General features: G+C 37.8%; 1 protein-coding gene across 1 annotated transcript; it reads left to right on the top strand.

Moving 5' to 3' along the window:
- Positions 1-37,334: 37,334 nt before the first annotated feature.
- Positions 37,335-38,394, top strand: MC4R (melanocortin 4 receptor; the record flags this gene model as incomplete). Its single annotated transcript, XM_079301611.1, has 1 exon — positions 37,335-38,394. The coding sequence occupies exon 1, from the start codon at positions 37,399-37,401 to the stop codon at positions 38,392-38,394; it is 996 nt and encodes a 331-aa protein (XP_079157737.1). The 5' UTR covers positions 37,335-37,398.
- Between the last annotated feature and the right edge of the window lie 33,695 nt (positions 38,395-72,089).

Raw genomic sequence — 72,089 nt, 5'->3', positions numbered from 1 at the left:
TTAGTAAAACCCTGAAAAATATTAGGGCCTATGGATTCATTGGAAATATTGTGCTATATTTGAGTGTGCTCAGATTGTGCTTAAGGCATTAGTGTGGGTGCCTATTTTGGCCTTGGGTTTTCTTTCCTGTTTCCTTGCCATGACTTGCTATTTGGGTTGCTGTAAATCAATCCTGGTTTGGGATTTTGTACGTAGTGAAGAAGCAAATTATTATTGCTTACAAATAGTATTATAAATTCTCAGATTTCTATGTCACTTTTGCTTGAACTTCTGTTTACTATGTGTGTAGACTTCAAAATAGAATTATACCCATGCTCTATTAGTATCCAACAATTTTCTTGGCTAACTCTCTAGTGTGTTGAGAGCATCATGCCTCAAGGCCAGACATCTGTATGCCTACCTTCTCTCATATCTGCTGTTCAAGCCATGCCCAAGTAGGTGAAGATGTGTCAGCCTTTGTTCCTGTGAACAAAATGATCCTTGATCTTCCTGAGTTGCCTGACCTTCCACTTCCTTCTTAGTTTTTTTGTGTCGTTTCATGTGGGTGTTTCACTTCTGAATTCTGGAGTTGCCAGCTTGTTATTAATTCATCACACTCCCTCCTGTGGTCTGTGCCCATTTTTTCTTTCTCATCTTGCCTGATGTAACATAGTCTGTGCTCCCTTCTTACAAACTGGTAAAAATAGTCATAGCTCAACAACAATTGGTTTTTTCAGTAAGGCAGGAGCGATGTAATGAAATTTTATATCATATAATGTATGCTTGGACACAGGACATGACAGATAATAGCAAAACCATTTCCAGAGAAGAATCTATGAAAGACTTAAAAGCAGTAGAAAACAGGGTCAGTAGCTACCTCAGATTGATTGCATGGATATTTATCAGATCCTAGTATGCTTGTGGAAATTCATAACTTCTTCTGAAACTATAAATTCATTTCTATGAATTTTGAAGCCCACCTATTTTCTGAGTAACAGTAATTTCTTTTTCACTGGAATAGTCTGTGATTGTGAACGGTTTTGTTTACTGCCCAGTGCTGTGATACTGTGTGCTTTATGAGCTTAGTAGAAGAGCTAGAACTTGAAAATGTTAAGATCACTGAAAACCCTAAACATCCAAATTTCCAATTTTAAAAAATGCACTTTATTCAGGGCCTGCTGGAAAGCTACTAAGCATTATTCTAACTGTATTGTTTCTGATGTGTGTAGAATGATTTCTCATATGAATTTTATGCAAATTTGCTCGTATTAGTTGAATCTTCTTCAATGGAAGAGGTGAAAAACTAGAATTAACAATGCTGTGAAAACATGCATGAATTTCCAGGGCACTTATTAATAAAGTGACTTTTAAAAGGAAAGTGTTTAAGAAAATGAAGTTAACACAGAAAGATTTTTCTATCAAAACAATAAACACAATGCTTCTGCCAAACAGCATACATTTTCCACCAATTAAGATGTCTTTTGTCATTTCAAGTGTGGTCAAAATATCTGATAATTAAAGTGAAAAGAAAACTGAGGAAATAGAGAGTTTGTAAGGTTTTAAACCAATTATACTGAAAAAAAAGAAGAAACACCAGTGCAGTAGCATAAAGTGAAATAAGTAATTTTTTTCTAATCAAGTCAGAATACTGAATAGTACACAACAGAAAGTACATTTGTGTGGGAATACATAATGCTATTCCATGAAGCATGAGCTAGCAAGCATATTATGTGCTACTCTGGCCAAAGTAATGCACCCTGAACACTGTTCAGAGATACTGTTTTGGTATAAATATTGTAATATTCATGCAACCAAGTGAAAGTGATGAATATGTCAATATCCACAGCTTGATTTGTGTTAAGTTGCATAAATAATGTGGGTTTGTTTTCACTGTGACAGTGGTACAGGGCAAAGCTACCAATAAATACAAGGATAGCTATTCCCTTTTAGTAGAGGAGGGCAGTGGTTGGTAGTATCCAATTTAGTAGGGCTTTCTGAAACTACCCAGTAGAAAACTCTGCTGATTGGAGTGCCAAGCTTCTAAAGGATGCCAAAAATATATTAGATTTGTTCTCGTCTTGTTGAATACTGCAAGTTTGGAATTGTTGCATGCATATGGGCTACATTAAGTGACTCATCTTCACAACTTTATCTGAAAGAAATTTCCTTGAACATCCCTGCAACTGCCAGAAGACAAGTAAGAAACAGGTCCTCATATCAAACCCTTGTGGGACTGAAATTAGTGATTAAACTTTATCCTAGTTTCTCCAAGCAGCCACAATTATTTTGCTAGGATTATAAAATGACATTTAAGTTCAGAACAGATTATTTTCTTTTTTTTTTTTTTTCCTTTTATTTCACATACAGGTTATTTTCTAGGAGACTCACCATGGTCAGGGATATACAATTAGACCAACTGTCCTCATGAAGTTTTATGGTTTTTGATACCCTTTTGTATGTTTTGGCTCTTAGGGAAGAACAACTGTAAAATATGCTCAACCTGATTTGGAATGTTCTTATTTCACATAATTTTTTGAAAAAAGTAATTGCCTAGAATTGATGTTTGAATTTATTTATTTGCAATACATCATTCAACTGGTTCTTTTTGCTTGTTCCATTCATTGTTTCTTTATCTAAATATAAGCACTTCAATAGAGAAAATTGGAAATAAACTCTCTTTCTCAACCTAAAAGCAAGACCAAAGTGGTATATTTAGTGCACAATTTTGTCAAGAGAAAGGAATTAACATTCCTTGAACCTTTGCAATTCCAGGGGGTATTTTCTCTCAAAGAAGAGATGAATTATTAATAGGAAAAAATATAGCTTGAAAAAGAATATGTTTTGTATTGCAAGTAAATTTGTCTCTCAGGAACACAGTCTTCAAAGCAGAGAAAACACATACAAAGATTACTTTTCAAAATATGCTCTTGATATCTGATGATTTCAGTGAATTTTTTCCTCAATCTTATATGATATATAAAGGAAACAAGAAAGAGAAAATGGTCTTATACAAACGAAGGAATATGAAGAGTGTGTTTATTAATTATTGTAACAAAATTAAAAGGTATTCACAATTTTATATTATGAAGCTGTCTAATGAAACTGAAGACAGTGGAAGGTTTTTAATGTTTTTTAATGGGCTTCTCTCTTCCACATGAAATCAACACTAACTTCTCTGTTACTGGAAAGCATCCAACAAAGCTTGCTCCTCTTTATTTTGAATATTTCTTAGTGAAGGGAATTGCAAGAGATTTTCAAAAGCAGACTAATAGTCATGCCTACGGGATTCCTCTGTCTGTTATCTTGGCCTTCTGGAATTCTGAAATTGTGTTTATTTTGTTCCAAATTCGAACCCTTAAAAAAGGTTTTTGAATTTCATCTTCGGAGGCAAAAAGCATAGCTAATTTATTTTTTTTAAAAAACCTGTTTGGTACTAACATATAAAGATCTTATTTTTATAGCTTTGGGACTCAAAGTCTTAGCAGAAAGAGGAACTAAGAAGGATGGTGTAGACAACTGTGAAGAGATGAAATAAACAGACTGGAGAAACACAATTTAGGGGTGGCCAGACAAGGGACCCTATCTTCACATTTTCAGACTTACAAGACGTTTACATTTGTGCTTAAATAAGTTGGTATTAGTCTTTAAATTTTTTTACTTTTACTTTTAACTTTATTTTTAATTTTACTTTACTTTAATTTGTCAAACTTTAATTTTGTAGAATGTCTCATAGGCTTCTGGCTTTAGGATATGGTTTTGGTGGCATTTTCTGAAAATCCTCTGTAATGTTTGAATGACAGCAGTCATTCAAAATCTCAGGTAAACCAAATTTTTGTTAGTTTTCTGAAAATACAGCTCAAATTCTCATAGGTGAAAGTTTGATGGGATGGTTAACTTAAGGTGAGATCAAATACTTAATATGGATTAGTATACTGGAATAGTACTACATAGGTATACTATATCAATATGCTAAGGATTAGCTTCATATAGAGCAGTTTGGTCTGGTTTATCACTTTTTAGACTATTGAAGTAGAAGCTGACTTTAGAATAAGAAAAGTTAGTCTAAAAGCCCCACTTACATATTTTTGTGCCCCTATAGGTCACACAGAGAAACCCTGAATGGTGGAGAATATTTCTTTTTCTCTTCTTTCTCTGTCATGAAATGTGTTTGACTCCAGCACTCTGAGTTAGGCAATGGCACTGGTCCCAGGGGTACAATGGAAAACAGGATTTGTTCCTATTGTTGAGGAAAAAGCTCCCAATGTGGTAAGCAATTAGTCTGAATTTACAGTGTTGCAACTTGAGTCCAAATCTTGTCTGAAAGCTCATAAATTAGGGAATCTGGAAAATTATAGTATAAATATTGTTTCAACAAGTAAAATTCACTTCTGTGTAAAGTTTCGACTCTGCAATGCAGATGTGTGCATCTTTATGTAATACCTTCGAAATCCAAAAGTTCATTTTAAGGCTTGTACACTGCTCATTTCATGTTAATCCTGTCTTAACAGGACACAACCTTGTATGTCTGTGAACAGAACACAGTTCAAACGTGGCTATGGGATCAAATATTGATTTCTGAGAAAACAGACTTTAAAAGAGTGAAGAATAAGTTAAAAACAACCTCGGTTTAATAATGACTGAAGGATTCACAATGGGAAAAAAAATTGTGAGGTAATTAAAATGTCTTTTTCATGAGACTTCAGTCTAAGATGCCTTCTAGCAAAATAAAAGGGAAAAGAAAGTCAATATAGTTAGGATGGGAGATAATGAGTAAACTGAAAAAAATCCCTCCACCACCCAATCCAAATAGATTTCAATAATATATAGGAACATGTTGAATGCCCAACAGGAATCACTACTTCAATTTGCACAAAAAGTATGTGGTGTTCTGCCTTCCAGTCTCAGTAGTATAAACAACAGCATAAGAGATGTCCGACACATGAGCTTTGTAGGTCGAGACACTGAGCTGTGCTAAAAACACCCACCTCATAAGCACTGGGCTCCCCACTTCTCCCTCTCCTTCTCAAAGGGAAACTCACTGTGCTCCCAAGAAGACAGATATTTCTGCACAGACAGGGCAAGTCACCTCTGACCTTCTCTGCCTGTGCTTCAAAGTGGTCAGACATAAACTGGAAATTACAAAACTCTGCAGGTACATTTCTCTGAGCTCAGCTGCAAAGACAAGAGGTTTGGCCTGAGCATGATGCCAAGATTGCTGTGCATACAGCACACACTTCCCAGCACACAAGTATCTCTCAGTGTTGGGAACACAGATGGAGTGAGCTGTGGCATTTGATGTATCTCATTTCAGCCACACAGAAAGAACATGATAAGGCAAATTTTTGAACAATAACTTGACGAGTCAAGACCCTGTGTTTTCAGAAGAATATTCCTACAAAACTTCTTTTTATGAGGTTATTTATGTACTTTTTGTTCAGAAATACTTAACTACAAGTATTGTGTAGTAGGTACTTTTCACTAAGGTATTTTGCAGCTCAGCACTTGAAGTTCTGCTAGGACTGCACATCATGTGTTTCTCTGTCCTTTGGATCACTTCTTAATGAATTTTCATGAAACCCACGAGAAGCCCATTTAAAACTTGCCCTCTATGAGAGAAGCAATGTGTTTTTCCTATGCTGGCTTGTGTAAAAAAGGGACAAGTGGAAATAAGCAGCACTGAAGCTAACCACTTAAAGCAAATTAAACAAATCACCAGTAGTGTCATTTGGGGAACATAGGAGGAAATACATTTGGGGATGGTTTGCTTTCATTTTCTTTCTAAAGACAAATGAAAAAAGCCAAAGTGGGGCTTGCCTTTACAACCTGATGAACAGTGTGCCAGTAGCATACCTGACTGGAAAAAGAGCAGACAGTGTGCTTCCAGCAGTCTCAGGAAAATGTGATAAGCCAGGCTACTGAATTCAGCAGGGTCTGTGCTGAATTCAGCAGAGTCTGGCTGCAAAGCTCAAAGACTCACTCAGGCTGCTCTTTGCCTTAGAGGGGTTACAGTTCTGTATCAGTTCCAGGCACTGAACTTGATGGAAAGATTTCTGGCTCCAATCCTGAACCTCAAAGCTCATGTCATCAAGGATTCAAAGGAACTATTTATGCCATGTATATCCACATTCTCTGTTTTTTAAATGGTTGCATTTGTTTGTGTAACTAATTATGACAGATGTAATCAAACATGTAGAGTCCATAACAGAAATCCCAAAGGGTGTGTTCCAAATCTATATTCAGCAAAAATGATTGATGGTTCGCTCTGTGGAACACACTAACAACTTTTATCCTGTATCCAATTGCTGAAATTGGATTCACTTGAATTCACATTGAATTCACAGCTTTCATTTTTATACAGCACTATTCAAAGGAATACTTAATTCACTGACAAATGAATACACCTTTGCCAAATTAAATGTGATTCAGAGAAAAACAGCTACAATTTTTCCTAAAAGATAGAAAGCTTTAGCATATTACAGAGCAAAATGATGCTTCAGAGCATTATATAATGATGATTATTTGTTCCAGAATTTGTAGCTAGTTGCTTCCATATGATCTTGGAGGTTTCTTCCAACCTTATTGATTCTATGATTTTTTTAAAAAGAGGGACTATTTGGAGCAATTCCAAAGTCTTTAGAACAGAAACCATGAATTTTTTTCCTCAATTAACTTGGTTTGCTCTAATTTTGGCTTCAAAGTTTTAGAACTTATTTGCACAGAAAATATAGTAAAAGGACATTTAACACTGCATGCAGGAAGGTCATATTTAAAATATCTGCTGTTTTGGGCTTTATTTCCAGATTAGTTGTGAGAGCAGGTCTGACACTTAGCAGCTATATTATATTACATCTGATGTAATCCTGTTCTGGTGAAAACATGGAAACATTCAAGCTAGTGATGTTTATACAATCTTATCTAAGGATATCTAATAATGGCAATAGGCAGTTCTGTCTACAACATCCATTTCTTTCTTTTATGAAATTCCAGGTCTGCATTTATTCTCAAGTCTGCCTTCTTAGACCCCTTGCTGCTATAAATGATTGTTTGACTATACTATAGGGCAAAATGCCATTAATTTATTTCTGGAATGCAGCCCTTAAAATATTTTAGAAGATCACTGAAATGGGAAGGCATTTGCAATTTTGTGTGGAAGCACATTCCCTTATTTCAAGAAGACTCATGAAGATAAATGCCCTTCTGGATGAGGGTAGCAGCCTGTCTAGCCCAGTAGTCAACATAAAAATCTCTTTTCTTGGTTGCATCCCTCAGTTGTGAATCTTCTCTTCTGGGTGTGGTGGCTTTCCCAAGGTGTATGTCTTTAGAGTTATCTACACTGATGTGATTGTTTTGAGGTTTCTCTTCACTGCTGAACTCAGCAGGTAAAAACTCTGCCATCTCAATGGAGTAACAGTTCCATATTTTGAATTTAACATGCCAGTGTGCATGTTAAGCAGAAGAGAATATTAGAAACAGCTTCTCACCAGGACAGTTAGTTCAGAAAAAAGTGTTTTCCATGGCCATATAAGAAAAAGCATTTGACAAACCTTGGTTTAGTTTGAAATGGAGATAACATTGAAGAAAATACTTGTGTAACTCTGGAAAAATACCAAACAAATTTTTTGCATGTGGAACATGCAGAAAACTAGACTGCTGAACTCAACAGACCTTTTAGGGAGTGTTTTGAGGTTTGTGTTTAGATTGTTGCAGTTGGTCCCCAATTATATGTATTTAATAAACTGAAAATTGAAGCCAGTAAGCAAGCTATTGGGATTCAGCACGTGCATCCACGTTACACATTGAAGCTTACAAAAAAGAAAGGGTGAGTCAGGATCTCTGGTTTCACCTCAAGAGCAGGAAAGAGGAGCTGCCAAAGTCAGAGCTTTTGAGTCTCCACCTAACCAGTGGTGGTTCTGCCATCCCACCTAACAGGTAATGATAAGTAATGAGTAATCAGTGGATAAGGGTGCAATTGGAGGTGCAGACCAGACCTGTATTCTGCTAACTGATCTCTTAGCATGTGGGTTCTCATCTTATCCCTCTAGAAAGCAAAAGAGTCACATTTAAATTTTCTTCTGGAAGACACATGTGAAGATAGCAGGTTTCTAACACCAAAGCTACTTTCTGGACCATCAGAACTTACCCTCTTCATTTTTCAGTCAAGCAGCAGTATGAAATGCCTCTTTATTCCCTTGTTTACCTGTGCATATTCCTTTGGGGGTCTTGAAGCAGTAGAACAATATATATGCATCACATAGGCAGCACAGCATGCCATGCTAATTCTGTATTGTTGCTTCTCTCGAGGGATTTTGTACCCTACAGAATGCAGCCAGAACTTTTGTCAGCCTAAATATGTTCCAGCAGTAAACTTAACACACACACACACACACACACACACACACACACTCACACACCCCAAAAAAACTCCCAGATTTTTTCTTCAAGCAGGAAACCTTCAAACCTTGAAGCAGGATAGCACTCTGCTTTTCCTTTTTCATTGTGAAAACTTCCTGGGAACAATACTTTCCTATACTGAATATGATGAAATATACTGCTGAAAAGAAACAAAAAGATACAAATAATTTTGCATGTAGAAGAATGCAAGTGCACACTGATAATGTATGCATTTATGCATAAATATGTTCAAGGCTGCAAATCTCCACAGGTTTGACTATGCTGAGAAACTGCATTGTGGAGCATTGATCACAGCCCTTCTAACAGCAGATAGTAGGTAAATAAGAAGTATTTTAAAAAATACATTCAAATCAATTGCAGCAATCAACTGTGAATTTTAATTTTGATGTCCATGTCTAAAATATTTATTGGTGCACGAGTGTGTCTGTGGGTGTGAATAAGTCTCAAGAAAGTTTGATTGCATTTTCATTAATTGTGATGTGCAAAGAGTTCTCACTGTGTGAAATAGCATATTCTGGCATTTCAATTTTCAGCAGGACTCCTTCTTCCTGTTTCAGACTTGTTATCTGTCACCAGACAGCCTAGCATGTCTCATCACGTGTTTCAGAGTCCCTGTCATGTGAAATACCCAGGAAGCAAACAGCACAAAATGTTTCTAAGTAAGAAAGAGATCAAGCAACTGATGCCTTAAATTTTAGCTTTCACATAGTCCTGATTTTGTACTGCATTAGTATGTAACTCTGAACTTCAAATAAAGTGTTATCAAGTTCTCTTCACAGTTTATTTAGATAAAACAATTCTTTTCCAGCCTGAGAACCAAGGACACCATTGCAGCTTCAGCACAAGAAGTGTAAACAACAGGGAATTTAGGAGAGCAATCTGGGAGGATGGGACTTCATATCCTGAAGCTGTAATTGGACAACTAACCCCAATATGTAAATGGACCAAAACTTATAAAAGTGTGAAAATGTGTGACCCAGGGTTCATCTTGAGTGTAGCCTCAGCCAGGCTCTTGTACTGCCCAAGGTGTATCCTTTGAGGGCCTTTTAATAAATACCTACTTTATTCTTTAACACTGTCTAGCATCTGTTCCAGCTCAGCATCTTTAGGCATCAAAACAGTAAGAATTTACTTGTAACAGAATACTCACAATTGGCTCTTTCCATATAATATGTTAGATTGTTTCTATGCTAATGTTATGCTAAAGGATAAAGAGGATAACTGAGACTATAAGACAGACTTGTTCAAGGACATGGAGGGAACCAAAACAGAATTATTCACCCTATCCTTTATTTAACACACGAGTTAGATATAAAAGATATGCAATGAACATTAGCTATTAAATGATATATGTCTGACATGATTTTCATATGATTCAAAACCAAGTCATTTTTGTATCTTTCTTCCCTTTTCCCCATTCTGTATAAATTAATTTTCTAAGTTAGAGTAATTATGAATCCTGTTCATAAGATTAACTATGTAATATAAAGTTACATTATTATATTCTGTGCCTTTTGTATATTCTTTTTTTTTTTTTTTTTTTTTTTTTGGTAAATATCCAGTAAGAAGCAAATGGCAAATTATATTTTGCTACAACATCTTTCATGAAGATCATCCCTTCATTCAATTCAATAGATTAATTCCGTTTATTGGTCTCTAACAGCTGCACCCAAAGCAATGGCCAGAACTCTGTTTCAAGAGGGATGCTCAGGAAAGAATTCAAGGAGCTGAGCCACTTCTTTTACATCCCCAGAGCAGGAAATTAGAAACAAACAGTAAAGACCTTCCAGTAGGAAGGACTGAATGTTGCAGAGTTTGGCAGCAGAGGTGTCCTCTGTGCCATGGGCCACCTCTTCTGAGCTTAACTACAGAGACCCAAAGCCATAGTAAATAAAAGATACTGCAGAGCCAGGCACAAGGTTTAAACAGGCTGTTTGGGGGGCCATTGGAAATCTCTGCTCTGTCCTTTCACTTGCCTTTGTAGGGGAGGATGGGAAGGAAAGCTGAGTGGATTTAGTTGCTGGTAGCAGAGCAGGACCTGCTGCTCCTGAATAAGGATTGTGAGTGTAAGAGCCTTCATGTCAGATGTACAGACCTGTTACATCTCTCATAAATACTTGCTCTTGTTTGAGGACTGAAAGCAGTAAACAAACCTCTTCAAATGACACCTCTGTGTTGGTTATCAGAGTTATGCGATGCATCTGTGAAGATGAAATCAATCTTTTTCTGTTGTAGACTTAAAAACACACTGCAGCTCCCTTCTGGCAAAAGTGATGTTATAAATGCCTTTGAACTTCTTGCCCACAGGCTAAGGAGGCTTTGTGAACTAACTGCTTTGTTCAGTAGTGACACCCTGAATTTCTGTCAAGCCCTACAGTATGCTATGAAGCCATCCCAAGAGGATGATGTTATAGCTGGTAATATTTATTTTTCAGTTTTGGATAAAGAGTTTGTTCATTTTTTAATTTTAATGCAGAGATAAAATGTCACCTTTTTTCCTTTAAGGTGCTTGTCTCCAAGTTGTTGTCTTGCTTTTTATATAAGAGAAAAAAAGACAAGGGATGAACCCCTGAGCAGCTGATCTTCCTGTCTGTTTTCAAAGTGAATGCAGAAGAATGTACAAAACCAAAACAGCTAGTTATCTGTATTTTGTTTGAGTGCCCATGTCTTGTGCTGCTGCTGGTGGTGGAGTAGGAGCAGGCAGGGTCCTTTTTACAATTGCTATTGACAGTATGATCCAATAGAGGGAATGACTCAGAAAGCACCATCCTCATTTGCAGATGCTGAAACCCCCACAAAGTAGTTATTGTATAAGGTCCCTACTTTAGATAGAATAAAAAAAAATCACAGAGGCAAGCTAACCTATTTCCTTTGTCTGGGAGAGAAGGGGTTCCAGACCCCACATTTACCTTAATGATACCTGTGTAGAAACAAACCTTCTTCTTCCTATATTAGATAATGCCAGAGGCCATTGCTATTTTTTCAGGAACTACCATATCCTCTGTTTTCTCTGTTTCCTACAAAATATTTTATGGCTTTGTAGAATATGGTGCTTCTTTGCACATGCATTAGTATCTTTTGTGGTTTATAACTTTTTTTACAGTGTTTGAGCACCCTACAAAAACCTAAAACATTTATCATCTTTTCTTACAATCCCCAAACTGGATACAATGGCAGAGACTGTAAACTGCAGGAAATAAATTGTCAATAAAACTGTTAATAAAACTGTTACAATTAATACAAGTCTGGTTTTATTAAGTTCAGGGAGGGTGACAGACTGCAAAGTCACACCCTTATTTGTGCAGTAGGCACAAAGAAATGTTAATCTTCCTTCAACTTATCTTTCTGCACCCTTGATTTTGCCAGTCCAAACACTGGATGAGCCTGTAGAAGAGAGGTGAAGAGACAGAAGCTTTGTTATCTCAGTGCACAGAATAAAAAAAAAACCCACTCCATATTATTTAAAGTCCTGTGTGCTCACTCAGGAAACAGTTGTTCTAGGATCTATGAAAAAAAAGCCAGTAATTTATGGTATTTACTTCATAAGGGCTATACAATCAAAATAGGGAGAAATAGCAAAACATCAAAGACAAGTGAAGATTGAATTATTTGCTTAAGAAATTTGTCTAGTCAGGCACTTTAAGTAGAGTTTGAAACTCAGAAATCCTAGTCCCACTCTTATAGTATAAGAAAATTGAGGTTCTGGTCTTGTTGTTTAATGTAATATGTGGCTCTGCACTCCATTTGAATGTGAATCATAGGCAAATCCAACAGTCACTTAAAATTATGATTTAGATTTTAATTTTCTAAAGATCTGCTATTTTATGCTTGTGCTTATTTATTCTGAAACTTGGGATTTCCATTAGATTATTCTCTTTTGTGCATCCTCAAGATCAATGAGAGCATGTATTATTTATAATTTTAAATAAATAGAAAGCAGTAATCTACAGAGCAAGAAAGGAGGTGTTTTTGCACTTGAAGATGAAAAGGAATGAAGCAAAACCATTCAGGAGTCTTTTGATAATGCTTTTTACATCATTCTCAATTAAAATAGGAAATATCAAAGCATATCAGTAAACCTTGTATTCTTATATAATCAATTTATTATTTTTTTCTTTTTTTTAATCTATCACAATGTGAACTTTATAAAATAAAACAGGCAGCCTTTAAATTCATATTTATTTAAAATTAATTAATCTGTGACCTTTAGGCAAGGGGAGGCTAATTTCTTTTGCTGCACTTTGCTAAAGTCTGATTTAGTCTGATTCTCTGATAAAAATGAAATTTAATGCAGAGTCATGCAGAAAATAATAGAGCAGTGAGAACATGCACAAACTGAACACTGATATCTTTGTAATATTCTTACTTGTTTCAGCTGTGTTTTTATGTGAACTGGAAATTCCACAGTCTTCATTACTTTTTGTGATTTAATTCAGGAAGATAAACAAAACTAGAGACAATGTTAGAAAATATGTGTTTCAGGGTTTCATATGTGGATAATTTGGATAAGTTTTTAGATTTTTCTAGGATAATTGATTATGAATATTTATCGCTTACCTTTTTCTAGCATGTCTTGGGAATTCCTCATATAGACCATAATAAATTAGTCTTCACACAATAAGAAAGGGAAAAAGAGAAACAGACAAAGAGAAAGATACAAAAGAAACTTATAACCCCCAGTTTATTATCTAAGTTTAAGAAGGGATCTATTTTTTGAAGGCTGTTCCCTTATTCTTTGCATTTTTTTGTTGATTCAAAAAATGTTATTTTGGACATAGATCTCCTTTTCTCCAGTGATTTGCCAGTCCCAACAGAGTGGGTTATACCTCTTTCTCTTTGGACCCTTCAGCAACAATTATCCTGCAAGTAAATAAGCCATCATAATCTTCCTATGTTACCTCTATAAGTAAGCTAAATTATTTTGAGTCACGAAATTTTCATTTGTTTTAGTTTCTAACAGAACAATTGGAATTCATGAGATTTTCTCTTCCTTTTTCTTTCTATTTTTTTTTTTAGTCAATTTTTAACATTAACTGCTACAAACAGAATTTTATTAAAGATGCCAATCTACACCTTTATATCCAGCTATTTAAAACCATAATGAGATCTGGAAATGAACAAGACCCAAAGGAATTATGGCTCAATATCATGCATTAAGTGTTTTTTTCTTACTGATTTCCCTAGAAGCTTTACCACATTCCAATCAATTCAGGTACAAGAAAACTACTCCACACTTTTTTTCCCATGAAAGGAATGAGTGGAGTGTCTGTGATATGGCTTAATAGAGATGGAAAAGTTACCTTGTGCCTGAGTATTCTTAGAGTAAATTCCCATTTTGTGGTTTTGGTTTGCTTTGCCTGTTGAAGTTTCAAGACTCCATTACAGGGAATGCTGTGCTCCTAAATGTTCTCTGGTCAATCTCATTGACCTGCAGCAAAAGAAAGGTTGATTTTCACCATAAAACTGCAAGTTTGTTTGTTGGCAAAATAAAGAGTGAAGCAGCTTTATTTTAACTGGTACATATTTTCCTACCTGAAATAAAATTAGCGTAGGTTTCTGAGAAAGGATGAGAATTTTTCAAACAAGTGATTACTTGGTAAATGGCAAAAGTTAGAAGATTTGTACAGAAGGAACAAACCAGGGACATGGTGAAGATGAACTGTACTACATGAAGGGAAAAATAAATATTCTGTCAATTTCATGAAAAGCAAAGCTTTTCATAGTATCTTCTGGTGAACAGTATTCATTATTCATTCAGATTATGTGATGACTACATTAAGTTATGACACAAATTCAAATAATAGTTCTAGGCAAGACAGTGATGACAGTCTAGTCTAATGAATAGAAAACTATGAATTATGAATTATTGCTACTTGCATCTTGTTGAAAGTCTGGTTACTGTTGTAGTTGAGAAATTTACTTTTCTTACATCACCTGACCAGTTTATAAATGCAAGCTTCATGAAGGGCAGACATGCAGTGGCCATCTGGGTAAATTGAGTCAGAAATAGAGCAATAAGCAACTCTATCCTTAATTAGGGAACAGAAAACCAAACATCTTTCCCAGACACCTCATTTGGCTAATTTCTTAGGCAGGAATGGCTGAACTCATCTGAGCTGGGTCAGAGTAAAAACCAGGACAAGACCTTTGAGATGATCATAAGCAGCTCTAAACAGCAGCAGCAGCATGAAGACAGGGCAGTTGAAAATAAAATGACCAAAGTGTCACACCCTTCTGTGATATGGATTGGTGATTGGTTTTCTCAATTATTTTTAGAGAGTCTTTAGAGTTTCTTTTATTTTTTATTTTTTTTTAGATGCTGGAGAGGGTGGTATATTTTTTCAAATACATCTAGTCTCTTTTGAGCCTTGAAATAGGAATAAAAAAAGAATTGAAGAAAAAAGGTTTATGACTGATAACCAAGAAGTAAATGGGCCCACTTTCAAAACACACAGTAGTAATGAAGGAAACATAGTAAGATTAATGCTTAGTAAAAACATACTGAGTCCTATGCAAAATAGTGCCAGAATTCTTTTACAAGAAACAATGTGATTCAGTTCAATGGCTATTTTTGGAAGGGATATTTATATTATTATTTTAAAATGGACTGCTCATGGAACCTCTATTTGATAGGAATCAAGAACTATCTAGTGAAAAGAAATATTAAATCAGACGGATGCCCATTCTAATGCTCTTCTGGTTTAGAAATCCCTAGGAACTAAAATGAGAAACAATCCACATGTCGCTTGAATTTCAAATGTGATTTTAGTAGGGGCTCTTCCACTGAAGTGTGAGATACCCATTACAAGTTTTACTAATCAGGAAAATAACTGTCTGAAATGCTGCTTGTTGATCAGAAAACAAAGGCTGTAGACATTGAAACAAACTGAAACACTACATTTGCAACAGGATGCTCTCAATGTGCTATGTATCCTATTTGGATTAATTTCCCTCCTCGCACAGTGAAATCTTTACCAGAGCCAAAATAACTTGACACAAACACCACAGATTTAGAAAGCCTAAATTAAGAAATAGCAAATAACCAGGGAAGAGTTCTCTGATAAAACATTTTTGAATATATGGGTTTCATGAATTATGACTACATAAGAAAGAGTATTCCTCTCAATTTCAAACTGCTAACCTATGCCCTTTTGTGCTTAAGCTGAGCCAGGTAGTTTTCATGAGTGATAAACTAAAAGCCTGTCCTTCTAGTTGACATCTAAAGATAAATTTAGTAGTAGAGATAAATTGCCTACTCTGTTTCCAGTGTAATAGTTATATTTTGTATTTAAAGCACTCTGCATTATTCAGGAAAATAACACAAAATGCTGTAATCAACTGCATTTAGTATCAGTAATCAGCAATCAACTGCAAATAGTATGCTATTTGTCTGGCCAATTCCAAGCTTGCTCCTGGATATTATTTTTACTTTAAATCTGAGTTGCATATTTTGTACTTTGCATGTAGAAGTCATTTCTGGTTTGTTTTTTTTTTAATTTTTGATGTCTGAAATATGGTGGCTTTGCCGATAATACTTGGATCTTATAATTTAAATTCAATTTATTTGAAACCAAGGTGACCCACTGAGGAAATTTAGGGTATGTGTCCCTCAATATCCTTGTATTTTGAAAAATGAAGTAAAATTTCTGTGGAAAAAAAAAGTCCTGAACAGGATTCTGTAAATATGATGAAACATGAGGAAGACAAATTCCTAATTTTTTGTTAAAGTTACTTAAATACAGTTGCTATTATTGAGACCTGGAAAACCTTCATATACTAATCTACCTCTTCAATATGTTTGTGATAGATAGCCCACCAAAAATGTAACCCCTTACAGGTAAAAGTTTGAGCTTTTTCAGCTTCAGCATTTGGGTGGGAGGTCTCAGACCCTTGGCAGACCTTGTCAGCTCACCTCCCTCTGTGTCTTACAACCTGCCTGCAGTGTTATATAAATGTTCTCTTACATGACAGCAGATATACTCTGTGATTCTGTAACCTCTTAACCTTCCTTATAAACACAATGTTGGGAGCTACTTCAGTGACTCGGTGAAAAAAAACTTGTTGTTTTTTCCCAGAGCTAATACTTGCTGCAGTTTACTGAACTCTATTTTTTCAAGGCTTCCAGAGCCCAGGCAGTGTGACTGGAAGCAGTGTGCAGGTAGGTGACCCCCTCCCAAGGAGCACAGGGACAGCACCCTGGCCCAAGGGGCTTGGGGGAGGCTGTGAGTGAGGAAGGGGAGAGGAGTACCCACAGCAATGCTGGCAGTGAGCCTCTGGCAAGTACAGAGTAGCCTTCTAAGCCCTTTAATCAGTTTTTCTGGAAGGCAAATGTAATGCCTCTGAGGAGCAAGCTCAAATACAGACTGATGAAAATTATGGCACGTTAATATCTACTGGAGAGACATAGCTGCAAATTCTTCTCCCTAGAGCTGACAGATGCTATGAGGATACATATATAGGATTTCTCCTCATATTCTTAAATTAGGTAAAGATTAGAAAACAACAAAAAGACTTAAAAGCAGCACCAACGCTGATTTAAAAGAAGCACAAAGGCATTTCATGAATAATATTTCATGAATAATCATCTTAATGCCATTAGGCAAACAGATGAGAAATAAAGTCTGTCCCCACTCACAGGAAAGTATGAGTGTGACCTCTAAAACTGCAATTCTCACAATCTTGACATTTCTGTCACACATCCCTGGAATTGCCTGAGTTCTTAGCCAAAATACAACACAAGCAGCTCAGGACTGTGAACACCACCTCTGAGAATTACACATTTCATTGTGAAGGTTTGAAATCTTGATATTGCAAGGTTCCACACTATTTTTCAATTCTATTTTCTTTTTTATAGGACCTTAAAGCCAAGTCATTTAATCATGTAACATTGGAGCCTGAGTAATTCCAGGGATGTTGGTGGAACTTGGATGATTTACAAAAGCCGAGGATCTGTTGCAATATGTCAAATAGGCAAATATGTTGGAGTGCCCAAAACTGCAACCAGAGAGTTCCTCGGGGCAGCATCAGGGGATTTTTATACTGTGAGACTAGAAAACATGTTAGTACAGGGTTTCAGACTGCAGCATGGAGAGAAAACTTCTTGCATCAACTTAATAATCTTTATAAACTATTAAGATAGCAAAACTGCAATGAAAATGTTTGTTCAAGTAATCAGGCTTCATTTTAGTTGGGGTGGGCTTTTGGGGGTGTTTATTTGTGTGTGTGCTTGTTTTAACAAACAAGGGAACTGAGTTAATACAAAGGAGTAAATTTCTTTCACTCCTTGACTTTGCAGCCTAACAGCTCTAACAGGCAGCTGCTTTCCAAAATAAAAATAAACCTATTTTTTAGGAGCTTGAGTATTGCAAGGTTATAAGATAAGGTTTTGTTCAGCTCCCTGAATTTTGACTGCAGAAGAAAGACTTGGGCCCACTGGGAGGAGATGCACAGATTTTGTAGCAAGTGTGCTTGTTATTGGATATGTGCTGCCCTTAATTTTCTATACAAACATTTCTGCCTGCACCATGGTGATACATAATATTAGTCTTTCCACTTACACTGAAGGAAAATCCTCCTATTTGATTGTTTCCCTGTGCTTCAATTAAATGCAGAAACAGTCTAAAAGATTTGACAGAGTTAGAGAAAATGGAGAATGTTGTTGAACAATGTAGAAACTACATTTCGAGGCTTTTTCTGTATGCATTACTTCTGGTGATCCACTGCATTGTATTACAAGCCTCAGGTTCTGAAATGGAATATGCAGCAGAATTCCTATTGAAATCACTTGCATTTCCTCGCCTCTTGTCTGACATATATGCCTCCTGGAACTGCGGAATTATGTGGAACTTTGCAATTCTGGCTACATTCAGGTGGCCCAAGCTTCACACGCATCCCCAGGTCTAGTATTCTGCATTGGTTTGAATTTACATATATTGCATTTGTATTTGGTTTTTTGTATGTCTGGTTTGGTTTTCACCTAGCTAAGGGGTAATATTAGACACATGCACACAACCAGAATTTCTCTGTCTTCTTGAGAGCTTCTCTGTATGTAGAGTTTTGGAGCATGCTACTCAGCAAGTTCTAACAAATACATATTGAATTTGAATGGAGATCAGCAGTGGATTAAGCCATTATGTCAAAAAATGAGTGCATGCTCTCTTTTACACTTGCACCTACCCATTTCCAAGTAAAGGGAAACCTCAGCAAGACCACACGATTTGGTTTGGCACATTGCAGAGGCTTCAAACCTTGCAAGTATGCAGTACCCAGATACCAGTTCCTAGATCTCCCTGAAAATTCTTCCTGTTGCAATTTTCTTCCTTGCACTGAATAACTTTGTAGCACTAAGATAATTTCCCTGACACTTTGCTCACAAATAGAAAATATCCTTCTTCAGTCCTGCTTGCTTTTGTTCTGGTGATATTATCTATTACTGTGGAAGGCACTGGGAATAATTTTCATGCTTCTTGCAAATCACAAAGCTTTACCATAGAGATGCTCACAGCTGCATTGCAAATTTTCATGATATAGGTTTGCATAGGTGTAGGTAGAAGACCTTTAAGGGAACAATAATAACAATAAATCAACATGGGGATTGTTGAGTTATAATACATATTAAAAATTTAAAAAAAAAAAAAATCATGACTTAACTTTGTAAAACCACTGAAATGTTCTTTTCCTCTCTTTTAGATTCCTACAAACCCATATTGGGTGCTTTACTTGGACTTGTGAGCATGAGGAAAGAAAACCTGACTGGAAGCCAGATATTTCTGTGATGCAGCTTGTGCTGTGGGCTACAGCTTCTATCTCTAGCTACCAAAATGCAACTGGAATGAAAATAACCCTTCATTAGTGCTTCAGTTGTCTCCAGAGAATACTTATGCATATTTGCAAGCATGGCTTTAATTACTGAGTATGTAGGCACTTAACTAATAGCAGTTTGTAATTCGGTGACTCACATAATGCCAAACCAATACGCTTCAGATGGAGACTGGAACACAAGCTGTTCATTTCAGTAGTTACTAGGTGCTGAATCTGGTAAACATAAAATATTCATGTTCCTCTCCTGCTGGTTTTCTCTTTTATTCACTCATAACAAATATTTGAATGAACTGTTTTATTGACTCTGTGTTCTATTTTTTTCTTCCATATGCCAAGGGCAGTATGAAATAAAGTAAATTGAGTTTCCCAAGGGGTTGATGGTTCTCCTTCAGTGCACGTGTCTATAGCCTTAAAGTTATTTCAAGTTTTCATGACCTCTCAGCTTACAACTCCCAGCAGCTATATCTGACTGGGTATTAAAATGGCAAAGGAGTTGCAACAGGATATTAAGCCATAAGAAACACTCAACCCGTTCGCCAGTATGTGTGTGCCTGTGTTAGGGCATGGTTGCATATTAGTATGAGGTAAGGATGGGGCAGCTAACTTTGCTTACCCCAGAGCTTACCCCAGTTTTGAGTTTGAGGTATTACAGATAAAATTCAGACAAATCTTTAATTAACACAGCTAAAGTAAGAAGGAACTGAATCTATAACATTGTACTTGATAGAACTGAGACAAAGTAAATTCCCTTTATTATGGGAGTGAGCTCAGTATTTCTGAAATTCAAAAGCACCTAGCTCACATTTTACAAGCACTCTGAAAATTCGCAGTGTGAACAAAATGAAAAAAATAGCCTGATATCTCTTTATTAATATGCTAAAAAGGAAATGGGAACATAAAACGTTTTCTCTCTTGAAGTGTGTGAAGACACCTGTCAGTCTCAAAATCTTAGCAGATGGTTAAGATAGTAAATGTTCTTGTTAATGAGCATAATTCCTTTTGAAGAATATCTGACTCACTCTCTGCTTTTTCCTTAGGCCAGCATTAAGCCCTCATGATGTGTTATAAGAACTACAAGCACAAAGATAAAGTTAACAATGAATAGTGAAGAAGAGAATCAGTGCCTCCATTATTGTCCTGATGACATTTGAGCTGTGCTGCTCTATAAAACTGACTGTGCAAAGAGGATGGGGATATCTCTGCAAGCTCTCCTTGCAGTATGTCAACCAATAGGAACATAAAAATAGCATCTTTCTATGGTTTACTTAAACATTCAAAGACATTAAACTGAGAAGTTAGGCCAGCTGGAAATTCTGTGCTCAGCCTTGTGAGGAGAAGGAAGGAAAGAAGAGAGGAAAACAGCAACTTGTCAGCATGGGAAATCTGTTGTAGAGGACCAACCAAACAGCAGAAAGACCTACTTAATAAAACAAATAAGGCAACAAGAACTTTACTCTTCTCCTGCTAAAATCTTTATCGGAGCCTATATTTGGGAAATGTAGGCATGTGCAGCATGATAGTATCTAGAATAGGGCTGGGCATGTCAGGAATGTTGAATGCTACATCATGATGATAGGAAACATCCATTCTTTTGAAGATACAGTAGAGGAGGGGGAGAAGATGTTGCTGTGGTTCAGAGGAGCAGACTACCAGAAGCATAACTTTTTTCCCTCTTTCTAATGTGCTGCCACTAGCACATTTTATTATTTCTTTCTCTTTATATCATCTCTGGGGGTAAACAGCTTTAAAGCCATAATGATGCTGGGGAAGCAGCCAACTGATGTTTGAGTTTGAAGTGGTGCTTATCCATAGCAGGAGCAGAGAAGAAAGAAAATCTGTAGCAGAGGGGCTGTATCATTCAGTGGAGACCCAAGTGTACCCTCCTGCTGCTCTGCAGCATCATTTGTACTGTTCTGTCTGGCAGAGCTCCTTGAGCTGTGGCACTCAGCAGCAGCACCCATGAGCAGTCAGCATGTGTGTTTGGAAAGAAGCTCTCCAAAGCATACATGATCTCTATTTTATCCATGCCAGCTGACATGGAACTTGGGTTTTTTGCAGGACCATCCCTCTTCTAAAGCAGTAATATTTAAAAGAAGAAACTCTCTGCAATTATTCTTGATTGGACTTAATCCTTTTTTAGTTGAAATTCCCATGTCAAGTAGATAGACTTTAGGCAACTGCAAACTATAAAAAAATAAGTAAAAGTAAGAATACGCTATTTAAAAACTGTGACAGAGGACCTTTGAGGAAGTCGGATAAAGTAATATTTTTTTACATTATTTCAATTGTGCAAAATAATAATCTGATTTCTTTAAATAGCAGGGAGTAATTCACATAATGAATAGTCTTCTGCTGTTGTCACACATAAAAAAGGAGTCACCATGCTTTAACAAATTTATAGTTATACAAGAACTTTTAACTCCTACTTCAAATCAGAAAAAAATCTGCATTTTTAATTCCTTAAAGGAAAACTCTGCAACAGAGAATCTCTGAAACATAGTGATGTTTGCAAAGTAAACATAGAGCTCTATGTTTTCAGTGAGAATCATCCAGACCTGTAGCATATGTGAATCCTATTGTGTAAGGTAAAATTGACTTTAGAAAATTGGTCTTTTTTTTTTCTGATATGAGAGCTCCTGACATATTACAGGTGTGAAACTCAATAGTATGCAAATTACTGCTACCAGGGCCAACAGCTACAGTTTGGCAGAAAAAGATTTACAATCTGTGGGACTTGGAAGGCACTTAAGGAAATATGTTGAGAATTATTCTGTTTCTGTTGGCATACATGGATGAAAAGCACAGAAGTCAGGACCATGTTTCTGTTTTCCTGGATTCTGAAACAAAAGTGCATGAAAAGTGATTAATTCACCATTTCTGCTAACTACCGAATTTGCAGCTGCAAAAATAACCATCCAAATCCTTCCTGATTAATTTTTGATGAATGGCTTGTGATAATTGTAGATAATTTCTAAACATTAAGGAGAGGATTTACCATACAAACAAAACAAAAATTAAACATAAGCTTCTTAGGCAAATCTTTCATATATTTTTGAATAATGTAGTAAAGTACAGAGTAACAGCATTAGCAAAACAAGCTCAGAGAACTAAGCATCAGTCATGCAATAGTGTAAAACTAAATTCCATTAACCTTACTGACTCATGGTTCAAAAGAGACACAAATCAGCTGGAGAAAGCCCAGAGAAGGGCAGCAAGAATGGCCAGAGGTCCAAAAAACATGACCTGTAAGGAAAAATTGAATTAACTAAAGAAGAATTGATATTGAGGCATATAAAACTGATAGGTAAGTGTAATATGGCAATAAAGATTTAAGATAACAACTATGAGAATAAAATCCATGCATAAGAATAGAGAGTCAACCACAACCAGCTGTGTGAATAGTGGCTGGAGTGTTGTCTGTCCGTCATGGATGATTTGTGTGCATAGAAAGAACTGAAGGAGTCTAGGGCTCCTTCTTACTACATGGCTCCTCAGGGTGTCCAACCTCAAATAAATCAGTGAGAAGCGTATCAATATCTCCTATATAAAGGCACCAAAACATGCACAGAACTTGGAAGGAGTGACTCATTACGTTTGATACTTGTCTCTTCTCCTCTCTCTCAAGAACTACGCTGTGAACACTTTATGGGTCTTGGAAAGCAGATGGAGTCTGCTCTTATGCTACACTGCTCTTATTGTCAAATACAAAAGAATTTGTCTTCATTTTCACATTTGCTGCACTGTGCTCGCATTCCTACAGGTCTTCCCAGGTGAAAAAATGAACAGAGATCATCTATGGGATATACAGAAGTGGCAAGAGCAGCAATGAGCACCACTTTCATTGGCCATCAAAGAAAACTCCCCTTTTTTTTTTTTTTTTTTTTTTTTTTTTTTTTTGTGTAGTCATCACCTATGATCATGCCAACTGGCTAATGTAATGAAAAGTTATATATTTGCTGTGTTGAGGTGAAGTTCAGAATCATCCTGCTTTTTTTGTGCACTGCACACTGCCAGAGTAAGAGTTATTCACACTGCAATTATTTATATTTATATAAAAATGAAGTTATTTAGTTGAAAAAGATCACAATGCATGTTCAGTACCCAGTTCTATAGTACTGCTCATGTTTGGTCATTGACATCTGTATCAGTAACATCTGGTCATTTCTGTGTAAAAAAAGCAAAATAACGTCTCATTTTTATTTCAATAAATTATGAATCTAGGTATAATTTTATCAGTTCAGTGGTTTATCTCAGCTACAGTTTATTTCTCTCTGCAGCATCCAGAATTCATTAAGATAAGCAGGTTATGTAGAGCTTTTAGAATATAAATAATCTTTCTTCAGCTTACTGAAACAAGTATTTTAATGATCAGCAAACCTTGCAAAGCTTTAATTTTAGAACCTTCACTGAATTCTAACTTGAAAATTTTCTCATTAAATTCTTCAGTACTTGCCTTGACTTTCAAAAAAAATGTCTAGAACAGCTATTTGAATACCTTGTATTAAGGCACATCCTTTTTCTGGTGAGTGGAACAGAATAAAAAAATTGTGGTGACAGGAGAAGCTTGATTAGGAAGTGGTCAAATGTAGTTTGACATTACATCTTTTTAGTGAAAATAGGTCAAGAATATTTGCATGTTGCTGCTTGCTTTTTATTCCTTTTCTAGTAGCTGAGTAGGAAATGTTGATTTTTTTTTTTAATACAGAAGTGGAAAGAGCTGCAATGAGCACCACTTTAGTTGATCATCAAAGAAAACTCTACCTTTTTTTTCTATGTGGTAATCACCTAAAAACATACCAACTGGTTAATGTAGTGAAAAGTTATATATTTGCTGTGTTGAGGTACAAGTACACCTTTTTACTCTCCAGTGCAACCCTGTTGGATCTTTATAGCAATAATAGGTCAGGCTGCAGGTGTGGCAGTCTTAGAGCTTTCATTTCAGCACATCAGCCTCATTGCAGAGTGAGACATGGGAGATGCTGAAAATCTTTTTAAAAGACTTTTAACCAATAGGATGCTCTTAAAAGCTTACAGACATTTGCTTAAGTCAATTACTGAAGTTACATGTGCACCTTTCTTTTAACAAAGCTTGCTGGTTGCTGGCTTAAACCAATGGATAAAGCTTCATTATTAAAATTACATTTTTCTATTATTTTGCTTAACATTTTGTCTCTACACAGCTTAAAAACACAGCCTTATTGTTTCTTGTCCTTGCATATCTGTATTCTTGCATTCTTCTATTCTGAGTTTTGCTTTCACACAGCTTCTAAGAGTTTTCTACCTTTTCTATTTCCCTCAACACATGGTCTGACAATAATTGCAATGCTCAACTATTTGAAATTTTATTCTTGTTGTGGTAGCTGGGGTTTGTTTGCTCAGTTGGTTGAAGCATGATGCTGATAACATCAAGGTTGTGGGTGTGATCCCTGTATGGGCCATTCACTTAAGAGTTGGACTCAGTGATTTTTTGGGTCCTTCCAGCTCAGAGGATCCTGTGACTCTGTAATACATTTTACTTTTTCCTTTCCCCCCAGCCTCTGTACTCTTCATCCATTCCTGGAATAGGTATATGTATTTATCTGTGGTGGCACTTAGCAGAGAAATAACTGAACAAAACCTCACTGTGTCTTTTGTTCAGGAATTAATTTTGAGACAGACCAACTCACTATTTAAATTGTCTTTTCTGAGTCATAACCTCTTATTTTGCCTGTATTCATGGACTTCATTCTGCCTGTAGAATTCATGTACTTTAGAAGAGAAAAAGAGAGCATTCCTTGCATTCAGCATGTGAGTGTGCAGCCAGCTAAAAACAATGGTGTCTTTCTATTGCTTAAGGTGCAGGCTTTCCTTTAGTTGCTCTTGCAAGTGGCATTTCCTGGTTGATGGGTCTGCTGCCACTGTCTAGTGAAGCACAACCACAGTGAATCAGCTTCCCTTCTTTAAGAGGTGGTGCCTGGGTTAGCTGATATGTCTGACTTCAGAAATATCTGCTAATGGCCCCATATATATATTTTATACTCTAAGTTTACACACTCAGAGATGCAATTTAAAGAAATACTAACATATAGGTATTGTATACTACTTTTCCTTATCAGTTCAAAGTAATACAGTGACTAATTATGGGGATTTGGTGGCTGTTTTGGCTGAACCAGAATTTCAGAGCATTAAAAGAATTGGGCTTTGCCAAACCACTTTGAAGGAGAAGGAGAAGGAGAAGAAGAAGAAGAAGAAGAAGAAGAAGAAGAAGAAGAAGAAGAAGAAGAAGAAGAAGAAGAAGAAACAGAGTTTTTGGGTTTTTAAAATTTAATATTTTAGAATAAAATTTGCTAAATTTTACTGTGAAAATTTTGAAGTGGGAAATGAAAACATATTTAAAAGCTTTTTTTTTGTTACAAAATATTTTTTACTGAACTCACTAATGGTACTTCTTTAGTTTCACAGATATTTTTCACCAATTTGTGGTAGGATTTTTTCAATGAATAAATTATTTTATGAAATTAATCCATCCTGAATATTTTAATATACTTTTCTGTATTATCTGCATTTGCAGTAGGTTAGTGTAGCAGGATTCTTTCTTGGATAAACAAGAAAAAATGCCCCATTTTGGGAGCTATCAGTGGTGGACTGAGGGGGCTGCAATGTGCTGGTTTTGGTGTTGAATTTTTCTGAAATCAGTCTGGCTCATCAGCCCCAAATTAACATCCTGATAGTGAGGCAGAGGTTTGGCACATAAGCTGCCAAGCTGTTCTGGAGACATGTGACTAGCAGTCAGCCACTTTGCACTATCAACTTTCCACTTTATTCACTTTCATACTGCAGGTTTCTCTAATATATTCCTTCTTGGAGTGTGTGTATGATGTTCCTTCCCTTGAAGTGGGGATGCCTCCAAGGATGCTCCTCCAGGTCAAGTGAAAGAAATCTGCCCACAAGCTTTGGTGTGATGATTTACATCAACCTCTACTTAATAATTGTTCCTTTTTGCTAGCTTTAATATAATTTGTTTAATATATTTGTTTTTCTATAGTGCATTATACTGCATTATACACTAGTATAATATATACTATATTATACACTAGTAGTTTTAGCTTTTATACTGAGTAAGAAATAATTCTGATAAAGATAGTTTGTCTAATCATTTTTCATAAGAAATAATTAATTTTATATACATATATCTGATTTGCCATCTTTAATCCTATGGAAAAAAGTTACTTAAGCTGTTGACAAAGTCTATGCCTTAGACTGGGTCCAGCTGCCCCCCAGGCTCCTCTCTGAGAAGGACCTTAGAAAGCAAGGAGGTCCTTTCTGCACCTCATGACTCCATGGTAGGGATCCTCTAATAAACTTTGAAGCTTTATCTGTGATGAAGAGCTTATTAAGAACTGTATTAAATAAGTCCATGAACAAGTAAAGAAAATTCTTACCTTGACAAACAGAAGTTGAGCTGCATACAACCAAAAGCTTCTATTTCATGTGCAGAATTCCAAGTTTATGCCAAGAGAAGGTTTGAAGGGACTAATTTGCACATTAGTTGAATTTGTGTGTTCTTTCCAAACCATCATCCACACATTTACATGAAATAGAATAGTTTCTTAGGACACATAATTTCAGCTAATTTATTCTCTGTTGCTTTGAAAATTACAATGCTATATCTGGCAAAAGTTTGTCTTGTTCATTGCAAATTGATGATTCAATAAAAAAGGAAATAATTATAGTCTTAGTCACTACGGATGGATTACTGGCTTCTCAGTTATTTGGCAAATTGAATAGAAACATACACTTTAGAATTTGCTCTGTCTATTTTGCTTTGTATGTCTTAGCCTAAAGGAAAGATGGCTGACAAAAACAGATTTGGGATAGTTATAACTAAGATAGAAAGGTATTTAATGAATTAGTAAAAATTTGGCCATTGATTTCAAAAGAGCTCCCACAACTGAGGAATGACAAAAAGTTCATACATTTACAATTTATTTATCACATATTTTTTTGGCAATACATTCAAGAAGACACTACATTTCTAAAAATGATGCCATTAAAAAGTTTCAGTTTCATGACTTATGAGAATTAAAAAAAAAACACGCACAAACAAGTTTTATGAGTTTCTTTTTCCTTTACAATTTTTAGAATAAGCTTCCAAGACCCTGAGAACTTAGGGAACTGAATTGGTATTTCAGAAAAAAGATATGATTCAAATGAAGGTTTAAAAGTAGAAGCTCTAACAAGTTCCAGAAAATGTCTCAGCCTGATTGGGGAACTCAGGTAGGATTAGACAAAGCTATGATCCCTGCTATGTATGAAATAAGAGGAGAATGCACAATTCTTGCAGGAATGTAGCAACGGTAGAGTAAGAAATGCTGATTTGCATATCCAGCCATAAGGTACTAAGTCTGACCACCCCTTCTAATTAAAAATTTCAAAATAGCAAATGAATAGAATGCAAACATGAATACTGTCTTAATTCAAAGAAGCAATCTGAACAATAACCCAGGCTGAAGATAAGAAACCTGAAGAGGGCAGACCCCTTGGGCTAGAAAACATAAAAGAAATTAATGAAAAAAAACCAAGTTAAACTAGAATGTTAATGGGAGTTTGTTAGCATTATAAAAGTATTAGTTTTTTTCAAGAAATTGTTTCAAAGTGTAGCTTATTAATTGCATCTGCCACTGACCTCAGCAGTGTTGGCTTGGAAACTCTGTGTAGGATAGAAAATGTCACACAATGCAGCCAATAAAAAACTGTACAGAACTGAGCCTCTCATGAAGACCTTTTCCTCAAATGGCTTGTCTTCTAAATTTGAAGTTGGTCTCTAATCCCATAAAATGCTCTGAATTCATAACTGCACCTCACTAATTATTTTGTGAGGCTAAGTGCAGTGTAAATTTGTCATTTAGGTCAAGATTCAGGTGAAGCAAAGATTACTTTTCCATACAATACTCAATTGCTCTTTGAGGAATAGATTGTATTTTTCCTAGTGTCTATGACAGTGGGGTTCCATGCTCAATTTGAGTCCTTCAAATAAATATATCAACACTTGAGATGAAATCCTGTGATTAAGAGGGATGGACTGCTAATTCTGCAGATCCTTGATCAGCAGACAGCAACAGATTCTTTAGAAATCACATATCTTTAAACAACATTCCTTAATGCCACTGGCCTTCTAAAAGCATTAGAAAGATTTCAACTTGCTGTTTTCATTAGTTCTATGAATGGAAAACTATCTCTGGGGAGATAGCTCAAACTGTAAAGAAAATAATATATATATATTATATGAGAGAACTGAAATGCAATATAACTGGCCTTTAAATTGCTTGCTTGTTTATTACAAAGTATTTAGGCACTGTCATACACCAAGCAGTGAGAGCACATTGCCATATTTGATACTTAAAACAGACCTGTAATACTTCACCTTTCACTTTTCTATCCTGTAAATTAATTGAAATGCAATGACATCTTCCATAACATTGAGACAGAAAACTACTCTCTGCTGTCTCAGAGTGATTTTAATAATTTTAATGCAGAATATCACTTGCTTGAATTTCAGTGACCTTGCTAACTACCATTTGTGTGGATTTTATACTGGGAGAGGTAGAAAAAAAGGTGATAAACCTTGCGAGGAGCTTGCTATACTTCATTGCAGAAAATCCTTTTCATACTGCTAGCTAACCATACAGAGAGATGATTATAAGAGCTATTTTTAAATAAAAATCTTTCAGGACTTAGCAGTGCTTGTGCTTCCCAACAGATGAAAGTCACACATACATCTACACTCAGAAAACTTGATGGGGAAGGTTGTGCTCTTTCCATTAGTAACTTCTCAGCTGAGCTTAGGTCTGCTTTCCTTCTCTCTCTGCTTCTCATTGCTTCTCAGAAATTTTGTGGTTTCACAGGGGATCTCAGCTGCTGTACCAGATAAAAGAGTGTCTCCTTATAAGCTGAAGAAAACAGAGGTGCTCCATTTTGCTGAAGAGCTGTCTTAAGGACACTATGGCTTTTTTTAAGGCAGAGTTGTAACTTTCTCATTCTTTGTACTTCTGACCGTGATGTGGCATAAATCACATAGATTTAGTATCACAAATAAGCTGGCTCACTCTTCTGTTTTACTATCCTCCTTCTGTCTCAACAAGTGTTTTCTAAAATTATTAAGAAAACTTCCTCAAAGGCAGAGTAAAAAGGTGATGTTCGATGTCTTTCAAGAAAGTTCTGAATTTCATTTATTAAAGAAAGGAGGATGAAACAGAATTTTTTAGGAAAATGCACTATATGATTTAATTATACTTTGTCTATCTGAGTTTGAAGGCAATCAGAAAAAAACCACTGTTGGGTTTGCTCTTAAAATGACTTGCTAAATAAGTTCTGTTTAATACTATCAGCAATAATTGCTGGAAATTGTTGCCTTTCTGTGAAAAAAATCTGAATCAGTCTGTTGTCAGGATGTAGTTATCTGCCATGTAAATTTTGAGTGAGCTAATAAAAGCTTCCCAGGGTAATGAAAAATAATTTTGGTTGCTTGGGCATTTTTTAAAAGTTTCTTAATTTTGCTGTGATTTTTTTCACCTGATTAATTTTTTAACATTTTCAGTTTGCTTTTTTTTGTTTGTTTGTTTGGTTGGTTTTTTGGGGTTTTTCTTGTTTTGTTTTTTTATCTGCAGCAATTCACTAGGGTGAATTCCTAGGGTGTCGCATGCTGACATATTGATATATGCTTGTCCAGCCTAAGGGTCCTTGGGGGGATTTTACCTTTGTTTTCTGTTTTTCTTTACTGAAAAGGAAATGTAACATGCATTTAAATTGGCTCTGTTTCCCTAGCATCCTATGTTTACAATTCTGTACCTCATTCATGTAGACGAGGAAGAAATCTCTTCTCTGTGGCTCACACAGTGCCACAGTAAGATTCACTCTGGAGAAGGGGACTAACTGAGTGAGTCTGCCCAAAAGCCTTTTGACATCCTAGTTTACACAGCTGCAGAGACTCCCTAACTGAAAAATCTGACATATGGCATGTGAGGATCCTTTGGTACTTAGTTTTTCCCTGTTTAACTCTCAAAGGTTTCAAACAACCCTCTAGTCTCTCAATTAAACAATTAGCTCCAACAAAATCTTTCTACTGTACAAAGACAGATAAAATATTACTAATACATCAAAGAATTTCAGTCCAGCTTGAGAACTCTGGGGCTTTTCTTGGTCACTTCTCAAAGGTGAGACCTTCACCCACAGTTCTGTAGACTTCTTCTGAACCCTTACCAATCTTTAACTCAATTTTGGGATTTAGACTGCCACCAGTCCCATCTAGTCTGTTGAAGTAAAAGCATCTCCTAGTCCAGGTTGATTTCTCAGCCATCAAGGTGACTCAAGTGTTACTCTTCTACCATGGCTACATTCTCTCCCTTCTGTTGTTTTTTTTTAACAATCATAGAGTGTGGAATTTTGAACACTGAAAGACACGAGCTACTCTATTTAATTTATTGCATTGCTGTCATATATGCATTCAACTTTTCATTTTCATGAGAGTCTGTAATGGCATAAAGACATCAGCTTCTGTCACAGGAAGCCATAAAATCTGTATGCCATGAGTAGAGAAGAAAATTATTTAAAGAGCATACTTTCTCCTGAAAAGTGAAGAAAGGAGACTTCCTGAGTTTTTGAAAAATAACCCTTCAGTGAGAGCTAGAAGTTCTCAGCAATGACCTAGATCAACTCTGCTATTTAAAAACAGGAATTGGTTCATGCCCCTGAATTTCAGAAGAAGAGTTTTCTACAAGAGCTTTGAAAAGAAAATATTTCTGCCTTCCAGTGGGTCAGCTTCACCATCAATGCAATCTTGTAACTCAGACTTTTTAAAGTACAGGAGCTCTTCAAAGGAGGAACAGCAGTTGTCACAAGATGAAAGGGGGTATTCTTCTCACCATATGCTGATGATTGTTGTAAAGACATTATCAGGAAATCAAATAACTGCAGACACACTGCAACACTTCAGAAGTCTAGACATTTTGTACTTTCCCCTTATGTGCCCAGTTCTCAGAGAAAACCACGGCAATTTTGGATTGTATAAGTGATGATGCACTCACCTCAGGGAATTACTCTCAGGGTTGTCCTTTCATCTGACACCACTGCTGACTCATTCACTCATCACATCACTCGGTGCATCTGCTTCATGTCTTATACCAGATCATGACTCTGGGATTTCTAGCTGCTTCAAAGAACTCCTGTAGTGGAAAACAATTCACAAGTAGCTCAAGCACTCCCTGCAGACTCTGTCCAGGACTGCTTCAATATCTCTGCTAAGAAACAGAGTGCTTAGAGGAGCTACCAAAATGAATGGAAACCATGAAAATACACTGTGCAGATATAGAATATAAATCTATTTACATACATATATGTATGCAAGGTTTTGTGCAGAACCTTCAGTAAGGGTTAAAATAATCTGGTTTATGGCAGTATGTATGTATGTATGTATGTAAGCCCCTTCAGAGATAAATTATGCATCTTTAACAGTGCCCACTAAGTACACAACTCTTCCTTCCTGTAAATCTTCTAAAGAAATGATGACATGGTAATGTCTGTCTTTTCCATTGGAATAACAACAGTCACTCTCAGAGGTGAGTGGACGGGAAGAAAAAACTCAAGCTAGTTAGTAGCTTTCCATCTACACTAACTTTTGGTTATACCCCCACTCAGAGAACTTTTCTGAGAAACTGAAGTGATTTGACACTTTCCAAAACTGATGCTTTTTTCCCACAATGAAACACTGGGCTTTCATGGGACAATTATCTGTCAATTTTTCTGCTGTGGCTCTCTACTTCTCATTCAACTATAATGAGACATACCATTTTTCATGGTTAGACAGCTGGACTGACTAGATTGTTTCTCTGTTAGAATAAAATGTTACTGCATTTCTCACACAGATAAAAACTCAATGTCACTATGACAGAAAAGTGAAGATGATAAACCAGAAAAGTGAAGATCTTTTTAAACTACGTAATATAAAATTATCTCATAATCTAACACAAGAAAAAGAATGGTAGTGCTGAAAACAGCTCTATCAGGTGCATATAGGGAGTGAAGAAGTGTGTGTAGATGTTAGAAGTATTACTTCTGCTATATTTATGTTCAAAAGTCATGAGCAAAGGAAAAAGCCAGTTTAACAGCTTGTTTTTAAGACTCATAAATCATTTAAATAATTACTTATTGATAAAAAAAAAGCCCCAGTGTTATTGTTTTTTGGTTTGCTGATCTGGATGAATGGCAATATTTATTTTGTACTTAAACCCAGATATGGCTGCATGTTTTTTAGAGAGAAATTTGTAGAGGGATATTGACACCAAGAAGATTGTGGAGCCACTTGGGCAAAGGGCTTCAGATGAGTCTGAACAGAAAGGCACCTAAATCTACAAGCAAGAAAAAGTTAATTGATTATTTGTGAGAGACGGGATGAGGGAGAAAAAACAAGGATGGTGATTGCTGCATTTACTGCAAATTAATAATATCCATGATCATAATGCTGATCACCTAAAATAACGAGATCAGATTTAAACAGCTTAGTGTTTAAAGCCTCTCTGCTCCTCATGTCATTTTAATGAAAAACATTCCACTTCTGCACATTTACAGCATTTTCAAGTAAGTGCAAATGTATTATTTGCCAGAAAAATCACCATTTATGTGCTTTCATCTCCAGACTGACTAAACAGTTCTCCTATTCTTGTAACTAGCAGACATGAAGAAAAGAGGCAAGCTACCAAGGCTTCTGCCCTCAACACTGAAGTCCCTTGATTAAAAATTCCTTTCACTTTAAAAGAGCAAGATTATAAGGCAATCAGTGCCCCAAAATAAAATGCTAGGTGAAAATGTATTAGACCAATTTCCCACTGATCAGGGTTTTTATTTGCATATGGTCCCAAAAGATAGTGAGCAAAATCCTGAACACTGGGAAGCAATGGAGTTTGGGAATGATTTTTTTTTTTTATTTTTATGTATCTCCAACACTAACAGGGATGTTAATATAGAATACATCACTCAGAGATTTTCAGATTGTAGTAAGCTGAGGGGGTGAATGATGGACAGACTAAACAGCAGAGATTTGATCCAGTGGGGTGTTGAACAAACAAGTGTCTCCATATTGCTCAGAGGCTAATTTAGTAAACTAGAAAGAATCAAAGAAATGCTTCTTCCAAACACATCTGTGGATAGGAGATAGAAGGACATTGCATAATTTTAATCACTTTTTGTGAATATTTTGAGTGTTAGGTGGAATTCGCCATTGCTGTAACATAGAGAAATTATGCAGACTAAAACCTCATAGAAGCCTCCAAAGTTTAATTGCCTGTCTCTCCTTTTTTTTTTTTTTTTTTAATTTCAAAATCAGCATGCTAAAATATACTACAGTTTTTACAGTAGACTTGAGTTTTTGAATGCACGGAAAAACTGGATGGGAGCACATGTAACCAAACTCCTCCACCATTTATGTTTGGGTATGTAAATGCAGCATCACCCTTTGCACAGTACCAGCGTACTCACACAATGCCAAGGGACTGATTAAATGCTAAAAATCTGCTTCTTTGGTTCCTCCTTCCACCCAGCTTCCCACAGCCACTCCTTTTATTCTACTTACAGATGCTGAAGTGCTTATTATTATCTATGTGCTTGAGTAATGTGGTCATGGGATTCAAATATATCTCTCACACTATACATTTGAGCAAGAAAGGGCCTGGGCAAACTCCCTCCACCTTTCTTTTTCTCCCATAGTGGACCTGTGCAGCCTGCTCATGTCTCTGCCTGTCTTCTTATATCACTTATGGGATTGCTCATTGAGTTCAGTGAAGGCTTTTTTCTAACATTCTAATTCAACTGCCAGAGGATATCACATCTCCCAAAAATATTGTGAGGTGGAGATGACTGTAACCCTGTCTGGAAGGTGGGTGTTGAAGAGCATCTGCAAACAGCATAGAACGTGGAGCAGTGATATGAAAAGGGAAAGCTTTGCTCAAGTCTTTCCTGATGGTTTATTTCTCTCAAGAGCTAGAGCTCATATTAGTATATCACTGCTACCAGTTTCTGGTTTTCTGCAACCATGGCTGGTTTTCCATGGGACTGAAAAGCTTGTAAGCCACGACTTTTAAAAGAAATATTGTTTCAGCTTTAGTTTTTAAAATTTAAGAAATCATTTAGCCAATATCTGTTATGCAATACTCCTACCATCTTTGAAACTGATAATTGAGAGGTTTTTCAGGCATGAGAGAACAATTTGCCATTATATGGCTTATTTCTTATTACATTAAAATCTGAGACATGCATCTATCTTTTATAATGGAAGTAATTATATGTACACACATCTCTCATTTTAAAAAAAGTGCTCATGTAGCTTGTTTTACCTTTTAGTTAGAGCAGGCTGAGAAGAGGTCCATCACCCCTTCAGTGCTTCAACTAATTTGCTAAACTACTTAATTCTGGTGCTTCCAGTCATGAAATCTCATCCCACAAATATGAGTGGTGAGCACCAAAATATGCCCCAAGAATGCACAGCATAAGCAGAAATTTGGAGGGGAGCGATGGCTGTGGGTGGGAGAAAAAGGGAGCTTTTCTTTCCATTGTTATAACCAATATTACAATTTTGTGACATATTCAGCGAAAAATCAAAGATGGAATATCATCTCGATAGCTTCTGGGTGAAGAGAGCAAATGAAAAGATAAATGGGGATGAGAATGGAGAAAATGTGCAGAGAAAGGGAGGAGCCAGGAGGGGAATAGACAGACAGATAATTGGAACAAATGGGGCAGCACTCCCTGGAGGAAGCTTCTCCCTATTCTTGCCAGACTCACCTGATCTAAGTTCACCTCAGTAGGTGAAGGGAGAGATCCCAGTGTCATGGGCACTTCCAGCCTGGACATGTTCATGAAAGAAGAGCTGTTGAGTGGCTACTCCCCTGGGATAACTTGAAGCTTACACATTTCTGGATGCAGGTGTAGAAAAGATAGGTTATCTGGGGAGATAATATCCCACATCAGTCTTTATAGAATTTTTCGGTAGTTCTGTTCTTTTCAGGGTTGCATATGCATGTCCTGTCTGTGGCAGGAGTTAGGAAATACTCTGTAATAGCCTGAGGATCAGTAACTAGATAAAAAATATTTTTGAATTCTGGTTTGCATATATCTTGACAGGCAAGCAAATATCACCATTTCAACAGCAAGTTATTTAATTTCAACCATGCTGCTGGTAAATGATATATTCCAAATTGATAAGTGTGGGATTTCTTGTGCCACAAGTAATTTTTTTTGTCTCAGTGGTTTATGTTTCAGCCTTAGGAAGCAATCCATCTGAAGAAGGACCCTGAAAAAATTGATTGAGGCTTTTCTTCCAATGTAGGTGTTCATAACCATACATCTACAGCAAACTCATATGTGAAAGTAAAATCACACTTCATCCTGATGTTTAGATGTTAAATACAAATGTGCTTCTATATGCATTTTGTCATCCTGTACTTCTTTATTAGCTGGTTCACTTTAAAATCAGCAGAGAAGATGAAAACATTTTGAGACATATGAAATAGACTTTTGCATCAGATACAGACCACTCCAGAGCCTTCCTGGTAGTCAGTTGGAAATATTCTTTCAAATAATTTCCTTGCAAACTCTCAGGTGCAGTGACTGACTTTCCTATGGCCTTTAAAATCTATTTTTGTTTTAGGCTTTTTTCAACATATTTGTTTTTCACTCCTCAGTTGCAATGCTTGAAGATGCAACAGCAAAACAACTTTTGTCCTGTCTCTTCATAATTCTTTGGCATTCTTTTCTTCCTCATTCTCAAGTGCTTTTCCTGACAGACTTCACACAAGCTGACTTTCAGCTCATGCCCAGTAAGCCCAGGGATATCCCTGTGCTTCAAGATCTCACGGGCCATACGGACTTCTAGGATATTTATTGATGTTTTTGTGTCATTACCATTGTATGAGCTCTATTTCTTACAGATTCCAACTTTGTCTCCTGCTGATTTCCTTCATTTGTTCTAAATACTGAGTGTTATTTTCCTGCCCAATGTCTTAATTCTTGACGGTGACAGGGCTTCTACAATCAACTCTATCGTCTTTTCCTTCTCAATAATAAGATTACTAAGAAGTGTTTTACCTGGAAAACACTACTTTATTTAGGATAGTTTGTTAAGCCATTTGTAACTTTGGGTCATGTTAGTTTTGGTCCTTATCCTGACTCCATATCTTAAAAATTATAAGAATTATACTAGAGAGTATAATGCAACCTTGCAACACATCTTGGAAATGGGCAACTAAGGCATGGAAAAGCAGCAAGGCAAAGAGGACCTGGGAGAGAGAACTAAATATATTCTTTTGCTTCCCTCCCCTGTTATTTTGCCACATATACAAGGCAGAACAAGTTTGTGCCACAGAAGGAGCAACAGTAAATCAAAGTTTGAAAAATAAAATCCATCACTTCAGCTGCAAGAATTCTGTAAGACTGTTAGTACAGTTCCTGAAAGTTTCATTAATGTAAAATCAGTATTGAAATATTATTCTGGGAAGCTAAAGAAGAGAAGCAAATCTCTGGCAGCTTGTCTGCTTTCCTGTAGCCACTGGTAGCTTGTGCAGCATCGGAACCTGTGCGATGTTTCGCTGAGGCTCAGAATCAGCAGCCCCTCCACTTTCTGCAGCTGCTCAGCCCCATTGGCTGGAAAGAAAGGCAGAGGCGGGGAGTGCCCTGAATATTTCTCTCTTCCACACACAATAAGACAGGCAGCCAGCATGCACTGCCTGACAGCGAGACTGGTGCTTGCAGTTTGAAAATAGTTCCTGCTCCGCAGCAGCCACTTGGGCATTTTGTGATCGCATCTCTTTAATGGAAAGCAACAAAAAAGCCTTGCAGCATCCCAGAGAACTAAACAGGAACTGACCATATGGGAGAATCTGATGCCAACATAGAGACTGTTGGGACTCTGTGACATAGATCACCAAGGTAAATGTGATGATCAGAAACTGTGTCTGTAAGGGTGTAAACCATTTCTTCTGAGTCTGAAATCTTATTTTTTTCACAGTAGTGAAAGTGTTCTGAACTGCTGCCAACCTCGGTCCTAGCTTATTTTTCTTCTTCTTTTTTTTGTTACAAGCTGAAAAGCCAAAGAAGGTTTTCAGAGGAATGCAAAAGGGACAGGAGTTTTAAAAGCAGGAAGCCAAAAGGGATCACCACAAGATGAATTTCACCCAGCATCGTGGGACACTCCAGCCTCTCCATTTCTGGAACCACAGCTACAGACTGCATGGAGGAGCCAGCGAGCCCAATGCAAAGGTCCACTCCTCAGGAGGCTGCTACGAGCAACTCTTTGTATCCCCTGAAGTATTTGTGACTCTGGGCATCATCAGCTTGCTGGAGAATGTCCTGGTCATTGTGGCCATAGCCAAGAACAAGAACCTCCATTCACCCATGTACTTCTTCATCTGTAGCTTGGCAGTGGCTGACATGCTAGTGAGTGTGTCTAATGGATCAGAAACCATTGTCATCACGCTGCTGAACAATACAGACACAGATGCACAGAGCTTTACCATAAACATTGACAATGTCATCGACTCAGTCATTTGCAGTTCCTTGCTTGCCTCAATTTGCAGCCTTCTCTCAATAGCAGTGGACAGGTACTTTACTATCTTTTACGCCCTCCAGTATCATAATATCATGACAGTGAAGCGTGTAGGGGTTATCATCACGTGCATCTGGGCTGCTTGCACAGTCTCGGGCATTTTGTTCATCATTTACTCTGACAGCAGTGTTGTCATCATCTGCCTAATCAGCATGTTCTTCACTATGCTCATTCTCATGGCATCCCTCTATGTCCACATGTTTATGATGGCTCGTATGCACATTAAAAAGATTGCTGTTCTTCCAGGGACTGGCCCTGTTCGCCAAGGGGCCAACATGAAAGGTGCCATCACTCTCACCATCCTGATTGGAGTTTTTGTTGTGTGCTGGGCACCATTTTTCCTACACCTGATTTTCTACATCTCCTGCCCCTACAACCCTTACTGTGTATGCTTCATGTCCCACTTTAACTTCTACCTCATCCTCATCATGTGCAATTCCATCATTGATCCACTAATCTATGCATTCCGGAGTCAGGAGCTCAGGAAAACATTCAAGGAGATTATATGCTGCTGTAGCCTTAGAGGGCTTTGTGATTTCCCTGGCAAATATTAAACCTAATAGATGGATATGTTACTGTATACACAACAGGCAGCACAGATTTTGAAGCCTTCAGATCCTCTTTCTAAGCAGAGTTTGGTTCAATCTTTGAGTGAGCTCCTCTTTCTGTCTCCCCCTCCACCCTCCAACCCCATTCTTGTGTCCCATTCACGTGGAATTCATATTTCTGCATAATGTTTATGATATCTATAGTTTGTAATTTATTTGGCTGGAAGAAGCAGTAGCATTTCATATCAGTTTGTAAGCAAGTAAATAAATGTAATGATGAATGTGAAATAGTAACAAACATGAGCAGCTGTATATTCCAACTGCTGACAAAATAAATATCTTGCCTGACTTACAGTGCATATTGGCTGATATTGTTCCTTATTTTGTTGAAGCAATTATATCTATCCATTACATTATATTCAGCTAAGAATAGGGCATATGTTTCTACATTAGTGGATTAAAGGTTCTCTGGAATTAGAAAGCAGATTTTTCGGGAAGGCTACTGAAACCAACAAATTGTATTTATTCGGTTTGAACTATTTTTGTTTTGCTTCACAGCATGAATTCTGTTTTTTGTTGCAGTTATTGCCCACAAGAAGATTTTTCAAACACTTGCTCCACAGCCAGCTGAATGCTTTGGCTTTGGGCTGGATTTATTTTCAAGCTGATGATTGCTGTGTATCTGCGAGTGCCTTTTTGCAAAATTTAAATTGCTCCCTGGAGCATCAGATAGTCCTGGATATATCTGCTAGACTGTCATCCAGGTAGACTAACTCCCTCCATTCGGCCATGAAACAGATACAATATTAACTTTGACAGTCCCAGCAGCAGTGCAAAAAATTTACAGAGAGATTTACCTGGGGAAGATAAAGAGGGAAGTTCAATTGGAACATTCAGTCCTTGTTCTGAGGTGCTGTGGGGAATAAGGACTCTGTGCTCCAGATGAAAATACATCCTTGTTGAAAACAAGCTGCCCTTTCTCTCTTTTGAAGTGTAGTGTTAGCAGAAGGGGTCCACTGCCAGGATCTTCACACAGGGGTGAAGGCAGGTGCCAGTTTGGTCTGAGCACCCAGCCCATGCTGTGGAGCACACGGGCTTTGGAGGGGCAAAGCTCTCACAGGGAATGAGTGCCTGCTGGTGAGTCTGGTCACCCATGCCCAGCATCTGCCTGAATTCAATTCACCTTTGCAGGCAGCTACTTGATGTGACCTCAGTTTCACCCTAAAATTCCACTCTCTCCACAGGTTGCTTTAAGGGCCTCGGATTCCTGGTGTTAGTACTTTGGAGGCATCTAAAGTATAAATGTGACTACACAGGATTCCATGAAGATGTCCCTTAATATCTTGACAATATCAGCTTCTATGTAAGGAAAAAAAAAAATTATATATTTACTTATTCCCAGAAAGTATAAAACATAGTGAAACTTGTAGAAGGTCTGGAAAGTTCTGATTTTAAAACTGAAAATTAAAACACCACTCAGGTTTTAATCCTGCATGTTTGCTTTTACCAAGATGAACAGTGAATTAATGAAAAACAGGATGACCAATCCTATTTATTTTCTTGGAAACAGGTTGTTCTCTCCAACTACTTGTTTCTTCATCAAACAAAAACCTAAAATGAAAAGTTATTCATAGAGACCAATGTTTGCTATCTCAGATTCTCCACACAGAAGCTATTTCAGTTGTGGGTAACTTTACAGGATATCATGAAACTATGACATTTGGTCCTCTGTTAAAGACCATGAAGGACTTAGGATGAGTCTCAGTGTTTTAAAATTCAACTATTTATAGGAAAAGCAAGAAAATAATTTGCATTTATTGACTTTGTGCATTGAAGTCCCTTGGTAGAACAACAGCACCAAAATCAGGTGTCCTACAGACTACTCTTGTGCTTGGGCCAATCCATGGACCATGCTGCTTGCAACACACCACTGTTGCCTTTTTTCGTCTTTAACAAATTGTATTTCCACAATTGCAGTGAGAACGGTATTGAAATATATGTACTACATTATCCTCTACTATTTTCTCTTGGAAGAAACTGTAAAGATTTCAGTAATGCCTGGTTCCATTGGGTAGAGAATAAAAAATGCCAAAGGAGGAGAATTAAAGCCCAAACAGAGAAAGAAATTAATATTCTACCAAAAAATCCAGTGGGCTTTACTAAAGGCCTTTTCTTCTCCCATAAGACATAATACAAAAATATTCAGGTATTAATGAAAGAAAATACTGATGCTAGTTTAAATAAGGCATAAATCCTACTTGATCTTTGCTTTGCCTCACTTGCTATAGCTGTTTTAGGACAGTAAATTATGACACTGGGGACTCCACCTTTTCATTTTGTATCTCATGGGTGCTGAGAGGGCACTGATGAAAGTGACCAAAGGGCAAGATACTACCTTAGGTGCTCTGAGCACCACTTTAAGAGTCTCTATTTCTCCCCTTCAGATGCACAAGGAGCAGATACCTCTGAATTCTGAAGAGGCTGTGCTTCAAAAGAACCCACTGTGTATCTCTTTTACGCTTATTTAGACTAACACTAGTCAAGTTGTGACACATGGGTCACAGTTGTGACCCCATTAGGCTCTAGATTTAATTTATAAATATAATTTTTAAAACTAATTCATTCTAGATCTTTAGCAGCTCTGAGCTGCTTAGAAGTACTTCTGTCTTTATTTCATAACGATAAATGTGTCTACATATTTTTAAAAGGAGTTTTTAATTAAAAAGGGCATTTTCATTTCATGGTACCATTTTGGAGTGTGCAATTCATTGAAATTGCTGAAACACTTGCTACATAGATAATTTTCCTTTTCCAAAATTGTCTCTTTCTTCTGAGTAGCTGAATCAGTTTGTCAGAACCATTGAAATTATTGTTGTGAAATAGAAATAAATTAATCTACCTTGTTGGAGAGTGGGAGGAGTGAAGGATTATTTTCCACAGTCAATTTTCTGGAGCTTTGTTCTTCTATTTAAAAATATTCCAAGAAAAGGTCATTTTTTTCTTTAAATGACTGGTGTTGTAATTGCTTTAGCAGTTAGCATTTTGGTCATGTTAGGTAATTGTAGTGGGCTGGCCCTGGCTGGATGCCAGGCACCCACCAAAACTGCTCTCTCATTCTCCTCTGCAGATGGACAGGGGAGAGAAAATATAATGAAGGGTTCATGAGCTGAGATAAGGACCAGGAGAGATTACTCATGAGTGATTTGTTCATGAGCAAAACAGACTCGAATTAGTGCATTAATTGAATTTATTACTAACAAAATCAGAGCAGGTTAATGAGAAGTAAAATGAGAAGTAAAAAAGCCCTTAAAAACACCTTCCTTCCCAGCTCTACCTTCTCCCCCCAGTGGCACAGGGAGACTGGGAATGGGGCTTATGGTCAGTTCATCACACTTGCTCCTTCCACTGCTCAGGGAGAGGAGTCCTTCCCCTGCAGCACCGTGGGGTCCCTCTCAGAGGAGACAGTTCTCCGTGAATTTCTCCAATGTGAGTCCATCCCACGGGCAGCAGTTCTTCCCAAACTGCTCCAGCATGGGTCACTGTCACACAGGAAGCAGTCCTTCAGGCACAGCCTGACCCCCATGGGCTCACGAGTTCCACCATCACACCTGCTCCAGAGTGGCTCCTCTCTCCAAAGGTGCACAGTCCCAGCAGGAATCTGCTCCAGCACAGGTTTCCCACAGGTTCAGAGCCCTCTCCTGGGCACCACCTGCTCTGGTGTGGGTCTCCTCCACGGGCTGCAGGTGGATCTCAGGTGCAGGGCTGGAACCCTCCTGTCCCTCCTTCTGCACTGACCTTGGTGTCTGCAGAGCTGTTCATCACACACGTTCTCACTCCTCTCTTTTCTGGATGCAATTAGATCTGTACAGTAACTTTTCTTCCTCTTAAATATGTTATCTCAGTAGAGATGCCATTGTTTCTCATTAGCTCAGCCTTGGCCAGCAGCAGGTCTGTCCTGGAGCCAGGTGGCATCAGCTCTGCCAGACCTGGAGGAAGCTTCTGGCAGTTTCTACAGAAGCACTCTATGCAAACCCAATACAGCCACAATGGCGTGTTCCTCTGCAACAAGGAAATGGTTTTGCCTCACTTTACAGGTGTAAGGATTTACATTTTCACCTCTGCTGAAAAAGAGACAGTCTAATGGATTTATTCATCCTCCCTAGAATGAAGTCTTTTCCAGACCTAGAAACTGATGGTACTGTTCTCCACATTTTCCCAATAAGTGACTTTAACATTGCACACAAAACATTTGAAGGAAATGTCTCACTTCCTCATCAGGCACATTTCTTTAGCTTCAAAGTAGTTTTAGAACAAGGCAAAAGACTCTGAAAAGCACTTAAAGGCTGTAGTTGGTCTCAGTACAGCAGATTTTGAATGATGACCCAAAATCTCTTTTACACTTGAAACATGCTGTTATCTGGAAGCAAGGATAAATGCTCTGTTATATTCACATTATTAAATGTGCAGCAATGCCTTCAGCTATGTCTTTAACAGATTTGTGCTGTACATGTTATTAATATAATCCTAAAATTACTCAATTTCTGTAAAACTGATCCTGTTATGCTGTGTGGTTTTTTGGGGCCTCCTTCATCCTCAAACCTAATTCTGGTGAAGAATTTTGATGTTATTTAGAATACACTGTTGGTTACAGGCTTACATAAGAATTGCAGTCTCCCACCAGAAGGAACTCTCAGAAAATGTACTCTCGGGCATGAAATCTTCCTTGTTCATCCAGAAATTACCTTAGATTTTAAATTAATATCCTTATTCCTTTCATCATATCTCAAGTATCCTAATTTTTTCCCTTTGGATAAAACACCATTCTCATTTACTAAAAAAAGACTTCACATGTCATAGGAACCCTTAACTATTTCTGGAGATGTTCATTGTCATATAAGCCAGGTTATGAATTGCCCCTTCTTGGCTTTTTTTTCCCTTTTTTACCCAATGGCTCTATTTTCCTGGATGTTTTCCATATTTTTGCTCACTTTGTGCATTTACAAAGACATTTTCAGATCAGCCCTTCAAGTTTTTAATGTACAAGTATTAATCTGTTCTGCTTTTACTGGTTTTGCTCCTTTGCAAATAGTGTTAATTTATTTCAGTTATTAGCCTTCATGCTTGGTCTGTTTCTGGATTTGTGTATTTCTACACTGCCATCAATCTGAGTACTCCAACTAATGCCCTGCCTGCATGATGGGGTTGACTTTTCTCAAGGGCAAAACCTCACTCAGTTGCTTGCTCATGTCCCATGGGGGGGATGAGGGGAGAAAACAGGAAGAACAGCAATGAGAAATCCCATGGGTCTGGATGAAAACAGGATTATCACTCATCTATCACCATCACAGACAAAACAGGCTTGATTTGGGAATAATGAACTTAATTTATGAAAAATCAAAATATTTGCTTAGTGATTCATCTAGTGGGAAAAAATACAAACACTAAAATAACACCATTCTTCCTCAGTGCTTTTCTCAGCTACAGCCTCACTCCTTTACTCTCAACTCCTCCCCCTGAGCAGTGCAGGGAGATGGAGAATGGGGGGCTGTGGCCAGCGACCATCAGCTCCTCTATCCATGCTCAGCCATGCCCTGTGCTGGGGCAGCTGGAGCTGCAGGAATTGGCTGTGTCAGGCTCAGGGCAGCCCCAGTGCTGCCACCACCACTGGGGCACCTGTGCAGGGCACAACATGGCAGGGGACAGCACCATCATCATATCAGGTGGAGTCCCATTGCTCTGCACATCTTAGTTACATTTCAGAGAAAATTGCTCACCTAAATCATATGCCTCTTTCATGTCCATAGTGTCTCTTTTGTGTTTTGCTTCTTTTCCCCTGAGATGAACTAATTGGTACAAAATGCTCCCTTCTTGGGCTCTTTCCTTCTGAAGAGCTCTCATTGTAGAGTTTCAAAATCTCTTATTAGCTTCTCAATTAATGTCTTTGAACATTGCACTGTTGAACCCTATCTTATTTCTATTATCTCCATCCTCAAAGCCGTGCACTTTTCCTAACAGATCCTCGGGTAGTCCTTTATGTGGAAATGGCAGCCAGACCTGTCCCTCCGAGATCTGTGCCTGGCACAACCCTCTGGACTCAGCCCTGCAGGACTGCAGATGAGGCTGCAGACCCCCTGGGCTCCATTGTAAACCTTGCTTATGTTGCGCCACGCACTGACGAAAAATCATTCACACAGAATTCCAGGTGGCCAAAAGAAAACCGAAAACCATGTAGGTGTGCAATTTGCTGTACTTCAATGTTTTTGAAACAAACATGCAACAGCTTATTAGAGCTTTATTCTTTGTAAAAGGCAGTGGGTGAGTAAAGAATAGAATTCCAAATATGTTTGGAGCCACTACCAGAAGAGAATAAATAAAACACTTCATTCCTGAAATAATCTACAGCAACCATTTTGAATTGGAGAGGAATTAAAACATATTATGAACATAATATTTGCTCTAAAAATATCTTCTCTTGCCACAACATCTCTGTGAAGTTCTGAGATTTCTTCTTATGCAAGCTCAGGTCACGCAGAGTTCAACATACATTCCTCAAGTACATCAGAAAAAACACTCAGAGAGTTCTCTAAAGCTGTATTCAGTACAGTCTGATAGCTGATTTATGAAAAAAAATGTCAAATTTTATTTTCTGCTGGAAAGGGAAAACAAAAGATGTCTGAATATAAAAAAAACAAAACCAAAACCAAACCAAACCAAACCAAACAAACAAACGAAAAATAAATTAAAAAAAAAACCAAACAAAATGCAAAATGCAAAACATTAAATTGCTACCATTGAGTTAATCACTGTTAACACTCTCCCAATTTAGTCCTTTCCAAGTGAGTCTGAAAGCTTTCTGGAAAGCAGGAACTATGCAGATATCTCTCCAGAGATTTAACTGCCTGTGCACTAACCTGCCAAGTACTGACTGACTCAAGGGCTTTTAGATTAAAGCATTGAAAGTCGTCTTACAGTGTACACCATACATTGTCACTGATGCTTCAAATTATCTGAATACACAACCACAGTATTATCTGAATAAGCAACCACAGTAAGGCTGGAAAAAAATCCTGGCTGTGCATGAAGACAAATGCAAATAATGCAGATTGTATAAAAACAAATCTTCATTTATTATCCTAAAGATTTGCTGGGAAGATGAGGTGAATGTTATTGCTTTCCTATTATTATAATGTTCAGCTTCACCCAAGGAAATACAGTGCTCAAAATAATACAGACAAACCTAATTACCCCTCTAAGACAAGAGCTGTGCTTCTTTTTGAGAATTGCCTCCAGATCAAATAGAATGTTATTCTATGCAATATTAAAGATATTGCTTACTGCTTAAGGGTAGAAATTCCCCTTATTTGTGTACAGTGTACCAGTGCACACCAGTGCCACTCAGTTTAGTGATTATTTATCACCAAATGGCTGTCCAAGGCAAAGGACTGAGGTGGTGAATCTCCTGAGAGGTCAGCTGAAGCAAGACATGAACCATTTCCTTTTTTTTTTTTTTTTCTCCAAACTTCATTCAGACCTGAGAATATCCAATACCCAAGATTTGGGCATTTCAAGGGAGATTAAACTATGGATTTGGATGGTAAATTCTGTTCTAGCCTTAGCATGAAGAATCTATATCATTCCTTCAGGAAAGCGCATGTGTCCTTAGAGGAATCAGGTGGCCCCAGCTGTTCTCTTCCTTGAAAGCAATGGATAGCACTTGTCTGGCTAAGGAGAGATGGGGCATTGGTAAAAACTCAGAGTGTCAAGGTGTGACTAAAGGGTTTGCCAATTTTAAATATTTAATTTTCTTTAGAGATAGTATCTAGGAGTAAAGACAATGCAGGCTCAAAACTTAAAACAAAAGTACAAGAAGATATTTATTAATAACACAAGAAAAAATTATTCAGAATAAGATTCCTAGATTATTCCCTCCTCCCTTCATTACACATTTTTTACCAACCACATACAGAGAACACTTTAGTCAGTTATCCACTCAAATAATCATTTCAGTTCACTTAAGAGAGAAAAGTTCCTTTTTCTGCTTTAGACTTAGGGGGTGTCTTCATCTTCACAGTCTGCATTCGCCAGGGACCTACAGAACAATGAATTTTCCTCTCATTCCCCACAGTCTTTCCAGAGCCATGTTATGGGTTACGATGCATACATGGGGTACTACTTTTAAAGGCAGGCTGCTGAAAAACAAAATCCTCTTCATCTCCTTCTCTATCAAATATCTCTGTTCATATTCCAGTCCCAAAACAGAGAGCTCAATTTCCTGAGGCAAGGAAAGTCATCATCTCAAGCACCCATGCTCCCCAAGTATATTTCACAGTTTAAAGCAATTTTAGTGAAGTCACAATCCCCTCATAGCCCCACAAACAAAGGTTTTCAGCTACTTATCAATTGCATCTTTTCAATGTCTTCCCATCAGGAACTTTATCTTCATTCCGTCGACTTCTGTGGACTCCATGCTTTATTCCTTTTCATAAAGGGGATTCAGGAGATAGAGAATCTTATCCAGGCATTAAGAAGTTAAAATTGTATCCAGATGGTTAAGAAGAAAACACGCGGCCGGTGCTGGGGGCGCCATGAGGCCGGTGCCGGGGGGGGGGGTGAAAGGGGCCGTGTGGTCGGTGCCGGGGGTCCATGCGGCCCCGCTGATCCAAGTCGGGGCTGGACTGAGGGCTCCCTGCAGAACCGGTGCTGGGATGGGGTGCCGAGTTGGGCCCCAGACTGAGCCCGGAGCCGGGCCGGGGCCCGGCCGGAGCACCCCGCTCCTCCGGAGGCCCGAAGCCGAAAGACCCACCAGAACTTCATTTACTGTGATTTGTGAAAGCAAAATAACTTTTCATTGGTTTCCCGAGCTGTCCATCACCAAATCTCTCTGATTGGTGCCAGCAGCCCATGGGAGAAGCCTCGGGAAACAGGACAGCCCCCTCCATTCCTGGACCACATGGAGCTTTCCCTGAGGGGAAGCCAACCCTCCCCACAAGCACGTGAAACCAACACGCAGAGGTAAGAGGTAAGATCTGAGCCAACTAGCTGGATTTAGGTTCAGGTTATTCCCTAAAGATCGCTTTATGCTCTTACAGACATTGAAAGGGACCATGTCTTACATATATCTTTGTACCACCTTCAGAACTACTGTTCCAGTAAGAGGTTTGTCGATAATAAGACCCACACTAAAATAAATGGAGTATGGAACATTATACATGCTGTGCATGTCATAAAATATATGTATTTTTAGCCAGATATTGCCTAAGTTTTAAGAAGGCTTTACCTACTTTTGATAACCAGCCATAGAGAACTAAGTATCTCTGATTTTGGATGCCACAAAGTTCAGAGCCTTTGAGCATCAAAATATCTTGAATGCTCAAATATCCTTTGAGTATTCAAATATTGTGGTCACTTTACAAAACCTTGGTCACTTCTGCAACATGCAGTGCCTTAGTTATCAAACATAGAATTATAAACAGGATACCATCTGATCTATTCCCAGCTTTGAAGATTCTTTTCATCTCAAAAGTTTTAGTTCAGAAATAAATGTTATGATGGTCTGCATAGAACCAAAATGTTCATGGTGCTTTACACCACATAATTTGGCTCTATGTAGATATTGAAAAATATTAGCATGGACACTAATGAGATGAGTTCATTTCTCCCTTCAAATAATTTTTTGATTTGTCTGTGGTAGTAAAATCAATGAAGTGAATAAGCTGCTGTCTTGTTAATGAAATTTAGATAGAAAGAGGCTTTTTGAGGCAGAGTGTAGGATGCTGTTTTACTTTTAATGAAACAAATGAGGTTTTCTGATGAAAAAGCTAATGGAATCCTGAGCTGCATCAAAAGCAGCATGGCCAGCAGGTGTTTCTACTCCTTTACCCCACTCTGGTGAAGCCCCTCTGCAGTGCTGAATCCAGCCCAGAGATCCCCAGCATGGGAATGACATGGACCTGCTGGAGCAAGTCCAGAGGAGATAACAAAGATAATTAGAAAAATAGAACTTTTCTGCTGTGAGGAAAGGACGAAAGAATTGGATTTGTTCTGCCTGGAAAGAGAAGGCTTTGGGGTTACATGGTTCTGGCCCTCTGGTACCTGAAGGGAGCCTATAAAGAAGGTGGAGAAGGACTTTTTACAAGGGTATGTAGTGACAGGACTGGGGTGATGACTTTAAACTGAAAGAGAGTGGGTTTAGGCTAGATATTACAAGGAAATGCTTTATTAAGAGAGTTGTGAGACACAGGAAGAAGTTGCCCCAAGAAGTTGTGGATACCCCATTTCTGGAAGTGTTCAAGGCCAAACTGGATGGAGCTCTGAGCAACTTTGTCCAGCAGGAGAATGTCCCACTCCATGGCATAAGGATTGGAGCTAGACAGTTTTAAAGGTCCCTTCTGACACAAACCATGATTTTATGACTCTCTGATTTATCTCCTTTCTAACTAGGATAACATACATGTCCTCTCTCAAGCTGACTTCTACTCCAGATGAGCTTTCACTTCAATGAAATAGTTAATAACTGTGGAAGTGATGAGCTTTCATATTTTCCTAATTCTGTATGGCAATAGTATATAACTCTGAACTTCATATAAAGTATTAGCAAGTTCACAGTTTTGTTAGACAAAACAATCCTTTTCCAGCCTGAGAACCAAGGACACCGCTGCAGCTTCAGGCCCAGAAAGTGTAAACAACAGGGAATTGAGGAGAGTAATCTGGGAAGATGGGACTGCATAACCTGAAGCTGTAATTGGACAATTAACCCCAATATTGACCAAAACTTATAAAAGTGTGAAAATATGTGACCCAGGGTCCATCTTGGGCGTAGCCTCAGCCAGGCTCTTGTACTGCCCAAGGTGTATCCTTTGAAGGCCTTTTAATAAATACCTACTTTATTCCTTTAATACTGTCTAGCTTCTGTTCCAGGTAGCCTCTAAAGGCATTAGAAGTAGTAGTAGTTTTCACATGCTAGAAATGTTAAAGCTGTAAGTGTTTGCTTATTTTATCTGCATTATCACTGGGCATTTTAGTTTGCAACCACAAAGATGCTTTGGGAAGAGCTATCACTTCAAATTTCTGTATTTTAACACTTGTCAGCATATACACCTGTCACATACATAATTAAATTGTTTTGATGTTTCACCAATCATGGAGCTTGAGCTCAAACATGGAAGGTTCACTTGTCATTTTCATCCATCTTTTGCTTCAATCTTGTGATTGCTGTTCAAATATTGGGAGACTCAGGAGATAAAGACATAGGTGCTTAATGGAAAACTTTATTCTAAAAATTACAATTTTTAAGTGTCATTTAGAAGGATGTTCTGAGCTCAGGAAATTCCAAAGAGAGATGCTCAGTGTCCAAGTTTAGGTACAGCCCTTCTCCCCACCCCTCCCCCATGATATTGTGTATATTTTGACAGCAGGTGAGCCAGCCAGTGCCTTGTGAAACACTGTGAAAATGTGTCTTCATAAGGCCTTAGTTTTCCTGCAGGATATGGCAAGAAGAGGTAAAATACATTCACAACCTTTCTTACCTTCCTGTGTGGCTTCAAGAATTAACAAAAAAATTTTCTTGTGGAAACATATAATTTACTACAAAATCATTAAGTCCTTATTTAAGTCAGAGGAGCTCTGAGTCCTTCTTGCACTATATTTCTTTCCTTCTGAGATTTAGTTTCTTAACCTGAATATTGTAATCATCATATTTTCTTATCGTCATCCCCCTAAATAATATCAGTGAAATTTCCTGATTGACTGTATATGCTGCCTGATGAAGGAACTCAAAATGCAGCCAGAAGTTATGATGTCTGTTTGGCATCCCTCTTTTCTGTTGCAGTGCCTTCACCGACAACTAGAAAACTGTAACAGCTGTAAACATTCATTTCCTAATGATGACAACAGGGGCAAGACAAGACATTTGTATATGTTCTTTCATTAATTTTCTGGCTTAAAGGCATCAAACATCCCCTTGTGATACAGTTGATATAGCCTCTGTTTTAACAAAGGGCCAGCCTCAAGAAGATTGGATGCAATTTAGGTTAAAAACAAACTAAACTCATCAGAATAATATTGCTTCTGTTAATCTGACAGCTATTTAGGCTCACAGTGAGCTGCTAGCTGTACAGTAAGCTCTGACCTGGTGGTTCCAACTTCAGTGTACAGTACTACTTGCTGTAGAGGTCATTTTTAAATTTAATTTCATGAAGGAACATATGAAGGCAATACAAGGAGGTAAAACTTGGCATATCTTTCAAAATACAGGCACTTTTTAAATTGTATTGCATGCTCGGACTGCAGAATGAAGGATCTGTGGTTTTGGCTTTTTTTTTTTTTAACAATCTTTTCCCTTTTATTAGCTCAAACTCTTAAAAGGCTTTAAATATCCTGGATACTTCTAAATTTAAAAATATAGAAATGGATATGAGAGAAACAATTTTGTAGATCAGGTAACTCCACCTTGAGATTCTTGAAATATTGAGTAGAAAGTATTTGTGCCTGATTAATCTTACCCTACAACTAATTTATCAATGTTTCACTCTGAGTTTTTGGGTATTCTGCAGCACTAATGTGAGTAACAGCATCAGTTCAGCGGTTAGAAGTAGTCTATAAATGCCAAATATTTTAATGCTAGATGTTAACTGCAGCATAAGATGCACCCTCAGGACAGGTGAATGTAAAAAGTTCTGGTTACTGAAGAATATCCAGGGAAGCAAGTCCAGTGCCTGACAGACAGGAGCAGAAGCTGCACTTTGACCTCAGACGTATAAAGCTTCTTAACTCAAAAATCCCTCCATCTAACTCTCCAACCAGAACACCTACTAAGAGAAAGACCAAACCAGACAAAACAAAAAAACAAACAAAATCAATCCTATCTGTCACATGTGTGCATTGATATGGTAAATTTTTGGCATGCTGTTTAAATGCTTTAATTCCTAAGATGTAGCATGCCGGAGGAAAGAAAGGATTCTTATATTCTCCGCTACCCCAGTTGTATTAAACTGCTGCATCTCTATACAAGTTCATAAAAAAACAGTAAATCTTTTGGCTGACAAGCATAGCTTCTTGGGTGACACCACCAGATTCTTTCATCCTTCCACTTGTGTTGCCCTCTCCAAGCTCTACATCTGCCAGAAAAGGAAAGCTGTAGCTAACACTGCAAAGACTGTGTTCTTTTGCCGTGCATCCTGACTCAAAAGAGAAAATTTCTAAAGCACAACTCTTGGTGATTGAGACAGCTGGAGACTGTTTTGTATGCCACAGACTCAGTGTTAGTTTAATAATGAGTTTTCAGTTCAGGGCAACGGTCAATTCCTTTTTCAATTACATCTCTGCAATTCAAATGAAATAATGAGAACCAGCAACATTTTTTTTAGCCAAGAAACTGATTTTTAAAATCAGTTTGAGAAATAAAATGTGTGAAATTGTTTTCTTTTTTTCACAGCCTTTACATAACTTGAGGAATAGCCTGGCTTTATAACAAATACTGCAAGAGACCATGCAGTCTCTCTCAAAAACGTGCTCCTTTTGTCAGTCTTAGCTGGGATCTCTAAATGACTGAAAGGAATTGCAGTTTCAGGATCCAGGTGATGAATGATTTTCACAGCTTCATGTCCTATAAAGTATAATACACAGAGCATTTGTCTGTGAAACTGGGGAGGTTTATCAGCTCCTGAAGGACTTTTCAGCTGTGCTTCCAGGCTATTACTGTGCTCCAGAGGTCACATAATGTTTCAACATTACCATTCCAAAGAGCATAAAATGAGCTTCTGAGCTTCCATTTATTGTTTCTCTGTAAAAGAAACATAGAGAAAATTTAGTTCCAAGGTGAATTTTAAGATTAAATGGCCTGAAATTAATAAGGATTTCAACTTTGGAAAGGGTTGATACCTAAATAAGTTGGACAATTAAGACATTATGAGGAATGTTATGGTAATCTCTTGTGCTAGAAACAGAGATTCAATTTAGAGAAATTTACTTAGAGTTTCCCGTTACGTAAGTACTGATATTTAACTGCTGCTGACTTTGATAGGCACCGACCACAGAACATCAGAAATAAGCAGAAAAGCATCCACTTTTCTACATACAGATAGTTTAATGATTGCTTCTAATGAGAGCCTGGCTTCTAATTACATTAACAAATGTACTTTGCTGAAATCTGCTCTCAAAGATAAATTTAAAATTGCATGAATCTCAGATTGTCCCAAAAGCACTGTCTGTGCTCATTGGTTTTGGGATGTTGAAGTCTTCAACAATTTTCAAGCATATTGGAGGTTTTCTTGTTTGATACTGACTTTCCACCCCACTCAACCCTAAGGGAATGAGTGTTCTGTAAAACTTTCCTAGTGCTACATCAAATTGGTTAAATGATCCCACAAAATTATGATGATCTCTTTCCAGTGATTTATCACTCCTTGTGTGCCACTTCCTTGTTTGTAAAACAAAATATAAAACAGATTCACTGTTCTGCATTTCTATTGAGAGCTTTATTTAATTTCATTTCACTTAAAAAGGAAATATTTGTTACACTAACTCCTAAATCCTGCAACCATATTGGATCCCAGTGTGCTTTACAGTGCCTTACAAAAGCATGATTGACAAACGCCATCTCAACTATTTCTAGAGTGAGTAATATCTAGATAATTTGGTGAAAGGGTCTATACATATATAAAAAATAGTTGTTATTAGTACTGAAGCAGCAGAAACTGGATTTCTTTGACATGTCATATGCTGCTGCAATAATTTCCCAGGAAATAAAAATAATTTCTCTAAAAGATATCTCACTCTCACCACTCCCTCTGTCTTTCAGAAATCTCTGCAATGTTTGGGGTGGGGGTGATTAAAGCATTGACAAGGAAACCCAAAGAACTTTTCTTTTTTCAAAGATAAGAATCAGAATGCTTCATTTTTTCATCTCATGGAAACTGATGAGAATGCAATACTAGTGAATGAGCAGTGGAAGCAGTAAAAATAATATGTATTTAGTGGTTATAAAACTCCTTGTGAAAGTCTTTGGTCCAGTTCTGGTCTCTGTTGCAGTTAGGAAATCTGAGCTGACTTTGGTCAAGTATGGATTTCACCTCTGACATTTAAATGTCACTGTTGTTCACAGTTGGTGGGAATACAGAAAGTGCATTATAAAATGAGAATAACCTTTGCACCAAGGGATGTAAACCTTGCAATACTCTCTGATGACATCTCATCATTTTTTTCTATCCCTGTTAATGTCAGAGTGACCGCTTGAAAGACCCCAAAGGTCAAGGTGCTATTTGCAAAATTTTCTACATGATCATAAAAATCAGATTCTAAACACTCCTCAGAAATCTCTGCCTTAGCCTTCCTTTATGTCTTTTTCTCCATGATTGATTTTTCCCCAATGAGCTGGACTGCATATTGACTGCATACTATTCTTTCCTCAGCAATTCTTCCTCTGGTTCTTTTCCCATCTTTCTGTTCATCCACCAGATGATTCCTTCCCTGGGAGGAGCTGAGCATGCTTAGCTGGAAGGCGAGGTTGGGTGGGCAGAGAACAGCACTGCAGCTTGGGAGCACATTTTACAGCCTCGGTGTGATGGAGAGAGGGGAGGGGTTTTGGCTGGGGGAAAGGGGGTTCACACATTTTCTCAGAGGTGCAGAGGGAATAACCCAAACCGTGCTGCGCTCAGGAAGGCACAGAAAAGTAGTGGTGACAGCGAGTCTGGGAAGAAGTAGAAGGGACTTTGTCACCAATTTTTTCACTTTCTCTAATGCACCTTGTGCAGCAGAGCTGTGCCAAAAGGTCGTTGTTGTGACAAAGCACTCTTTGAAGGTGTGATGAAGAACATAATCTTTAGACACTGGAAAGCTTTTTTCCAGGAGTTTCACATAAAGACAGGTGCAGATAGCATCACTTCAAAGCTCTGGCTAGCTCTTCACACAGTGCTGCCCACCACAGTCTGTTTTCTGCTACGTAAAGCCAAGTGTGGGGAAATTTTTTTCTCTTATGATTAACTTTTTTTATGGGTTCTTGAGGTTTAGTTGAAAAAGAAATATTTTCTATCAAAGTCTGTAAGCACATTAATGTTCTGCTTTTCCTGCCTCATCTGAGGCTTATCTGAAGTTTCTAGTGAAAGGATTTTCAGTGTTTGCGAGAAAAAAATGAAAAAAGGCATATTTTCCTTGTGAGATTAGAGAACAAAACATTATATATTGATTCAAAATTCAAAGCTGAATCTTTTGGCAGCACCGACGAATATGACTTATCACAAATGCAGCTTTTCTTTGGTCAGCTAGAATGTATTTTAACATAATTTCATTCATATTCTTATTTCAAACATGTGAATTGCTACATTTTGAATTGGTTTTCTATTAAGGGAATCCTGTGTTACACAAACTTTGCTATATAATTTAGAACCACTTCTAAAAAAGACCAGTTTTCTTATGAATGGGTTAAATTCCTGCTCTATTTGAATATGCTGACTTTACTAGGTTTAATTTGTATCTATCTCTGTACTGAAAAAAAAAGTTGGTTTTTTTCACTTGTAATATATCTTAGATAACAGAAAATCAATACTTAAGGAAAATAAATGCAATTCCTCGTGTCTCCTATAATAGCTTTATTTATTACTGTAAATAAAATGTAAATAATAGTAAATATTTAGAAGTTTTTTAGACAGGGAAAAAGCCTCACAGTGAAAATGTAACAGTCATTTAAGGCACTTCTCATTATGCTTTTAATGCACAACGAATTCATTGGAAATGCATAATTTTGGAGTATGCACAAGAACTAATAACGTGTAAGTGGTCAGTGAAATGTACTGCAAGAGAAAGCCTTCTGTGCTTTTTCTTGTGTTGCCATTGAATGAACTTTCCTGGCTTTGCTGCCTGATTAATGATGATTCTAAGTGTAGCTTATTAGGCTAGACTGTGGCAGAGGTGGAAACATCTGCCTGTGCAGAGAGGACATGGCCTGTCTTAAGTGTTGCAAAATGGACTTCCAGATCTCCAGTTTTCAAAAGAAAGGTCTGCAGTACCACTAAACTGCAGGTAAATGTGAACCAGAACAACACTTTGGCAGCAATACTAGGGAACTTAATAAGCAACTTATACTCTAGACAATTGTCTCTTAGAAGGAAATCTTTTGCTTATTGCAAACTGAATAATCTGAGATATTTAAACCAAAGAGATAATGAGGATTCAAAATCTTTAAATTGTACCCTGAATGTAGATACAGTTCTAGGTAGGTGAAATACAGCCCCAAATACTATTTCATTGTAATGACAACAATAACTGGTTTTATGTCGCTCAGATGGGAAAGCTCAGGTGTGTTAGTAGAGCTCAGGACTAGATACAAAAGTCTGTCCACATGCAATTGTGATTTTTGAGACTTGTGTGTTTGGATGCTAATTAATTTTTTTTAAATCTTGCTATGGGTACACTAGCATACTTCAGATATTTGGTATTTGGTTTATATTTGAAACAAAATTTACAAATAAAAGAAGTGGATATTGTTCATACTACTTGCACAAGGGAAAAATCAAGATGGAGTAGTGACATTTGAAATGCTTTTGAAAGATTTTAAGTTGAAGAAGATTTAGTCTTCCTAATCCAAATTCAGAATTTCATTGAAGCTCTTTTAGTGTTTTTTTCCTCTCATTTTGCTTTTTGCCTGGCAATCTCATCAGATCCTTCTACCCAGTGTTCATCGCACTTGTTATTATCTTGATCCTCCTCTCTGATCAAAGTTTCCCTGTCTATGACTTCCAAAAGTCTTTGTAAGTTATCTTTTGAGTGAATCTCACTACTGGTTCTCAAATCTGCAGACTGTCTGGGCAGCTGCTCTAAGTTTCATGCATGCTTTCTGAAGCTTCTCTGCATATGAAAAGGTTCTTCTTTCCAGTCCAAGGAGATTTATTATTTCATTTATTTTTGAAAAAAGAACAGCATGTAACAAAGTGACTGACAATTGAAGACTGGGGTGTTAAGCAGAGGAGGGGTTGGGAGAGGAAGAGATGTTTGAAGAGGAAACTCTGAATCATCTCCTGAATATAATGGAGATCAAAAAAACTATGGGAGAATCATTAATATTGTGGTGATTTGACCCTGAATGGATACCAGGTGCCCACCAGAGCCACTCTATCACTCCCTCCTCAGCTGAACAGGGGAGAGAAAATATAAAGGAAGTCTCCCGAAGAAAGTACAGGGAGAGCTCACCCACCAATTACCATCACGAGCTAAACAGACTCCCCTCAGGGAAATGAGTTTAATTTGTAGCCAGTCAAATACCAAATCTTAAAGATATCTTCTCCACACCCCTGCTTCCTTCCCAGTCCTAACTTTACTCACAATTTCTCTACGTCCTCCCCAACAGTGGTGCAGAGGATGAGGGAATGAGGTCTGTGGTCAGTTCCTCACACATTGTCTCTACTGCTCCTTCCTCCTTAGGGGGAGGACTCCTCACACCACTCCCCTGCTCCAAGGTGGAGTTGTCCAGTGGATGCAGTGGATATCTGATCCACCATGGACCTCCACAGGCTGCAGGGGCACAGCTGCCTCAAATTTCTAGGTAAAATCTGAGATCAAGGCAAATCTTTTAATAAACTTTCGCTATCATATTAATTATCTGTCTTAAAGGTTTTGAACAGCACTTTGCATTGAAAGAAGCAAATTGGTCTACTGATTTTTGGGATGTCTGTTCTGGCTATTTGTAACCATTTTTAACATGAAAAAGTAAACCAGAGGGAAGCTGCACCGTGTGCAATGTTGATGACTATCTATGGAGATTCAGTTGTCATTACCCAAGCTTTTTAAAAGTTAGGTCTGTAGATTGTATTACTCATTTGCTATTCCCTCTTTGAGCAGATAGGAAAAAAGACCTCTGGAGTGTAATTGGTCCCATTTTCAGACAAATCATTGCAGATGTTATCTAGAAATGACAGTGACTTCATTACCTTGTCTCAGGCTCCCTCTATAGTCAATTCCCCTGAAAGTTCCTGACAGGTGTCACTGGCATGTGCTGCAGTGCCCACTGTTAGTCTGAATTCAAAGCTGATCTTCTGAAATGCAGCCGTGTTCTAAAAAACCAGTCAGCCAGAGCCCCAGCCTCTGGCTGTACAACACTACAGAAATTATAAATTCTGTCAGAGGGTTTGGTGAAGGAGTAGAATTCAGATGACTTAATAGTTTGTCTCTATGGAAGTTTACATTCTTCTCTGCTAAACCTGAAGGACATTTGGGATGCTTTTTTGCGTGTCCTTTGTTTCCTAGTAAGCTGTGTATGGAGTCAAAGAACGTGACCTTTGTAATTGGTATTTTGCATTAAAGACCAGATACCTTAAAGAAAACAGGATATAGTCCTCTACTGTGCTCACATGCTAAGGGTCTGCTGAAGGCTGAAAGCCAAGAAAGTTAAGTATCTGCTGAGCACAGCCTGAGCTTCCTCAGCTTTCAAATGAGCAACATTTAATTGAGACTATTCCATATTCAGTAAAGGAGCAGAAGAATCAGAATGCAAACTCTGTACACAGTAAAACTTCCCAGAAGTGATGAATGGGAGTGAAATAACTCTGGGTTTTCGGCTGTTTTTTCATCTGAACCAGAAAGTAAGTCTTTTCTGATTGTGTGTGTGGCCACCAGGGCAGTGACCATCCCCCTGTACTCAGCACTGGTGAGGCCACCCCTCAAATCCTTTGTTCAGTTCTGGGCCCCTCACAGTAAGAGTGTCATTGAGGGGCTGGAGTGAGTTCAGGGAAGGGCAGTGGAGCTGGTGAAGGGTCTGGAGCACAAGTCTGATGAGCAGCAGCTGAGAGAGCTGGGATTGACCAGTCTGAAGTAGAGGAGATTGAGGGTAGAGACCTTATTGCTCTCTACAGTTACTTAAAAGGAGGGCTCAGCAAGGTGGAGATCAGTCTTTTCTTCGAGTAGCAAGATAAAGCAGGAGAGGAAGTGTCCTCTTGTTGCACCAGGGGAAGTTTAGATTGAATATTAGGAATAATTCCTTTGTGGAAAGGATTGTCAATTATTAAAACAGCTGCACAGGGAAATGGTGGTCACCACCTCTGCTGGAGATATTTCAAAGAGGGGCAGATGTGGCCCTTAGGGACACAGTTTAGTGGTAGATTTGGCAGTATTAGGCTAACAGATGGACTTGATAATCATACAGGTCTTTTCCAACCCAAACAAATCTATAATTCCATTTTGTCTTTCTGAATGTCACTGCCACTTGGCAAGCATATCTGTGTCACCAAAAACTGTATTTCTGTTCTGCTGAATGTGCTGATGTCCACCCCAAAGATGTGTGCTAAATGGCAAACCAGAGTATTTGTACTATTTCTCATCATCGACTTGGCTTCATATAAAATTTGTCTGAGCACTAAACAGGGAGGTGGGATTGGTTATTTGCTGGTAGAAAAGTAAGAGCACTGTTTTCTAGACAGATATATAGTTCATACTCATGCTTTAGACCAGAGGGAAAAAGAATCAAAAGAGAGGCAGCAAAGCATAATAGTCAAATAGTAGAGCACCTCTGCATTTCGTGAATGGAACAGTGTTGCTTGAATATGTCAGCCACAACACAAGCACAGAAGTGGGTTTAAGGCTACTTTATATGGGGTTGAAACAGCATACATTGGCAAAGCTCCATTTGGAAAAAATCACCGTAGCTGGTTGGTCCCATGGGAAAGTTTTGCGCTGGTACCTCTCTGGACACAGAGGTATTTCCTCTGAGAACCCCTGTGACATGTATGAACTTCTTCAGAAATCTGTCCTCCAGCTCTGAGTGACCAGGATTTTGGAGGCAGCAAGTCTTGGTTCCCACAGCCTGAATTAAGGATATATTCCCTATAGGATACTGCAGTTTCAGAGGGAGTTTATCGAGGCACCAGAACATCTTTCAGTGAAAAATTAAAACTAACATTTAGACTAAGTACTTATACACTTATACGGAAAAGTGAAGATAATTTTATTTTCCTGTTTGCCTCTAAGTCACAAAAAGAGTCCAGTATATTAATTAAGCTTCATTTCCCACTGATTAGATGGCAAGAAAAGCACACAGAAACTATGGCAAAGCAGGGTTTTTTATGAACATTAGTATGTCTGAAATGCTAATAATGCAGACCATAAGAGAGTAGCAAGAGGACCAGCGAGCAACTATGGAGAAGCTCTGAGGACAAAGGTTGAGTGAACTTTGTAGAGACAGATGGGAATCATGAGTATCCTTTACAAATACCTCTTTCTGTCTGGATTTCTGGTAGAGTTTTTTAGCTCTCTTTTACTTGAAATCATTACATTGAACTCTTCATATACCCTCTGGACTTCCAGAATATCATATTTCTTTGAGACTGGGGACAGAAGAGGGGTTAATTGGAGCTTTGACTTCAGTTTCCATATTGATGCTTTGTGTATGCTTGTGCTTCCTGCTTTTCTGTAGTGCCACAATTTCTGATTTTAGGCTCATTGATGGCACTTCTAGCACCACTGTGCATGTCTCTCTTCAATTTGTGGGAGAACTGAATATTATTATTATTATATATTTGACAGCTCCACTCATGCATCTGCTAAAGCAATCACTGCCTCTTCTTCATCATCTCTCCCAGACAGATACTTTCTGGGAAGCGGGGTTGGTGTGATGAGACAGTTTTCCTTGTCACAGGACTTATAGGGCCATTTCTGTCCCACTTTCTAGGTTCTTTTTCTGTCAGTAGTGCTCCTGGCTTTTGTTTATCTACTGGCATGCTCCTTGCTTGTATCAGAGCAAACTGATGCTCTGGTGTCCTCTCTATCTGTGAGTAGATGGTCTTCATTATTGGAGTAGCTACTGCTGTGCAAATGGTCTTTATTCTAATACAGCACTTACTGTTTGTTTCAGAATTTTTTCCTATAAATTCTGTCCAGTTGCATGATTGTGGGTAAAAATATGTAAGAGTACAAGACTAAATTAAAAAAAAAACATAAAGAAATGCCAAAAAGAGGTATGGCATGGTGGCTCCCAGTAGTATTTTGTATATTCTGTAACTGAATGTCCCAGCTGTCACACTTGACCTGAGATGCAAAATTGGCATGGGAGAGTGAAACATCTTGGCAGAGGTTCAGAGTACCTCTCATCTAGATGAGAAGCAGGCATGAGATTGAGTCTGACAAGTTAAGTCTTTATCATAGAATTATAGAATCATTAAGATTGGAAAAGACCTTCAGATCATTGAGTCCAACCTTTGTGATTAATGGTGAGTAACCCTCGTTTTACAGTAAACAGTTTTGTGGCTGTAGATTCAATAATCTGTTTGGGAGTAATTTTTGTCTCTAATTTATCAATAGATCAAGGCTGTTATTCTGCCCTATGCTCTTTCACATTCCTGCTGGTAAAAGGGTGGATAATAATCAACCCAGACTACTTTCTTGAGTATTTCCAAAAGGCAGTAGTGTCCTTGGGGGACTGATAAAGTGGCTTTATAGCCAGATTTCCAAAATACCTACCAGCACTGCACTGAGCAGTGAGGAGGTGTGATTAGGATGATCATGGTTGGTTTGGTCTACTGCTTGGTAGAACTTCTGCATATTGGAGCCAACTAAGCAAGAATATTAGGAGCCACAGATTTTTCTTGCAGCATCTCAGTGATGGGTATCTAAGGTATTCTTTCTATGCAGGCACTCTTGATGAAAATAGTCAGTTTTGTTCCTCCCTCTTTCAACCCAGTCCAGCATCAGAAATATGTCTAAGATGGAAATTATGAAAACTAAACCCAGAAATAATCAAGGTGAGGAGATGACACATCACATCCAAGGCAAAACTGAAAATCCCACACAATGGATTAAACTTGGAGTAAATATTTGCTATAACATTAATACCTCCAGCCACTGCCTCTCCCTAACCTGCTAATGCTTCTGAGTTGAGAGCAGGAATTATTAAAGTAACAGTGGATCTATGATCCACTGTGGAAGAGTCATCAGCAAAAGTAGATGTGACACAGAATGGCAATTGGCCTGGATTGCTTGGTGTAAATGAAAGCTGATGTATTTCAAAGTGCATGGCACCCTGACTTAGCTTGTAATGGAAAAACAGAGATTATTATTGAATTGTTTTCTGTGAACGTTTTCTGCCTTTCTCTGAATGAGACCTTTTGTTTGGTTGGTCCTGGATGCAATAAAAAGGAAAACAAAAATCCTTCCTCCCTCCAGAGTTTCCACTTACACTTCATTATAGCTCTGAGTACATCATGTCCTTTTGACTAATTTTTTTCCTGTAGATGAAACTGCAGAGCTGCTGCTTTAAAATCTCCCTTTCCAGCCAGTCTCTCTCTTACCTGTCACAATGTCCTGTCCCAGTGCACTGCTGCTCTGACCCTCCATCCTGACTCCAAGGGCAGCTGTGTGCCTGCTGACTGCAAATCTCTTCTCTGGACTCTGCAAGCCTGGGGCCCTGCCTGTCTCAGCCCTGCCTGACTACAGAGATGTACCATTTAGTTTTCTTTTTCTAGACCTCATGGAGTGTGAAGTGTGATTTCTGCCACAGATGTTCCTAAAATGCAAAGTAGGAATCAGCAATGCAGCAGCACGGTAACTGTGACCTCTGGCTGTCCTTGAATTTGCCAAACTGACTCTCAAGAATTGTGTGTCTTCCCTCATGGCTCTTGGCCCTCTGTAGCATCCATCTGTGTGTATATCCAAGCTTTTTAACCACACACAATTGGTTAAAAAGAATTGAATTGCCTGTCTGCCTTTCCAAAAGCTAATCATCTTGATGTGCTAAGGATCTGGAAGTGGCACATTTGCTGATGTGCATGGCTTATCCTCAGGAAAACCTTTCTTTTGTCTTCATCTTTGCACAGTACCTAAAACCACACTCAGGCTTTTCAGATACCTTAAGGCTGGTCTTGCCCTATTATTAATGTATTTTCAGACATCTATTGTCTATTTATTCTCTTATATAAGATGGAAAGGCTCCCTGCCAGGAGCAATATGGATTACTGGAAGAATAAAAATTATGGCTATAGAGACATTACATAGCTTCTTAAATATAAATAAGAAACTGATGTCTCCATGAAAGTACATTTGAGATATTAATCAGCCTTTCTGTATTATGAAAAGCATCATTTCATGCTAATATCTTGCTGTAACATAATTTCAAACAATGTGGCCTAATTCCATCATATCATTAGGTTTCACAAGACTCTGTGCAGAGAAAGAAACATGAATTAAAACAAAAAAAAATCCTGGAATAATTTTTTCTGCCTGTCAGTTAAAATCATAGCAATTTGTCATCTACACATTAAAACACCTGTTTTTCCATAAAAATACCTATTTAGATTCATGAAGTTTGCTGTTAGGGAATTATGTAGGAAGGATCATTAGAGTTGATCAGAATATATGGACTCTAGCCAGAGACAACAAAATTCTGATATCACTTTTGTGTGAAAGAATGATAGAATTTGACAGATAAATTACCAATAGTTTTAATATGTTATTAAAAAACCCAAGTTCTTAACATGCAAAAATGAGATGCATGTGTTTCATGAGGAGATAGAATGCTAACCAGTTAATTGCATGCTTTAACTAAATATGCACTATTTGTAAATTCATAGAACTGCCTGTCAGTTTACCCTGGGCTTCAGTGGTTTGAATTTATAGCTCTTTACTCTGGTTCATTCTGCTGCTGCTTTGTCTCAGAGTAAGCTCTGTATTCAAAAGCTCAGCTTGGCCCACCAAATTAAAAAAGCAGTACAGAAATCTTCTTATTTTGGTTTTACATAAAAAAGACTTGTTTTTTTCATTGCAATGAGAACCCAGAACAAAGGATATTTACAAAGCATTTCCTTTTAGAGGACTTCTTCTTTTTTTTTTTAATTAGAAGGTAAATTTTGTAACAGATTAGAAATCAATGTAGCCCACAAAATCACCCCCTTGTAGCAGACCAGTGGAGAAATGTAACTAAGGTTTTGGGGTTCCTTCCATAGAATGCTCTGCTTGAAGCCCTGCAAGAGCTGGCTGGTCAGGCTGGCTGCCCATGAGCACCACCAGGCATCTTCTGCATGCAGCTAGAGAGGCTATTGAATGTGGGTGGAATATGAGGAAAGGCTGAGGGAACTGAGTTTGTTCAGCCAGGAGAAGGAAAGGCTTATAGTGACCTAAATGAAACCTTCCTGTACCTCAAGGGAGCCTTCAAGAAGGATGGAGAGGAGATTTTTAGAAGAACAGGTAGTGGCAGGATAGGAGGAATAAAGAAGGCAGATTTAGATTAGATATTAGGAAGAAATTCTTTACTATGAGGGTGGTGAATTACAGGAGCAGGTTGCTCAGAGAAGATGTTGATGGCCCTTCCCTGGAAATGTCTAAGACCAGGTTGGACAAAGTCATGAGCAACCAGATCTAGTGGAGGATGCCCATGGCAGAAGGGTTGGAAAAAGATGATTCTTAAGGTCTCTTCCAGCTCATGCCATTCTATGATTATATGATTACTTGGTTCTAACATCTTTTTTTTAAAAAAAAAATCCTTGAATATTATGTTTTGCTTCATATGATCATGATATGGCCACTTCAGCACAGAAACATGTGCTGGTTTCTTCTGGTGGAAGGTTAGAATCTAATAAGGATTTCTGGGAAATGGTTTTTGTCTGTGACTATAAGGGCACTGTTTGTGTTTTTCTCTGTTTATTCCAATGAATAGGACTTAATGCTGCCTCATCTGTGATCCTTGTATGCACTTGTGCCACTCCCTTAGGCTTTTCTTTTCCCCACAGCACAAACCAAATTTTATACTGATTAGATTTGACTTTGTAGAAGAATTACTCAGTGTCTTTGTGTTTCATCACATTTTTCTATAATTTACTTTGAAGTAAACAGTTAAGTAGTTGTTCTCTTCAAACGCATTAGTAAGTTTTTAGAATTAAATACAAACAAAATCCTTTTAACAATATTTTTTATTTTCCACCTTGCTCATTTTATAGGCTTATGATACATCATCTTGTCATTAGTAAATAGGATGAATCCAGCTGCTTAATATCCAAAATAATGCAACAGTCCTTTTCCCTGTGCAGCACACACAGAATGCAAACAAATGTTTTCTATTGTGGGTAGTGTTTTTTAAATTTCCTTCTAGGGGACTTCATGAAGTGGAATTCCACCAATGAACAAGGGGAGAAGAAAACAGAACAAGAACTAAATAGTAAGGTGCCAAATCAGCTTGTTGTTTGCTGTGCAAACTTCTGAGTAATTTTGTTGCTCCAGTGGCCTTTAGGTCATATAGATCCTCTTAGAAAGAGCAGGGTGAGGTGCTGTTGGAAAACACGTGTGACAAAGAGCAAAATGGAAGTAAATATTTTCTTCTTTCTGGTTAAGCCACTTTGAACTTTTTATTTTGGGACAAGAAAGGCTGAATTAATCTGTATGTCTGTCACAGTGTGACATGGGTTTGCCAATTTTAATATATTTAGTTTCCTTTAGAGATAGGATTCAGGAGCAGAGGCAAGGCAGGCTTAAAGCTTAAAAGGGTATAAGAAGAAATTTATTAATAATACCAAAAGAATTCAGAATAAGATTTCTAGATTATTTCCTCCTCCCCCTTCTTTCATTCCACATTTCTTAACAACAACATACAGAAAACACTTCAGTCAGTTATCTCCTTAAATAATCATTTAAGTTTACTCTAGACAGAAAAGTCCCTTTTTTGGTTTAGGCTTAGGGGGTGTCTTCACCTTCACAATCTACATCCATCTGGGAAATATTGCAGATCACGACTCTCCTCCCATCTCCACAGTCCTTCCAGAGCTATGCTATGGGTTATGTTACACACTTGGGGTGCCACTTTTAAAGGCAGGCTGCTGAAAGACAAAATTCTCTTCATCTCTTTTTCTATTAAATGTCTCTGTCCATATTTCCAGTCCCAAAACAGAGAGCCCCATTTCCTCCCCCCGGCAGCTCCGCCCCCCACCTTTCCATGTGGAACCAGCACAATGTCCAACAAGGTTGTGGAAGCTTTGAAAACTTTTAGAAGAAATTTATTGTTGCAAAGTCAAGCTGTCATTGACTTAAGTGGGAGACATGATTGTGGGACTGTGGAATTAAAGGAGAAGCAATAGCATGAATAGTTAAGAAGTTTCCTAGTTAATATCCAAATTTGTGTTTCAATATAAGAAACTGAAAGGCAAAGCTAGCAGTAATGCTATAAACCAAGTAGCACCAATGAAATGTTCTCCATGTCTGCTGCCACTGCTGAGGCAGAGTCCAGCCCTGGTGGGAGCTGTGCTGCACCAAGGAGAGCTCTGCAGCCACCCAGCCTGGGCTGCTCTGCACACTGCGGTTTGAACGTGCAGATTTCTTCCAGGAACAGCTAATAGCAAAAAACAGAGTTTCATAAAGTGCATAAACCCAGAATAATGATCAGCCGGTCATTTCATGCCCTTGGGCTTTCCCAGAACATTCTAATTGTGTTGTTAGTCTGAAACCTTGATGGGTAAAGTGGTTGACTCAGTCCTTATTTTCTTCACCTCTTCTTGACCTTTGGAAGGCGATGCCTTATTCTTCTGTAATAAATTTCTGCTTGGCTTTAAAATACTACCTGCAGTACAAAAAAACCCTGATTTTATGTGTATTTTGGACCCTTTTGAATTATTTGTATATTTTTATTTTTTTTTTATTTCTCAGTTCAGGATCTCCTCCACAATCTCCCCACCCCACACAGACATATCAACATTAGTTGTTAGAAAATACTCAAATTACATTCTTTTTTGATTGCTTTTGGTTTTCAGATTTCAACTCCTTAAATTTTGTGTGTCTTACTTTATTTGAATGTTCCCAAAGAGTTTCTGTTGCAATGCACAATTTTATGACGGCCATCTTGTTTGACTGAACTTAATCCCAATTCCTAACTTTTTTGCCATACTGGAGCTCTGCAGTGAAGCAGTGAATAAGAGCTCTGATATTCTTTCAGCCCTCTTGTGTTGCTGGAACTGCCAGGAGATCTCCTGTCACTTGATAAAACTTGATGCAATGATTTTATGCCACTCTCAGCACTTCAGTGAATGTTTCTTTCAGAGGTGAGATTCATGTAAAATCAAGAGAGGTCCCATCACTTTCAGCTGCCTTGTTTCCCTCAGACAGGCACACACCTTTCTCTGCAGCCTTAACATCTCTCAAGAATTTGTGATTCAACCTGTGACACTACACGTGTTACAGTCATTGCAGCTTGATTAGGTTTTACTTCTGACTGAACCAATTGGGTTCATGTTAATTGAAACTCTACACAGAGTCTGCACTTTTCTAACGGCATTTCTAACTTTAGCCTAGGTGCCTATTCAGGCATCACTGCCAAGAAGGTTTCTTTTCCTCATTTTTTAGCTGACTCTAGTAAGAACTAAGCAAAATATTAGATTGCATATTCAACCCTCTATGTTCAGTTATTTTTATTGAGGAAACTTTGTTGTTTAATTAATATCTGTACAATTGATCTCCTGTCAAAGGCACCTCGCTCTGTATCACTCAGATGTTTTGGTGTGAGATAGCAGGGTCATAACATATGTGTCTATGGGACTTGCTGCAGAATGCCATAAATTGAAGGGTATTTTTCAGAGGAGTCGAACTCCAGGGTTTTTTAAAACCAAAGTCCAGTAGCCTCTCAGCTTGCACAGGCATTGAAGTTTCAGATATTGTGTGTTCCTCTAGTGAGCTTTTAAGTGGCAGCTACACCATGTGACAATAAAATACATTTCCCTCTGCAATCAGCTTCTGTGAGAGGCTGAAAACAAATCCAGGTTTATTCACTATTGAAGTTGTTCTGCTTTTGAAACCACTATCATCCTGTATTTCTTGTCTGAAGAGCACATTCTTGTTTCCATTTGTTCTGAATTTGTTTTTCTGATCTCAAGTATTAGTTTTTTCTAAAATGTATTTCCAACAAAACTCATCTTCCATGTTCTCTGACACTTGGATACTTTTTAAAGCACTGGTTGATGGATGCAGCAGTACTTTTCCATGAGTTTCAACATTTTACTTAATGTTAAATCTTTGCAGAAGTCTTACAGGCCATTTATAGAGTGGCAGATCCTATCTCTGCACTATCTCAGCACTGTTACTTTGCAATGTGATGTACAACAGCTAGAACACTCATGGACTCCAGCTTGTATTAGTTTGCTCAGATAAAGATTCTCAAGATTATGAGCATTTTTGATTAATACTGCAGTTGTTTCCACTATTATCCCTGTACAAAACTTCAGCTCATTATGGAGTGTCTCACTGGAAAGGCCTGTTCATCATGGTACCCTGGGCTGATTGAAACATCTCTACAGAAGTAAAAGGAAGGTTTTATCCATGTCGGGTTTGAGGAACTTCTTTGCAGACTAATATTGTTTTGTCACAAGAAGAGTTTATTACAGTCTCTGTACTGTAATATCTGCAATAGAAATATCATTTTATAAATAAACCCAAAGGGTATTGAACAATGCAGTTGAACATACCCAGAATCAAATCAAGTGTGATTACATTGTATGAGCTGGCACTTGGAAATCTGTGATGGAATTCGAAAAGGATAATCTTGAACCACTATCAACCTACCTGAATTTAATTTACATTCTGTGCTAGAGTGACTGGGAAAGTGAATTGGGTGTGTGCTGAGCAGGAGTCTAGAAAATGTCTTGCATCCAAACATCTTCTATACTAGGAATGGACAAACTAGGAAATTATTTATAAATTAGTACACCTTCTCTCACTTCCCTCCATCAGGTAAAGTAGGTTTTAAAATACAGAACATTAAAAAAAAAAAAATAAATCCCCACCCTTTTTTTTAACCACACAAGTTCAGTTAAGGCTAAGCAGATAAGAAAAAAATAAGTTTCCAGCGTTTTCAGGATCAGGAAGGGGATGGGAGAGAAAATTGATTTACCTTGCCAAGATTCACCTTTCTAATTGTCTTCAGGGTGACAAACTTTAAGTGTCTACTTTCTCTTTTCTCCTTCTATTTCCCCTACAGTATAAAATAGGGCAGATTCCTTGTGGATACTGAGAACTCAAAGCAGGTTTTGTTGACTGTCCTTCAGATCCACCAGTTTCCAGTGACTCCTCCTTCATTCATTAGCCCTACAAGCATTTTAATTTGGGGGATTTGGTTAAATAAATGGCAGAAAGTGACAGACATTTTTCCATTGGGCTGTGAAACCAATAACAAGGTTTCTTCATCTCGTGTGTATGGTGATATGGGCTGGTTTAATACAGTCTGTTGATTTGACTTTTTTTATCAGAGGTGACATATCTGCAACTCATGCCCACAAAACTGTGACTGATGGGTGCATGCTGCAGTGTTGACTCTTTTTTACATTTTTAAATATTTAGAATGCATTTGATGTGGAGGTACCCAGACCAGCAGAAATCATGAAGAAGACAAGAAAAATTGCTGATATTTCTGATTAGTGGCTGAATATAGAATTAAATATGTTGTTGAGCATGCACTGACGCTAGAAGTCCAGGTTGATCATGTGTCCTTGACATCTCTACCTTGAACTTCCTGAAATTTACTTCTGCCCTCCTGCCGCTGTTTTTGTTGGTATATTTTCCCCATTTCATTCTCTCTGCAGAGTTGATGTCCTTGTCCTCTACAGCTCTTCTCAGAAAATTTCTAACTGTCTCTCGCAAAGCACCTGTGAGTAGAGTTGTTCTATCAAGGACTGACCAGCCCAGGACTTTGCTGAAGGTGTCTGCACATCTAGACCTGCTCTTTAAGAGTGAACTATGATTCACTTTTCAGTAGATGAATAGAAACCTAATCACCATGAATTTACTTTCATAGGTAGACTATGAGAGGTCCATTTTAAAGTAGGAGAGATCTTGAATAAAGTAGAAGAGGGTAGAACAGAGCAACAAAACTTCTTTTTGGTGTTAGTATACATTAGTATACAGAAGGCTTAAAATTATGCAAAAAAAGATGCAAGCATAGTTTTGCCAGACTTTTTTTTTTTTTTTTTTTTTTTTTAAACTCACAGTGCTAGTGGTAGTTGCACATCTGATTAGGATATAGATGTGATCAGGGAGATAGAATTCCAAATCAATTTTTGACAGAAATCAAGGGAAGAGACAAAAAAGGTAGGAATCTGGATTACTGAGCAAGAGTTCATGTCAGTTTTATAGAGATAATATGAATCAGCTGTCTCTCAAGCACATGACATGAAGGGTGCATATTGTTCTGGTCCAAAGTGGTGACCAAGGCATGTGCTGATGCCAGAGAAGTATGGTCTATATGTGAGAGTTTTGAGGAATTGATTAGGAAGGAGTGGATTGGCCTGAAAATTGGCTCAGACCAGAGGTACACAAACAGGAGGTTAAATGTTTTTGAATTAAATGTCTTTATAAACTGTGAAGACCTCAGCTATAAGCACCTGCATTGGAAAATATCTGTGTATGGCCTTCATGATACATTAGCCAAGTAGCACAGACATGGTAAATGCCAGTATAATCCTCAAATACATGAAAATAAGTATTTCTGGTAGAAGAGGGGTAATTGACACCAATGAAAACAGCTCTGCTGGTGCCTCATTTGTAAATAACCTTTTTATTCAACTATGAGAAGGATTTTGGGAAACAATGAGCCCATTTTTTAGGGTAAGCTAGAGTTCTTTGGCTTAGATAATATATTGAGAGCTAAAAGGGGATATGATTGTGAAAATAAATGAGATTAAACATTAAGTTATAACTAAACTGAAGGACAATGTCACCATTGTTGTATGTCTGAGAGATTTTTCTCATTTTGGGGAAAGATTATTTTCTGCGTGTCTCCCTTTGATTCTGCCATTCTTAAGTTGCAAACAGGTAATTTGTTCTTTCATCCTCTTTTGTATGCAAGTGGTGGAGAAGGGATGTTGATTTCCTTACTCCTCATCTACTTTGGATGTCTGGGCCAGCCTAAAATATCATCAATTATCATGAGTCTGCAATTAGACTTGTCAGCCCCATTGTTTTTCAATACGTACAGTTCCCTGTCTAATGCTTAACTTGAGCAATAACAGCAGGAACTCCACTTCATGGCTTTATTCTGCCTCCAGTGACTAATTGCAGGAGACATAGTCTGTAACTAACCACCTCTTTTATATATTTCTGCACTAATATCATGCCATCTTTTCCATAGAAGGAATGTTCCCACTTTTATCAACTTTGATCTCATTGGAATAAATTTTCTGCATTCATTTATGTGCAAATGACACTCAAAATAAATACCCTTTTGAACATGATGCTGGACCATGGAGTACATAGCAAAATAATTCCAGTTACAAGAGCTGTTTAAGTATCTAGAATTTCCACCCCAAAATTTTTTTCAGAGTCTTCAAAGATTCCTATTTTCCCCAAACTGAGATGGAAAAAAATAAAAATACTGGATTGGTGGGAGGAATGGAAACATCTAGAAATCATAATGAGTCAGAGCTGGCCTTGAAATGTGTGATTTGGATTTACCGAGTTAAAAAGAGATTCTCCATTGTGTCTGGGTTTTGAAATTGGTTCTACATGTCCACATTAATAAAATCAGTAATTCAGGGACTTGAGGCCAATTCCCCACTTCTACCAGCCAGACTACAGCACTTGTACTGCCTAAAAACTCTTGGTGAGCTTTAATAACACAATAATATTAGAAAAGACACAGATATTGCCAGAAAAGAATGTATAGCTGTAAATAGCTCTGTCTTTGCTTCACCGCAGGCAGGATCAGCAGTGAAAAACATGTCTTGCTGAGCACTGAACTCTGCTATCCCAGCTTCCACACCCAGAGAAAATAACAAACATATTTGGGCTGACTCTCATCATTAAGGAAAATTATTCACACAGTAGATCTGAAGGGGAAACCATACAGAAACAGGAATGGGGGTGTGCAATTGTTCCCCATACTTTATCTTTAGTGGCTGTCACCTCATTGCTTTCTTTTTCTCATTAGAACTGTAACTGAGTATCTGTGAAAGTCTTAGTGTGATGCATTTAATATTTTGAGGAGAAACTCAGCTATCTGCCTAGAGAAGGTAGTTTCTGACACCTAGGATATCCTCATTGTCGTCATTCATAAGAATTCATGTGAATTCATAAGGATTGACATGAATTGGTGATTATAACAAATAAAAAGGTGTGTAAATATAAAGAGAATTTATTTATTGAGTTTTCATCATCTTGCTGAAGTCAATACAGCCATGAATGCAAACAATCATAGGAAGCATAGCTACATATGACCATACAGTGTCACATAACCTAAACTAATTGAGACCCTTCTCTAATTTTCAGGAAAAGTATTTTGAAAATATTTTTATTTTGCTTTTCTTCACAGAGAAAAAAACCCTCTTTGTCATAGGAATTTTTAATCCATAGTAATTTTATAACAAATTTAACAGGATGCTTCTGTGCTTCTCCATCCTATGTTACATTCCCAGTGGTAAGAGTCCAGATTATGACAAGCAATAAAACTTCCTAGGGCCCACCAGCTGGAAGATACATTTGATTTCTTCTAAATAAAGTAGGTACTGTTGCTGGGTTCATATCATTCCAAGTATTAATTTAAACTTGAAAAGGATTACTAGCTCAAAGTTAACATCAGTGTGGAACCCAGAAGTTTGAACTCTGGGAAGACTAATTGCCATCTGACTCCTTTGTTCTGCATGAATGGATGGTATGTTTATATTTAAATTCTTACTTGATTACCTGGTCTGTCCCTTTGGCTCCACAGATAGGGAGTTACTCTCAAAGAACAGGCTGGAGTTTGCTGTGGTTGGAAAAATCCCAGCAGG

Source organism: Erithacus rubecula (genome assembly GCF_903797595.1).
Source record: "Erithacus rubecula genome assembly, chromosome: 3".
In the NCBI taxonomy this organism is placed as follows: domain Eukaryota; kingdom Metazoa; phylum Chordata; class Aves; order Passeriformes; family Muscicapidae; genus Erithacus; species Erithacus rubecula.
This window is presented reverse-complemented; position numbering and strand designations above follow the sequence as displayed.